The following is a 72089-nucleotide window of genomic DNA, read 5'->3' as shown; positions in this document are numbered from 1 at the left end:
ACTAGAATCACGAAGAACACAATCCAAAAAGTCCAGGAGAACTACCAATCAGCCTGGCGGTCGACCGCGAGTCAGCGGCAATCAACTGTGAGTTCAGCGGCGGTCAGCCTGAACGTGTGCACAAGGAGTCCCAGGGAGCGGGCTGGAGCTGGAGGCAGTTGACGAGACCCGTGAGACAGTCGACCGCGCCAACCCTGTAATGTTTTCTACTCTCGGGTTTTGCCGCGGTCGACCGCCGTGGTCGACCGTCACGGTTGACCACGATACCTGCGCGGTCGACTGTCACGGTTGACCACGACGTTGTTTTCCAGATTCCTTATGAGTTCAGGAAATCTGTTTGGGCTGGGTTTGATATAAATACCCAAATATTTTTAGGGTTTGTTAAACATCAGAAAACCATCAAAAGAGAGAGCTTTTGATAGAGAGATCTCAGAGAGATAAAACCCTAGTTTGAGAGCTTGTATTTCTTCTTTAATCAATAAAAGAATTGTGTGGTGTGGCTCCCGAGGACGTAGGCACGTTGCTAAACCTCGTTAAATCTGTGTGTTCATCTCCTTTATTATTCCTGCAAGTTTTGATCTTTATTTATGATGAATTTTCCTACTTTCCTACTTTCAACACAAGGTCCGGAAGGGCAAGGGTTCGATTTGATTGTTTCGAATCCCCAACAACTGGTATCAGAGCTTCGTTCAGCAATTTGTGTGAAAGTCATGGTAGAGGAAATTAAATCTAAGATCGAGAAGTTTGACGGCTCAGACTTCGCCTACTGGAAGTCGTAGATGGAGGACTATCTGTACCAAAAGGACTTGTATTGCCCGTTGATGGGCAAGGATAAGGGTCAAAAGAAAGAGGAGTCAGATGATGATTAGGAGATACTGGATAGGAAGGCTCTAGGGTAAATCCGATTATCGTTCGCCAAATCAGTAGCCCATAATATCTTGAAGGAGAAGACGACAGTGGGGCTTATGGAAGTGCTCGCGAAGATGTACGAGCAACTGTCGACAGTAAACAAGGTGCATCTCGTCAAGACTCTTTTCAACCTCAAGATGGCGGAAGGACGATCCTTCACGATGCACCTCAGCGAGTTCAACATGATTGTTGATCAACTTATCTCCGTAGACATCACATTTGATGACGAAGTGTAAGCCCTACTGTTACTATCGCAATTGCCGGATAGTTGGGCAGGTTGTGTGACGGCAATCAGCAATTCGACGAGGAAGGAAAAGTTGAAGTTGAATGAGGTGGTTAGCATGATTCTATCCGAGGAGGTCAGAAGAAAATCATCCGAATCAGAAGGTTCAGGTCCAGCCCTAAATTTTGAGCAAAGAGGCAGAAGCCAGAAGAAAGGGAACCAGAACAGGAATCGATCGAAATCAGTAAAGAAGAGGTCGAACTCGAAGGTTAGGCCTATTAAAAAAAAGTATTATAACTGCGGCCAGGAGGGCCATATGTCTTCAGTCTGCAAGAGTCCAAAGAAGGATACGGGTGAGAAGGAGGCTCATATCATGCAGGATGCATTGATCCTTGCTATGGATAGCAACTCTGATTCTTGGGTCATCGACTCAGGAGCCTCTTTCCACGCCACTGCTAACAGGAAGCTTCTCCAGAATTATGTAGCAGGGAACTTTGGAAAAGTTTTTTGGGGAATAACGAGCCTTGTAATATTATTGGAAAGGGTAAAATGCAGATTCAGATGAAGGGCTCTAAGTGGACCTTGAAGAATGTGAGACACATGCCGAAGCTGAAGAGGAATCTTATTTCGGTGGGACAGCTTGGAGCAAAAGGCTATGTTTCGACATTCATAGGGGATTCGTGGAGAATCTCTAACGGTACGATGATAGTTGCTCGAAGTAACAAACTAGGGACTCTCTATCTTACCTTACATGCGAATAACACCCTCGTAATTACAGCTGGCAAAGAGAGTACAGATCTGTGGCACAACAGGCTAGGGCACATGAGCGAGAAGGGGATGAAGATCTTACATTCACAGGGAAAGCTAACTAGGATCGACTCTGTGGAAGTCGGGGTTTATGAAGACTGCATCTTTGGGAAGCAGAAGAGGGTTAGTTTTCAGAAGGGTGGAAGGCCACCTAAGGCTCAGAAGCTAGAGTTGATTCATATAGATGTATGGGGTCCAGCTAGTGTGTCTTCTTTTGACGGTTTGAAATATTATATCATATTCATCGACGATCACTCGAGGAAGGTGTGGGTCTACTTTATGAAGCACAAGTCAGAGATGTTCAGGGTCTTCAAGAAGTAGAAGATCATGGTGGAGAATGAGACAGATCTGAAGGTGAAATGTCTGAGATCATACAATGGTGAAGAATACGAGCTGGAGGAGTTCAAGAGGTTCTGTGCTACAAATGGTATTTGTTTAGAGATGACTACTTTAAAGACATCGTAGCAGAACGATATTGTAGAGAGGATGAACAGAATCTTGACGGAGCATGTCAGGAGCATGCGATTACATGCAGGTCTACCTAAGATATTTTGGGCGGATGCGGTGCATACGATAGCTTACCTTATTAATCACGAGCCATCAGTTTCATTGGATTTTAGAATTCCAGCGGAGGTTTAGAGTGGAAAGAAGATAAATCTCTCACACTTGCGGGTATTTGGTTGCGTGACTTATGTTCATATCAGTGACCATGTCAGAGACAAACTAGAGACTAAGTCACAGAAGTACGTATTTATTGGATACGGCATTGATGAGTTCGGGTATCGTCTTTGAGATTAGAATAACATGAAGATCATCAGAAGCAGGGACGTGATATTCTTGAGGAGGTGATGTACAAGAACAAGGAAAATGTCAAGGATAGCCAAAGCAGTGGGAGCAACACTACGGATGCAGGTGGATTCGAGTACATGGATTTAGAGAAACTTTCAGATAGAGATGATGATGTTTGTTCTGACCATAGAACGGAGGAGACTCCAGGTACAGAAACAACTACCCAGGGCATGGAGCTTAGGAGGTCATCCAGGGTACCCAAACCAAATCCCAGATATCTTTCATCTCTTGATTACTTATTATTGACAGATAGCGGTGAACCGAAGTGCTATGAGGAGGCTATGCAAGTGAGTGAATCTTAGCAGTGGGAGCATGCGATGCAGGAGGAAATAGAATCTCTACTCACTAATGAGACATGGGAGTTAGCCCAGTTACCTGCACAGAAGAAGACCTTACATAACAAATGGGTCGACCGGGTCAAGCAGGAGAGTGATGGAAGCAAGAGATTCAAGGACAGATTAGTAGTGAAGGGGTTTTAACAGCGGGAAGGAGTGACTTACACGGAGATATTTTTCCCTGTCGTGAAGCTCACAACCATCAGAGTGGTGTTGAGTTTGGTAGCTACAGAAGACATCTTTCTTGAGCAGTTAGATGTGAAGACTGTCTTTTGTTGGCCTTCTTGTTTTGATGATGTTTAACAAACAATTTACCACTAATGTTGTTTGTCTAGTATTTGTGTTTTCTTATTTATTATAGACAAACAACGTAGTTGGAGGATGGATGGATTGCGCTTCAACGATGATATCCAAAGGAGGTTGGCGGAATGTCGGTGAAGCCTTGCAATTCATAGTTAAAGATCAAGATCAAGTTCAAGCTTCATCCGCAATGTGTACCAAGTCAAGCTAAATTGAAGATCAAGATTGCTTGGGTAATGTAGTTTAGGATTTATATTATGTGTGTTAAGTACTCTAAGCTCAATTATCTATACACACACATTTTATTAGTTTCTTTGTATATATATGTAATCACATATATATACAACACAAGTTTTGGTTTTCATGTTTATAAATATGAAATTACATGTTTCATATTTATTATTGTGATTTGGTTTATCTACATAGATATGAAACAAATATATTTTCATATACATACTCATAGGTTTCATTTTCTATTGTATTTGTGAAAATATTGTATTCTTAGTTTGTAGACTTCAATATCAGTTTATACATGTTTTACTAAGTCTATAAAAACATTTCACAAAGTTTCAAAAGTTGGTTTATGTCAAAATATCAAAATTCAAGTATCTCATATTTTCATGTTTGGACTATTTTGCAAAATAATGATATTTTTCATTTGGGAAGTCCTTTTTCGAAACCAGTCATTGTAGCATGTTTATTATCATGTCTACAATCATTCCCCAAAGTTTTACATTTTTTGGAATTTATTTGATATTTTTAAACAGCTTTGACCTGGATAGCGGTCGACCGGACTTTTCCGTCGGTCGACCGAACTTCTCCATCGGTCGACCGACAGAATTTTCGGTCGACCGACAATAGATCTGCTGCACTCCAACGGCTATTTTCTGAGCTGATTTTTCTGGGGCTTTTTGGACTTTTGCTTGGGGTTTTGGCTGAGTTTTGGAGTGGGTATAAATACCCCATTGCTGTCATCTTTCAACAACTAAGAGAGAATGTTTTAAAATAGTTTAACAAGGGTTTAAACTTGTTTAGTGTTTGTTTAAGTTTGGTTTAAGAAGCTTTTAAGCAATTGAGGGTTTGAGTTTGTGAATTCAATTTCACAAGAGCAAGTGGAGATCATCCTTGGTGTTTGAGCATTCATTCTTCTCCCTCTATCTTGTCATCTATAGAGAAGTTTCCTTAAACTCAATTCTAGCATTTTATAAGTTGCTCTTAATTTCATAAGCTAGATTTCATATTGAGTTTATATTGTTTTCTCTCTTTGTTCACACACAACCTATTGAGCTTATAGTATTTACATTCATAGTATACTTTGGGTTGTGGGGTTTGTGACTTAGAGTTGTGCTTAATTGAGTTCTCACCTTGTTAGAGAGAACAATCATTTGTCATATTGTGCCTAATTGTGAGGATTCACTTGTAATACACTTGTACACCGAGAGAAGTGTGTGGTGAGAGACGGGGTCGAATCCAAGAGGAGTGGCGTCGGTTGACGTGCCTAGGGAGAGGTTGTAACCGAGCACTTGAGGAGGAGGACACGGGCTAGGACCAACACTTAGTGTGTGAGGTGTGATTACATAGTGATTGTATTGTGAGGTGTAAACGTTGTTCGGGTGAACGTAGAAAACCCGGTTGTGATAGTGGAGATCTCCTCGAGGTGAGGAGCGGAGACGTAGGTCGTGGGGACCGAACTCCGTAATCATATTGCTTGTTTGTGATTGCATTGGCGCACTTACTTTTATGTTCATATCTTATATCGCCTTTGTATATTGCTTGTTGATTATATTGCCCACTATCTAGTTTAGATTGTTTACCCTTGAGTTTATATATCCTTGCACATACATTGCCTATATCTCTTTGTTAGGATATATCTTGTTGTTCATATTGCTTATCCTAGCTCATATACATTGTTGTATTTCATACTTGCTAGGATAACTTATTAATTAAGTTTTAATTGGCATAAAATCGGATTAGATTAGCATAAGACCCTAATCACCCCCCCTCACATCTTTCTTCATGGTGACTTGGATAAAAAAATCTACATGAAGCAGCCTGTTAGCTTCATTGAAGAAGGAAAGGAAGAGATGGTGTGAAAGCTCAAGAAGAGCTTATATGGTTTGAAACAGGCTCCGAGACAGTGGTACAAGAAGTTCGATAACTTCATGCAAAACAATGGATACAGAAGATGCAATTCGGATCATTGTTGTTATTTCAAAAGGTTTGAGTCTAGCTTCAGTATCTTGTTATTATATGTTGATGATATATTGGTAGCAGGACCGTGTTTAGAAGATATAAATAGTTTGAAGAAGCAGCTAGCAAAGGAGTTTGCAATGAAGGATCTGGGTGCAACAAAACAGATTCTAGGGATGTGAATCAGTAGGGATGAAGCTGAAGGGATATTGAGATAGAGCCAAGCTGAATACATTGAGAAGGTACTTTAGAAGTTCAACATACAGAATGCTAAAGTTGTTAGCACACCCCTTGGAAGTCAGTTCAAGCTATCTGAGGATCAATCGCCTAAGACAGATACAGATAGAGAGCATATAAGCAGAGTGCCATATTCTTCGGCCATTGGGAGTCTCATGTACGTGATGGTTTGCACGAGACTGGACATCGCCTATGTAGTGGGAGTTGTGAGTAGGTTTGCAAGCAATCCAGGGAAGCAGCGTTGGGAGGCCGTGAAGTGGATATTACAGTACTTGAGGGGAACAACTAACTAACCACCATGTTTTAGGAGGAAGGAGTTGGTGCTGTAGGGATACGTGGATGCGGACTTCGCCGGTGATCTTAATACGAGGCGAAGCACCACGGGGTATGTTTATACCTTAGCGTCGACAGCAGTGAGCTGGGTCTCACATCTGTATGTTTATACCTTAGCGTCGACAGCAGTGAGCTGGGTCTCACATCTGCAGAAGATTGTGACTTTATCTACAACCGAGGCTGAGTATGCAGTGAGCTGGGTCTCACATCTGCAGAAGATTGTGACTTTATCTACAACCGAGGCTGAGTATGTCGCGGTGACCAAAGCAAGCAAGGAAATGATCTGGTTGAACGGGTGCTTGGAAGAGTTGGATCTGAAGCAATAGGAGAGGAGTTCTTTATTATGATAGTTGGAGCGCTATACATCTTGCCAAGAATCCAATATATCATGTCAGAACGAAGCACACCGACGTTAAATATCATTTTACACGCTCGCTAGTTGAATACGGAAAGTTACACTTAATGAAGATTTTAGGAAATCAAAATCCGACGGACATGTTGACGAAGGCAATCACCATTGAGAAACTGAAGTTGTGCGCAATTTCAGTTGGTCTTCACGAGTAGAAGATGAAGGCGGAGCCACACTACGAGGATCGGCGAGATCCCCAGGATATTGTTGATTGAAGAAAGGATTTTTCCGGAGAGGAGAAGATACATGCGAAGAATGAGAGAGTTCGGGTGAACTCACTGATGACACTTTGGTCTCCAAGTGGGAGATTGTTAGTCTAAAGTGTAGACCCAAAGTTAAAGCCGAAGCTGGGATCATGAAGAACACAGTCCAAAAGTTCAGGAGAACTGCCAGTTAGCCTGGCGGTTGACCGCGAGTCAGCGAAGGTCGACCGCGAACATGCACAGGAGTTAGGGAGAGGTTGGAGTTAAAGACGGTCGACCGCGCCAACCCTGTAATGTTTTCTGCTATCGGGTTTTGGTTCAGTTCAGGAAATCTGTTTGGGCTGGGTTTGATATAAATACCCAAACGTTTTTAGGGTTTGTTAAGCATCAGAAAACCATCAAAAGAGAGAGCTTTTGATAGAGAGATCTCAGAGAGATAAAACCCTAGTTTGAGAGCTTGTATTTCTTCTTCAATCAATAAAAAAATTGTGTGGTGTGGCTCCCGAGAACGTAGACACGTTGCCGAACCTCGTTAAATCTGTGTGTTCATCTCCTTTATTATTCTTGCAAGTTTTGATCTTTATTTGTAATGAATTTTCCTACATTCCTACTTTCAATGCAAGGTCCGGAAGGGCAAGATTTTTATTTTATTTTTATTAAAACTAGAAATTTTCAATCATATTAGAGATGGGTTCAGTTCTCTATCTGTGTTTTGGCTGCAGCTACAGTAATACAATAATGGGGATGGATTTTGACTTTCAATACTCAAAGATGTTCAATGAAGAAATTGACTAGTGCTGAGATGCTCTCTCTTTTTCGATTATGAAAAAACTGATCGCGTTGATTGTTTGCTATAAGTTAAGTTACTTGTCTATTTTGGATTATTTCAGAATCTGGAATGAGCTTTATTAGCTCTCGCCCTTAATTTCTTCTTTATATCAACTGAGAAACGGAATCAAAATGTTATATTGGCTATATGATTTATTCATCTTATTCTTAAGCTGGATCTATTTTCTTAGATAATTTTGAAATAAATTTATTTTCTCATTGTGAAATTCTCTGCAATTGAATGAAACAGAGTCTATCTTCTATATATTTTGATTCTGGAATAATAATAACAATTTGGTATCTACCTAGGAAAATTGCTTATTATTTTGATTTGTACTCATTGTAGGAAATATATCTGGTTGGTTACAGGCTTTCAGTGTATGATTCTACCAGGATTACTTAATATTTATAAAAATTTGGACGACGTTTCCTCTAAGTTGATGTCACTCTGCTATTTTGATATAGAATATATAGTGAAGTTTTATAGACGTAATCTTATGTATTTTAATGTTTAATTGTTGTGGCAATATTTTCTTCTGCTCTCACCTTCCTGGAGACGATATTTGGCTAACTTCTGGTTATTTATTTATTTATTTTTTCAAGAAATAGATTACTGGTCCTGTTATTGTTATTAAATTTTGATTTTCCAGGAAGTTTTTGGTCCGGGGCTAAGGTCAATGCTTGAACTTGTTACTGAGGAAGAATTGTTTAAGCTTGCCAACATTCTCTCTATGCAACTGGCAAGTTTCCCTTTTACGAATTCATGGGTTAATTGCATAATAATACCATAAGGTTCACCAATGTTAGCTTCGATGTCACTGAAGTCTTCATTTATTCATGAAAATATCTCAAAGTTGTTTAGATGTAGTTTACACCTTTAACTCGGATGTAGTTTAAAGTCAACATTAGCTTTGACTTTAGTAGTGTTCTCTCTATAGCACATTACCAAAATTCATTCGTTTGCTTTGGGACAGTGAAAGAAATAGATTACTACCTTTGGTTTTAGTAGTTTTAGGCTAAATAGTTGGAAACATAAACAGATTATGAATAAACAATACATGGATCTTGGATAAGAAAGCATATTATTAAGTGGAGTTCCATTCCATGGGGACCTCATATTATTAAGTCCACAAGCATATCGTAATGGGCTTTTTCCATTTCCAACCACAGCATGCATCAATTTAATTTTAATATATTTTGGTGTATAGATTTAATTTAGTTTGTTTACTGGATCGGGTCCATAAGCCATTTTATGCTGTCTTTTAGTATGGTATGAAAGCAAGCCTGATTTGCAGAATTCTCAGCAAACCTGATGCTTGAGAATCGATAGATTTTTGGTTTTGAAAGAGACCTTTCAAATATCATTTATATGAAAAACACTGAAATTGGGTCACTCTCCTACACAAGTTAGGATTGTATACTGCTATTAGCTCTGGATAACCTACATTTTTGTTTAGCGGAATTATGTACACAATAAAAAGGTATATGGTCTAAATAGAAAGCTTAAGATGACTGGCCAAAATACTTTCAGTGTAGAGCTCAGAACAGCTCTCGTGTTGAAGAAATATTTGTAAAACTATTTTTCTGTCATTGGCTCTAGAAAAGATCATGAAAAAAAAAGCGCTCTTTACTACTTCATTTAAGGCTGCCCGCAACCATGTTGTCATTTTTGAGTAAAATTGCAGGCAGAGCAAGGCTATGGAGTCGAGCCTCTTTCGATGATGGTGTAGGGTATTTCAGAGTGAGAGGAGCAAACTTTCGTGGGCGTCGCTTGCTTGGAAAAATAGATTGTCAACATTGCTAAATGTTACGCGCCATCAAACGAAAAAGGATGTTGTTGCCCTCAAAACGTACGCATTTGAGCGTTTATACCGAACTAGAGGATATTCCTTGTATTCTTGCGTCACATAATGTATTTTAATGCTTTACACTGTGTTGTTTAACCTTTGGCTACGGAAAAATGTTGTCGACGCAAAGGGAGGCTCCAATCCTTTTTGATAGTGATCCATTATATAAATATGGCTTTATGATATAGTAGTATTCTCAAATCTACTTTTGATTATGGAGAATACAACAAATATCCCCAAGGAGAAAGCATATTTTCTTTTGACAACTATAAGTTGATCTTATCGTGAACTCCCTCTAAACATACGTTTAGGTAAAGAGAGTCTGTTGACTTGAAATCTGAAACCTTTACAACAAGTGTTGATAAGTTTAAAAACAAAAGTATATTATGAAGTCTCATTTAAAACCTATCAGATGTAATGTCTACCAAATTCATATTGAGCATTAATAATAATCAAACTCTATTTTCTTTCAAAACTTTAGTTTTCTTACTCCTTACTGCATGCATGGTAGATCATCTGAAGATAAACTCTGCAAGTCAAACCAGCTTAACTAGGAGAAAAATAAATTTAAACATTGGCCAAACATGCCAAATGTAATAAAACAAAGAAGTACATTAGACCATGCTTAGCGTGAGCTTCATACTGCATTATATTAATTATAACTAAATAAAGGAGTTAGAAATGATAAGAAATTAATTATACACGATCAGAATAATAACGATGTTAATATATAACTTTAGCGATACGTGCTGTACCGCGGAATTTTACCGATTATGTGTCGTACTGCACCTTCAGAACAATAATAAAGTAATTGAGAAAGATGCTGAATCGTACAAGTGACGGGTTAAATACTAAGATAATGTAATGAGCCGTACTAGTGTTGGTGACTGTACATAATCGGAGGTAATAAATATTGGCTAATGTACTACATTAGAATAGTAACACTATAATTAATTCCTTTCTGTATATTCTGCTGCATTTATCTTTTACTCTCCCATAAAAAGGGGGAAATGATATGAAAGTAAAATTATTGGGATTATTGCCCGCCAATTTGCCTATTTTTGTCTTATTTTAAATTAATTCTTGTCTTATTTGAAATTAATACGTGGCTCTGCTCGAGGATCGTGTAGTTAGAATTCTTGCACGACGTAGAGGTGATAAAAGAGTGTCCAACATAAACCCCCTCAATTTAATCCTGACTCGGTAATTATCAGACTCTCAAGTTTGTGTAGGTTAACATTTTCCTTCTTAAATTGTGGTCATCATATCATTGGTTCTTAAGAGTTTGTGACAATTGCATGGTCATCATGCACGTTACATGTAAAGTCCCCTCTCACTGCAACAAAAGTTATCCGTAAAGTCCCTCTCACTGCGGCAAAAGTTATGGTGAGGGCAATATTCTTATACTCTTATATGTCCCCACAAATTGAGGCTCTTTTGAAGCCCCTGGCAAGCTACCCCGCACCAAACCTATGAAACTATGGTTAATGTTTGAGAGTTATAATCTAAGGGGGTGTTTGGTTACATTTCTATAAATTATAGAAAATGTTTTCCATCTAAAATTTGATTTCCTTGTATTTCTTAAAAAAAATTATAGGAAAAGTTCTAAGAAGTTAAAAAGTACAAATTTTCTTATTTTTTGTATTGTACTTGTTTGGTTCAAAATGGTTCAAAACAAAAAAATGACTCATAACTTTTGGGAAAATAGTAACATTTCCTATAATTTATAGAAATGTCACCAAACACCACCAACTTTATAGAAAAATGAGAACTTTATAGAAAAGTGTTAATGAGTTTTATTATTTAAATAATGAATGCGTCAGATTTCCAAGAGATTTCCGCCCATTTTAGAAGGAAATCAATTTCTATAAATTTTGGTACTTTTCTATACTTTACAGAAAACATTTCTGTAAATCTTTTTTGAGCCAAACACAGTTTGTGAAAATCTATAGAAAACTCTTAATTACAGAAATACCATTGTTTGTACTTTTTGAGAAAACATTTCTCAAAAACAACGCAACCAAACACCCCCTTATACTAACAACACTATACTTTCCAGAGTTATAAAATTAGTCACTGTGAAAAGCTATACAAGATTTACCTTATTCAACCCCTTTCTTAATCGTGTTATCTATCGGGTATGGCATGGGTACCGGTGTTACATGAGGGCAAATGGATCTGCTTATCAAATGGTGTGGATACTTGTTTCTCTTGTAATAATATAGAAAAGACCAAGGAGAGGAGGACCTACGCAAAATACAAGGCAAAACATCAATGGTTGGAAATGGCTTCGCTTAGCTCCACCAAAACCCCTGCTTTCAGTTCTTCAACAAAGCTCGGTTAAAAAGGACTAACTAAACAAGTAACATGCATATTAAAGTAAACTGAAAAACAATCAAATCTTGACTATCGAAACCATGACGATAATAGCTAACATATTGGAATCATCCATCATCTATCGCCAGGTTTAGTAGCCATTGATCGTTGTGCCGTTAGCAGCTGCGCTCAGTTTTCCATCTGAGCCCTTCTTCGCATAGAATCTCCGATACACTGAATCAACACGTTCGAGATAGAAAGTGCCAGGGGACAGTAGGCTCGTCTCTTTAGCTGTGACAAAATCTTTAGCTCCATATCGGTGCTCCATTAGCTTCATTGTTTCGATAAATTTTTCAGGTGGAAACTGAAGACAAATAAATAAACAATGAAGTAAAATAAAAACAACCAGAAAGCATAAGAAAATTACAGATTAAAAAGATTGAGTCATAATGCAAACACTCATAAATGTTTAACTGCAGTCGCAAAAATTGGAAATGATAAACTACTTACAAGAAAAGTACATGAGTCAAGCATCTAAACTAACTTCTTTTTTTCTCAAAATCTAACTGAGTTGTATGTAATTTCTAATCGTTCTCTTGTCATCTATTTGTCTGCTGCCACCAGATCTTTCATATAAGTGTATAATTAAACAAACCACGTGATATGAACAAGCCACATGATATGGATCTGGTTAACCTGGACAGAAGACGAGATGGGAAATATCATTTACTGTACCAATAGTTGATAGTAAGGATTTTTTTTTTTTTTTTGACAAATTTAAGTTCCCAGTTTAGTATTTGTAAGTCTTAAAAATAGAATATATTCTACTAGTAGGATAAAGATATAATCTTCTACAAATCTTTTCTAGCAAACTTCTTTTGACAACAACAAAGCCCTTATACCAAATTTTTAGGGTCAGCTACATGAATCATATTCGTCCATTCAGTTCTATTTTGTGTTATCACCTCTGTTAAGTTAACTATTATCATATCCTTCTTAATTTCTTCAAACCAAGCTCATTCTGGTCTAGACCCTTTCACCTCATTAATAATAATATTATCACTTTTCCTAGCTGGTGCAATTCCGGCATGATCAAACCATCTTAAACTAATTCCCTCTTATTCTATTCTCAATAATAGCAACCTCTAATCTCTTAAACAATGTGCTTGTTTCTTATTATCTCTTTCAGTGTAGACCCAGTCATCGGATCGGACCCACCAGAAAGACCGCCCAGACTAGGTCGTCCAGTTCAGACTGAAGCCTAGCCGGGATTACTTACGGTCAGGCTGAGCAAAGGGCCCAAAACTTGGCCATGGCCCTAGCCTGGCCCGGACCCAATGGGGCTTGAATTGATCCTAGCTCAAATAAAATCGGCCTGACCCATTTAGAAAAAGAAACTTAGCCTAAACTTAGGCATGATCCAAATTTTAAATTATTTTTTTAACTTACATTTTCTTTTTTGTTAAGTTTTTAAGTAAATTAACTTGAGAAACATATACAACCAAGGCACAAAAGAGCACCCGAGCGGGCTAGAGCCTGGCCCGGCCCAACTCAGAGCTTGTGGGCTGGGTTTTGGGCAGCTCCCAAACCCATTACAAGAGGGCCAAGCCCAGCCCAGAAAAGCTAGGGCCCAAGCCTAGTCTGGCTCGTGGCCAGGTCTTATTGTCTATTTCGGTGTATACTCGCAAGACCACCATAACATTCTCATTTTCTACTATTTGTTGCACATTGTTTTTTACATTCTGATCCATAAAGCATTGTTAATAATTGTCATATGGAATTTTGCCTTAAATCTCATAGATATCTTACGATTACATAATCCTCCAAAAGCATCCTAAAACTTCCAAATTTGATTATACGAGTGTGTTATGAATTTTATGATAACTGGTAGCCAATTGGAGTCACCATGATTCCTAATTGTGGTGTGGTAACGCATATGATCTGGGACAAAATTTTCAGACCAAGAAATGCATATAGATGTTAGCATCAAATCATTTGAACCAAGCATTTTGAAGCTTCAAAAAACGTGTCGTGCAGTGATGAGAAAAATTCTTCTATAATATGTATAGAGTTGAAATTACAAAATCCATTTTTTTTAACCAACTAAAGTACGCCGCACAAACCAAATGTCTGATATTGTGCACCGAAGCAGTTCAGTAATCCTAAGTAATAGTAGGAGGGACAGTAACTTTTGAAAGTCAAGCGACATTTACATTACACTTTCAGGACAGCTTAAGCAACTTAATATACAAACTTATTCCTACCAAATTATATGTTTTTATTTCGTATGCTTATACACATGAAGCTATGATATGACAAAATGCAGAAATGCCAATGCAGCATGATGTAGTTTATAGAACTCCTAGCACATGATAAGTAAGATGTTCACAGCACTTGAATAACAATCCACGAAAAGTTGAAGTGTATCCGACCAGCAAAAAGAGAAGATGACACATACCACATGTCTAGACTCCAACTTCCCATTGATGTTCATCACAGTACCAATGTTTGATATGGTGAATGGATGTTGTCCATCCTGGATCCTGAATGAGAACATTGTGGAAGACAACCCACTACCATAAGAAAACATAACGATTCGCTTACCAACCTGATGATGGTAAAAATATTAGTAATAAGGACTGGAAGTTATTTAATGATACAAAAAAATATCATATAAAATATGCAAGAGCTTCACCAGATTGCTAAGTTTGTTATGAAGAACAGAAGCAAATGCTGCATACAGTGATGCCGTGTACATGTTTCCCACTTGTTTCGGTATCAAAGTAGATGGTTGAACCTTCTCATCATACAAGTCCTTTGCAACTTGTTGAGAAGTCTATGCATTGCATTTAATAGATCAATCGGTAAAACAGATTTCACGGGAGAAAATATCGATAAAGTAAATCAGCTTGGTGAATGACCTTTTCAAGGTCACGACTCTGGTAACTTTCATCTCTCGTCAAGGATGAAAAAGGCTCCATCTTTTCTTTTGCTTCCTTCTGGACAGAGCTAATGCAAATAAGGAAAAATATGGAACAAAAAATGTTTCAGGCTAGTGATAGACATATAATTGAAGGCGTGCACCAAGAATCTAGAAAACTAAAAGAACTAGAATTCGGCCATCATACCAAAACAAAATGGGTACAGCTTGAAACCAATCTTACAAAAATCGGGTTGTTTATATAATTAAAGTTAAACAATCTGGAACTGCTATGGAATTAAAAAGAATTAATATCAGTGTGAAAACAAAATGTAAGACATAGACGGCAGTCATATTTTAAAGTTTATGTTGCATAGGTTATTCTCCAACTAGAGGAGGCACTAACAAGAAAGGGAAATTAACCTATTACCATTAATAAAAATAAACTAGAGAATATATTTCCTAAGTGTTGATGTTTACAAACAATTGTCATCTAATGATACAATTGCATTTGTGATATTGATTTACTGAACTGAATTACTTGTAGGGTCTCAATACTCTTTTAAACACCAAGAGATACTAACAAGTGGTTACATCTAACCGTTTAAATAAAAGACTGGATGATGGGTGATGTTTAGCGGACATCAATCATGGCTGCTTCAGAAAGGAAAAAGAGTCATAAAGAATTCAGCTCAAACTGCTGAAAACATAATAAATGGATGCAAGGGCTTATTTGAGTATTCCAACATCACTGTCTAATTATTAACCGAACCCTCCACAATCGTGCTGACAAACAGAAATTGCTTGAAAAAGGCAGGGCGGAAGGAGGAAATGAACTAATGAAGGAACAAAGAAAGTTTCGAGTATTTACATCATACATGTAATGATGATATCAGATTTGCAGTTTGAGATCATGAATAGAACTGTCCCCTGAAGCAGTTGAGAACCAGAAGATATGTAATTTTCAGCTATCTATCACACGTACAGAAGTTTAACAATATTCAACAGTGGAAGGAAACTGGTCATCACATATCAGAACTAATAGGGATTATCTAGATGCACTCAGTATGGAAAATTGCAAACGATATGCATGAATATATTTGGTGGATTGATAGGAGGTAGAAAATTTATGTTGCTTACTTGCTCGAGGCAAGAATAACAAGGAAGCTCATGAAACATTTCCTTGGAAAGCAATCCATTAGTACAACAGGAATGATGATAAATTCAACTGAAAGAATATAACAAGAAGAAGCCGGAGTAATGCATAGATCAAACAAGGCACAAGTAAATCACTTATTTCATTTGTAAGAATTTCACAGATTCCATGAAGGAAGATTTAATAACACAGATTCAAGAATACCAAGAGCTATTTGACAATATTGACAGCTTCAAAACAGATGCTCCACAAGTAAAAGCATATTCTTCTGAGGATGAAAATTTCGAACAGTTTGCATGTAAGGATAGGACAAATTTTATTTTGAGCGAAGCATCACAAGACAACAATATTAAATCTCCATTCCATATCAAAGACTAGCATGACCTTCATTTCGTTGAAAAAGATCAAAAGACATTTAATTGGTGGATGGTCCACTAAATTAAAAAGGTCAAAGACGTGAAAGAGACTGATATCAGTGCCAAAAGAAAATCAGATAGCAATATTAGGTCACCAAAATTTTTAACTTTCAAAAAGTATTCACAGTATGTAACTTAGGTGATTATATGTGTCAAATTATTCAGATCACAACTTTTCACGATACCAATTGGGACAAAATCACAAACTGTTTATCCATGAACCTGGTCATAATATTTGGGGATTGGATGAACTAGGTACCCCTAACATGTGCTAACTCTGCACGAACAATGTCAACGTTGTGTGATCAAATTTCCTCATCATGTGCCTTTTGCTTTGGTCAAGGTTAAAAAATATATAAACAACACATTTTGTCATTCTTCTATATTATTGTTGTGCACTCACCCTTTACAGTTTCCAATTTACATTTAAGGATTTGCCCGCAAACAAAAAGAGTTCTCTCTTTTCTGATCTACATCAGATTGGTTTATTGCTTTTCAAATTGATGCATCCTTTAAAATTAATTGCTATTCTGATATTAAAACCTAGCAACTCATTGTTAAAGATGGTGAACACTATGGTCCATGAATCAAGATGGGTATCACTAGTTATGGGCACTTGCCGTGCCGCTAAAAATTGATACTATGTAGACTAAAGCTAGGAAATGGATGCACCTGGAATTGCGCAAAAAGTCGTTGAAGTACAACCGAGCAAAACTTTTCTGCACTAGCTGCATCAAGTTTATAAGAAAATTTAACACCAGATCAGTTATTAAGTTTATGTACTGGAATATGAGAAAAGTGTTTAGCAAAGAGTTAATTAAAAATCACATGCATACCTTATTGTACGGAGAATGAAATACAATATAATCTGCATCAGAAATTGAAAATTGTTTTTCCTCATATTTCTCAAACCTGAAATCATGAACATATCAGAGTAGAACAATGGTAAGGGAAACTGATATTAAAAAACCAAGATATTGTGTAAATGTTGAATTGTCAGGGGAACTGATATGCCAAAACTAAGACATTAAAAAAATTGTTGATTGACACTTACTTGCTACAAAATTGTTTGTAGCATTGATCAAGTGCCATGAGATAGCATGTCTGAGATAGTTTTCCATCAACAACCTATAAAAAAATACTTATAAGAATTTAGGAGCTAAATAACAATAAGTCCATGAATTGAGAACAACTCTCTTTTGAACAGCAATACTGAACCAATGAATGGACTTTCCCTAGCTTCTTTACCCAAAATGTCAGAGGCTATGCAATTTCAACCTTAGAATACACTTCAAGTCATGAATTGTTTGTAGCTTTTCCGCAGGACTAAATTATCACAACCATCTTTATTCTAGAGGGGAGAAAAAGCAATACTAGATGAAGAAGCAAACCGGATATTCGCTTGCTAGATTGGGCTTGTAAAAATCATAAACATGAGACATGTGTGTCCCTCTGTATTTGCTCTCAAAAGCAATTGGCGCATTTGGCCCAATCAACATTGCAATAGCAGCTGCACCACCTGTTGGTCTAGCAGGACCTTCCGCATAAACCTATCATAGAACAACAATTTAGATCATCCAAGGACTGCATCAGAAAAGTTATATGATGGTGCTGAGAAAACAAAGAATTAATTGACTAATCAAATGTTCAAGGAAGGAAGATAAAGGTTAATGTCTTAATTATACTTATGGACATCCACAATTTCTGATAATTTTTTGATCAAATTAATTAGTAAGATGAAGCTAAAAAAATTTAGTTGTAATATGGGACGAATAGTTGGCTAAAGGTAGACAACGGTTTGCAAGTTCAATCAATTAAAAAAAGAACCATATCAAAATTGAATCATTATACATCAATAGAGTGTTTGAATAGCATACCGCGCTGTCTGTACAGACCGCAAGACCATAACGGCCATCCCACGAGCTACTCTCCACCCAATTTACACAGTTGAACAAAGCAGCTGTTCCACCATAGCACGCATTTGTTGAATCAACTCCTTCAATATCGGTATTGCCACTTTCCTGTATATCCCAATAAAAAGTTATCATAAACATGTACAAGCAAACAAGATGATTAGCATGTAAATAGCGAACTGCTTTAATTATTGTAAGAAGCAAAATAGGTCGCAGCAACACCATTCACAGATGTGAAGAGTAAGATGAGATTTTAACTGTTCTCTCTCAAATACCATTCTGGTGAGAAAAAGGAGAAAGGTAAGACTGAATGGTTGTTGCGTTATAGCCTTGCTTGTTAATCAAACTGAGAAATACATCTTATGTGGGATTTGACCAATTCCTCTCACTTCCAAGGCCTCATAAACAGGGTGATTTTGCTTTCAGACATGAAATGGCTTGATATTTCATTTTGTATACAGATATTACTGTCTTTGTATCCTGCTTTTGTTCAGTCATCACAAAAAGACAACCTAGCCACTCGGCACTCATTGGGAGTCACTGAGTCACAGAGATATACCTACTTTTGATCCAATGTCATGATGTTTAGTTTTGCTGAAGGAGATAATAAAACTATTTGATACAGATTTATAACTACATAACACCTACCATTCTCAATTATTCAGGTATCCATAAGTACAGCAACAAAATCAAGGCAATCAATCAAGTCTCCATTAATCCTTTACAGGAACTTTGATTATTTTTAATATCCTAACACCGTCCTCTATCAGTTGCATGATATAGTATAGAGTTACACATGCAGGTTTTCAGCTTTTAGTGGTGGAGATATGTCGTATATATTTTCATACTTTTGTTGGAATTTTGGATCATAAATTTTCTTCAATTAACTTTTGAATAGGCACAAAAGAATAAAACTTCTTTCCGTAATATCTCTCGAAAAGACTGTGAATATACCTCGAAGATTTGCATCAACCAAGTCTTTATAGACTTGCTCTTGTCGATTACCGTTTCGGTACCAACTTCCAACCTCCCAATTCTTTTTGGATCAATCTGATACTTCTCAAGGAGTGATGTAACAACTGTCAAGCTACACTAGAAATCCTCAATAAGCAAGATATCACAGATAAACACGACAAGTTACATCAACATCAAAATCAAAGGGCATAGATGATAAAGACACAGACAAACTCCAAATGCATACTAATTCAAACCTCATTGAGATGACGTCTTCCAATTCTGTGCAAAAGGTCAAACAATCTTGCCCAAGCCCAATTGTATACTTTCCCTTGCTTGCCCCATCATAAGCTTCAAGCTCTTCCTGCAACCAATTTATATATCAAAAGCTTTCCCAAATGAAGAAAATAAGATACATTAGTATCAGACAAACAATATATAAAATTTTCACCAGAAATAGAAATTTTCACCATCAGAATCGCACAACCATGATGTCCATTACAAATAGCACTAAAAAACAACAAATCATTTTCCTTAAGTTACATTTACATAAAACTCCAAAAGTATTTCCTTTTTCACATTTATATGGCATAAAAAATAATTCGGTACAATCCCTGAAGCTCAATAAAAAAACAATTCAAGTGCTACAAGCCCTGAAGCTCACAATTCAAGAACAATCATTTCCTTTGCAAATGCCACCGAAAACAACCAATCAGGTCCCTCTACTTAATAAAAAAAATCTCTTTTTCACATTTTTAAGTCCCCAAAGCTCAACAAACACCAAAAAGAATTAAAATTTGGAAATTAACCAAGATAAATTCAATACGAACCGCAAGAGTCCTGGGCTCCGAAGGAGCGTCAAGAATATTTCTTTAAACTCCCCAAAAGATAAAAATGCAAAGAAAAAAATCACGGAGAGCTTAAAGGACAGTCACCTGCTTAACGCAAGTAGGAGGGAAGTAGATGTCCATGGCGAGAATCCCCACCTCCTTGGCTGTCGACTCCATCGCAAAACCCTAGATCTGATGTCAAAAGCTCGATCACTCTCTTCGCCTATCTCCTGTTTGTTCTTTTGCCCATGAATTAAAAAAAAAATAGGAAAAAATAAAGAGGCCGAGAATGTTTGGGATGCCAATGGACCTGAGTCGTTTGCGGTGCGCTGGTGATAGACAGTGCGTCCCCTCGACTGATATGAGAAGGAGAAATTCTCAGAACAGTCCCAAAATGAACAAATTTTCACTGTAGACCCAAATGAACTTTTTATTACCAAAATCGACCGTTTTTTTTTTAATTACCAAAATCGACCTGTTTTATGCCACGTAGGCTTAATCATGTTTCCTAATTAGTCGGGGTGTTTTCGGTGAAAGTCGCTGTTTTCATTGCTTTTGAATCTGTTACAACTTTAAACGTTACAACAAGAATGCAACAAAACAAAGATTACAACTTTATCGAAAATAAACACGAGATCCCGTTTTGGTGCGGTCTCGCTTGCGTGGGTCATTGGCCTGTGACGGGGATGTTGATATCCGTGGACCACCGGGGCAATCAGATCCGTTCCGGATAAATCGGACAGAGTTTCGTTGATCCGCGTGAGATCTAGAAACTTCTAATCCAGAAATATCGGACAGAGCTTCGTTGATCCGCGTGAGATCTAGAAGCTATAAGCGTATACCTCGGCTAAAGCGAGGTATTAGCTCTTCTTAGTATTAACGCTAAAGGCTAACACTAAGGATCAAATGAGAACGGGTGATGAAGGCTGATGTAGACCTCTCCTCCTCGGTTGAAGCGCTCGATCGCTGTTTGCTGCAGCAGGGCTTCGCCAAGGCTCTCCAAAAATCCCCATCCTTCCAAATGAGGTAAGGGGGTCTATTTATAGGCAAAAGGGGGCTTGGGGCGTCTGCACAAATCCAGGACACCCCAGGGGTGTCTGCACAGATCTGAGACACCCTTGGGGTGTCTCCAAGAATCCGAGACACCCCTATGGTGTCTCGGAATTTCCGAGACACCCTTGGGGTGTCTCGGAAATTCCGAGACACCCCTAGGGGAGACACCCCTGGGGTGTCTAGGCTTTTCCTAGACACCCCGGGGTATTTCGACTGGCCGGGACTCCGTTTAGGTGTATTTTGTTTGTTTCCCCGTAGATTCTTCGTCCGGACTTGGATTTGAGTGATTCCGGGTGCGTTGGATGCGTGACGAAGAGTTCGATCCGCTCTGGTGATTGGATTATCTGTAGAGTGGTCGAGGCGCGAGGGGCGTTGTCCTTTTTGTGAACAGTGCCGGGTTCCCGATTGGTCCGGGTGTTGGTTGTTCCGAAATCCTATAAGCTCACGTGGCTCGTTGATTCACTTCAGTCGTTCGTCGACGTCGATTAGACTCATGTGGATCGGATAGTGATGTTCATCGTCGTTCTTTAACACTGAACCGTTCGTGGAGACCTATAGGCAATTTTCGATGCCTACAGATACCCCCTCCAAAGTGTTCCGGACTCGTTTCTTTTATAGAAGAGGCCGGAATACTTTGGATGTGATTGGTCTAGCCTTCAGTCGGCATAAGGACCTGTGGTTAGCTTCAACTCTTGGCTCCTTCGATTTTCGGTCTATTCGATGCTTTGACGAATAACCGAAGTTCTTCCGGCACTGCGTTTATCGCTTGGCCGTCGTCGGAGTCTTGAATTTGCAGCTGATGAATTGAGTTTGGCTAGTGTCATTGGTGTTTACTTTGAACTACCTCCGTCACATCGTGTTGACTTAGGGTTTTGAATCGTCATACGTTGACTTTTGGCGCAACGCGTTGACTGGCGTTGACCTAGGGTTACGCGTTGACCGGCGTTGACCCTTAGGGTTTTGAATCGTCAAACGTTGACTTTCGTCGCAACGCATTGACTGGCGTTGACCTAGGGTTACGCGTTGACCGGCGTTGACCCTTAGGGTTTTGAATCGTCGAACGTTGATTGGTGTGGATTTTCATCCTCGAACGTTGACTTTTGTCGCAACGCGTTGACTGGCGTTGACCTAGGGTTACGCGTTGACCGGCGTTGACCCTTAGGGTTTTGAATCGTCGAACGTTGATTGGTGTGGATTTTCATCCTCGAACGTTGACTTTTGTCGCAACGCGTTGACTGGCGTTGACCTAGGGTTACGCGTTGACCGGCGTTGACCCTTAGGGTTTTGAATCGTCGAACGTTGATTGGTGTGGACTTTCATCCTCTAACGTTGACTTTTGTTGCAACGCATTGACTGGCGTTGACCTAGGGTTACGCGTTGACCGGCGTTGACCCTTAGGGTTTTGAATCGTCGAACGTTGATTGGTGTGGATTTTCATCCTCGAACGTTGACTTTTGTCGCAACGCGTTGACTGGCGTTGACCTAGGGTTACGCGTTGACCGGCGTTGACCCTTAGGGTTTTGAATCGTCGAACGTTGATTGGTGTGGATTTTCATCCTCGAACGTTGACTTTTGTCGCAACGCGTTGACTGGCGTTGACCTAGGGTTACGCGTTGACCGGCGTTGACCCTTAGGGTTTCAAATCGTCAAGCTCGGATCTTGACTCTTGGATTGGGGATTTCAAGCCTCTTGATTTGGGTAAGCTCCTCTTCACCATCCTCTTATTTTGTGGTAAAGGTTGTATTTTTATTCTTGTGGTAGACTAGGGGGCATGTATGCACTATTACTTCGGGGGGGTTTTGTGCAAAAAGAGGTAATGGCCGAAACTTTGGGGGGTTTATTTGCAAAATTCGTGGGGGTTTATTTGCAAAATTCGTGGGTGTTTATTCATCAAAATGGGAACTGAAATTTGTGGGTTGAATCTATGTTCATTTGATGAAGGAATGGGGGTGCTTTACGCAAAAGGATCAAAGGGTTACTTGAGGGGTTTATTTGCAAAACAGCCCCTAAACGTTTTGGAGGGGCTTATTTGCAAAGAAGGGCTGTGAAATTGAGGCTGAAATCCAAGGGGTCTAAACCCCAAGCCCCTGATCAAATTTTGATAAATGCATGTGGAGACCAAATGCAAAATTTGTAGAGGGGCTTTTATGCAAGATTTGGCTGAATTCTGCAAAAGGGTTTATTTGCAAAATTTAACCAAAATGGTGGGGTACCGGGGGTGCTAAATGATCGGATATGACGATCATGACCCGAACCGGGTGTGTCCTTGACCTGAATTTTGGCCTTGAACACTAAGGGTATTTTGGGTATTTCACCAAAATTCACCGTGAAAGATGACAATCATCGTGCACGAAATTTGTAGGTTTAATTAGACTTCAATTATGAAATCCTATTTGTGTATAGGATTTTAATTAAAGTTCTTAATTTCCCTTTTAAATTTCGTGTATTCATGTTTTAGATTGTACCTGACTTGCTGCTTTTCGTTGCAGATTTGCAATGTCTCCGCGTCGATCTCGTCCCCGGAGGAGCCGTTCTCGTTCACAGCATAGTGAGGAGGAGGTCCCCACGACATCCTCTCCCGCGGCCTCATTCTTCGGGGGTGAGAATTTATGCTGATTTTTCTTTTTTTGCATCCCTGATTGACCTCTTTGCGGGTCATGAAGGAAGAACCGATACCTCTCTCGCGGAGGGTAAGGTTTCAGACTTGTTTTGCTTAGCCAATTCAAGTCTCCGGTATATTGGGGCGATTTTGTGTCGTTCTACGCCTTATAGGCCGGTGTATGTTACCACGTTATTCACGTGATGATGCATACCGTTCTTCCGGTGTAGGACACTCAAAATCGTCTCTCCAATTATTCCGTGAATGAGTTTATCATTCTTCTTATGAATTTTCTGACTCCACCCTTACGCTTTATTGCAGTGGAATTTCCCGCGGGTAGCCTTCCCTCTCACGCCAATACCGGCTGTAGTCGGGAAGTTTTCTCTTCAGCCTCCCTTAGGCAGGTTGTTAGCCCACTTCCTCGGTTGGGGGTCTTCTCTTCGGCTTCCCTTAGGCAGGCTGTTAGCCCACTTCCTCGGTTCGACGGGGATCGCTCAAACGACTCTTGCTGCTTGATACAGGAGGGAGGGCGCCATTGTTTGCGCCAGCTTATCACAGATGTCCCTTTCACCCCGGATTCTACCTCCACTCAGGCTTTAAAGAAGCCGAGTTTCTTGTTTGGAGATCATGTCAAAGATCCTGCTACGCTGACCCTTTGCGAGGAGCATTGGCTAACTCTCGACGGGGGAGCTTGTTTGTACATCCCTTCGATTCCACGCCACTATTCTTTCAGTCACTTGAAGGGGCAAGCCGTGGACAGACGGATGTCTTGGCATCTTACTGAAGATGCTGAGCGGGTTCAGTGCGGATATGCTACTCACCATAAGACTCCTGGCTCTGACGGGTATCATGACGTACGTGGCCTACGACCCGGGATTATGGGCCTCGACACCGCACCCCCAGGCGAGGTGTCCGCTATCGCTCCGACCGTGAGCAACAGTCTGGCTCTTCTTGGGAGACAGTTACCTCTGCCAGAATACAGATGCTATGGTTGGGCTTCCTCCCTAGCCAAGGGGTGGTGGGCGCGCATGACTGGTTTCGTCTTGGCGCGCTGGGAGAGGGATCTGAAGAGCAGTGGGTTGTATGCACCCATACGAACTACTATGAACGGAATCCCAGTCAGCTGTCGCCATTTCTTGGCTTTGCTGGAGACCTACATGCCTGACAGCAACACCTTTCTGACCAGTGGTGGTGAGCTAGGGTTGGCTTTGCACGAGATGCACCATGTTTCGGGTCTTCCGATGGGGGATTGTCCGTATCAGGAGTACTTCCCGTCGAACCAGCAGCTGGAGTGTATGAAGAAAGATGCTGCGGATATGTATGACACACTCTGGGATCTTACTTGCCACTACTATACTTCTTTGATCCAGACTTCTCCTCAAGCGAGGAGGAAGAGGCAGATCAGCTTGAAGCAGTTTGCCAGCTACTTATTCCAAAACTTGGAGGGTGATTCCAGTACATCCATTTGTGAATTAGACGTGTTGACCCCTTCTGCCGTTAATGAGTTGTTGGGGAAGGCTGAAGCTCGTTCCTACACCATTGGCAGTGCTGAGGGAGCTTTTCCCGCGGGGACCAAGTTTCGCTCTTTTCTCCGCCGCGCACAGAAGTCCATAGGGCCCCGGACTCTATTAGCAGGCTACCTTGCCCTTTGGTTGAAGAAATGCGTCGTCCCGCACCAGCCTTCAGACGCTCTACCCATCGAGGTGCTCTTCCCTGCAGTTCAGCTACAGGGGTCTGGTCAGTAGCTTCACACATATGGGTTCTGAACCATCAGCCGAGCTGGTTTGTCCGAAGGTTGAGCTCCCTTACGCATATTTGATGGCATGGCTCGTTCTTCACCGTCCCGACTTGATGTCGGCACCCAACGTTGTTGACATCCCCGTCCCCTTCCTGCAATTGTTGGAGCAGAGCAGATGGCTTGGGAACAAATTCAGTGATGTTCAACGAGAGCTCCGGGTTCGCAAGAGTTGGGAGTTCTTTAAGTGTTTTCCTCACTTTTCAGGTCGCTATGGCGACGCGCTGATTGATGAGGAGAAACCTAGAAGTGATCGGACCATTCTTGACGCTGGCTGCTTTCGGTGGCTAGTGAACATCCGCGTTGGGTATCTTGTCCTCCGGGTGAAGAACCAATGCCACATAGAGCCTTATCTCCCTTGCCGCTTTGCTCGCCAATTCGGCGTAGCCTGCAGGTTGAGGGAGGACTGATTGATGGCGTACGAGCGTGGCTATGGACAATGGTGGGCTGCACTGGAGCCCGTTTTGCTCTCCCTTCATATCGTCGTAAGCCATTGATTACTTTCCTCAGCTGCAAGTGGTTCCTTTCTGCCTATGAGTCCATCAGCGTTAAGAGTCTCTCAGAATTACAGTCCGAGTATGCGGTCCGGGCCGCTATGATGGCTGGTCGCAGGGCTGAGCTTGCTCAGAAGCGGAGAAAAGGGCATACCAAATCTCCTCTCACAGTCGAGGAAGAGCTCCTCCCTACGGGTGACGATGAGGGGACCTCCGAGGAAGAATATGTGGATGCAGATACCGACAGAGGGGATCTCGATACTGGTTTGTCCTGCCTCTTTGATTTTCCTTTTTCATTAATGACAGCTCTTGTTCATTGAATGAAATGGCTATTGTCACTTTAGGTAGGACGATCGATGATCATGAGCCACCAGCTCCTACACACGTTGAAACGTGTGATAAGCCTGCGCATGTTCGACCTGTTGGTCCTCGGAGGGTTGGTGCCCCGAAGAGGAAGAAGACCGTCCATAAGCCCCATGACGGTCAGCGTCCCTATGGAGTGGACTTAGGGGTAACATTCAATTGCTCTTGCTTCAAGGTTGTTTACCTTTTGGGGATTTGTGACCATGTTTTGTGCTCCAGGTTTCTTCGAAGAGGGCGAACTCCCACCGGGTTCGGCGTCCCCTGGTGTTGACAACATGGATTGCTTTGTGCAACAAATGTGCGATGCTCTTCACGACGGGTCCTTGGGCATCGATCTAAACATCGACCTTGAGCAGATGAATAATGTTGAACCCCGACGCTTTTCACGATGGGTCTTTGGGCATCGACCTTAACATCGATCTTGAGCAGATAAATAATGTTGAGCCCACAATCCCTTATTCAGGTATATCCGCATCCAATGTCATTTTCCTTATGTAAGGTGAAGGAAGATTTCTCGTTTGAGCTTTCCTCATCCTTCAACATTTGGGTTACCCTGCAGATGTTGCGATGGAGGGGCCAAGCTTCTCGAAGCCGGATGCCGGCTTATTAGCTGACATGCTGGCTGAGCAGACTTCCAGAGGGACCGAGAGACCATTCTTCGGGAACGATTCATCTACCGGTATATATCTGATTTTCTCCCTCTTGCCCGATATTTCATATGACTAATGAATGATTGATTATCGCAGCGTCTACCATTGGAGTTAGCCCGGTATCTATCCCTGGCATATCCAGTTTGCCTCAGAGCGACGGGCTTGCAGGTATGTATACGATTCAGGGATATTGTACTTTCCTATGTTTATCTGTCTTTTGACTAATGAGTGCAATCATAGGACCAGCCGCTAGGACTGATTCTCATATGACTCCTGACATCCCTCAAATGCCCGCGGATAATGGATCTACAGGTATGCAGATCCCAATTCTTCTTATTCGTCTAAATTTTCATTTTGACTAATAAGAGAGTGTCATCATAGGACCAGCAGCTTGGGCCGATACTCTTATGACTCTTGGCATTCCGGCTGCATCTGAGGACATGGGGATTGCAGGTATTCATACGACCTTCTTATCCCGATTCTCCTTATTTGTCCAAATTTCCATTTGGTTAACATAGGAATGTCACTGTAGGACCAGGCGTTCAGCCTGATACTGCTACAGTCCCCGGGGTTGAAAGTCCTCATAGCAGTGGTGCCTCCCCGTCTCTGCCGAGTGGTGCGAGCAATCTGTCTGCAGGGGCTGACGTACCCTCTTCTGCTGCTGTCTCGGAGCCTGTCGGCTCTCAACCCGATGGGACATCCGTTGGCGTCGGTATGTTCGGAACCTGCCTTTTGACTTTCCTTTCCATATTCGATAGTTCACTGAGCTTCCAAGTTGTTGCTTGTAGGATCTCGATCTTCTTTGCACGAGCGTGTCCGTAGTCTTTTGGCCGATACTGACCCTGACGGAGAGGCTTTCCGTACGGACCTCAGCTTCTTCACCGCCTGGTATAATGGCTTGATCGAGAAGCTTCTCCACCGAGGAGGCGGCTTCGATCAGTTCCGGCGTTCCTTCTCTCGCCACATGACGATGATGAGGGAAGAAGGATACCCGGAACTGGCTGATTCCTTCACTGCTGATTTCGCTGCCCTGGAGTCAGAGATACGAGAGCTGAAGGAACTGGAGGTTACCGGGGCTTCTTCTTTTGTATCCTCTGAGTTAGAGCATAGGATGGAGCAGTGGCGTGACCTGAGATCTTCCGTCGGGCGTGAGCTTCAGTCACGCGAGAGCTCTCTCGCGCATCTAATGGCTAACATGGCGAGGATGGATAGGGAGAAAGCTGAGTTACTCCGTTCCTTGGACTCGAATCGCGAGGAAGCGACTAGGTTGAAGGAGGCCTTGAAGCGTGCCGAGGAATCCGCCGTTCTTATCGCAGATGACTTGATCGGACTAGAGCGTTCTCGTGACCGGGTACTCGAGGAGTTCGGATCCACTCAGGAGGGATTGATGAAGTTGAAGAGTGAAGCTGCGGAGATCTTGAGCTGTTCTGAGGAATCTGCCCGAGCAGATCTGCAGGCGGGACTTATTGTAAATGACCTGGCTGGACTAGAGCGTTCTCGGGAACAGGCACTCGAGAAGCTAGGATCTACCCAGGAGAGACTGATGAAGCTGAAGAGCGAAGCCGCGGAGATTTTGAGCCATTCTGAGGAATCTGCCCGAGCTGATCTGCAGGCGGGACTTGAGCGGAGTTATGTAGATAGACTTTTTAGCTTAAAGTCTCATATTCTTAGCCGTCAGTTGCCTTCGGGCTAATGAGCTCTTTGTTGTATGCTTTTGACTTGACCTGTTTGATAGAAACTCCGTATTTGCTTCTTTCTTGTGATTTGTCCGTATTTCTTCTGAAATGACGGATTTATGGGATTTTTGGAAAACCCCCAGCCATCAACGGGTTTGATGTGCCTTTACCGATTACCGTTTGAATCGGGCTAGCATGCGGATTGTCGAAATCCGTTCCGCATGTAACGTTGTGCTAAAGGAATGAACTCCCTTAGACTTAATGCTACGACTTCGAATACGTAGACTTTGCCTTTGTTACGGGAATAGGCTACCCGGCAACACGTGTTAGGTGTTGACTTATCCCTACTTAGGATTCGGGATAAAATTCCCCATGCACCAAGTGCGCGGATTGGAAGTTGAAAGTTGTGAAAATAGGAGAGGAAGAATTTTATATTCTATCTCCCGCTGGAAAGGAAACTTGAGGTGGGATTCCCCACCCCCAGTATCTGGAAGGATGAACTGGGAATAGGATCTCTACTCCGAGCATCGGAAATGATGAACTGGGAGTGGGGTCGCCACTCCGAGCATCGGAAAGGTCCGAGGAGAGGAAGAATTTTATATTCTATCTCCCGGTGCTGAAGAGGAAGAATTTTATATTCTATCTACAGCTGGAAAGGAAACTCGAGGTGGGATATCCACCCCCAAAATCTCTCCACTCCGAGCATCGGAAAGGCCCGAGGAGAGGAAGAATTTTATATTCTATCTCCCGGTGCTGAAGAGGAAGAATTTTATATTCTATCTTCAGCTGGAAAGGAAACTCGAGGTGGGATCTCCACCTCCAGAATCCGGAAGGATGAACTGGGAATGGGATCTCCACTTCGAGCATCGGAAAGGTCCGAGGAGAGGAAGAATTTTATATTCTATCTCCCGGTGCTAAAGAGGAAGAATTTTATATTCTATCTTCAGCTGGAAAGGAAACTCGAGGTGGGATCTCCACCTCCAGAATCCGGAAGGATGAAACTAAGAGTGGGATCTCCACTCCGAGAATCGAAAAGGTTCTAACGACACTACCTTTTATAGGATTGGTCATTTGAACTCAAAGAACCCCTCATTCGTTGAGGAGAAAAACCCAATTTCGACCCGAACTTTTATAGGTTTGGTGGAAATAGGGGACAAAGGTGGATTTTTTTTTTCGAAAAGGAGTGACTCGACTTTAGTCTTGACTATGTGTAGTCTTGATTAAGCGAGATCGGAAACAATCCTAACTTTTATAGGTTTGACTGTTCCAAGTGGATCTCTCGTTCATGGGAGGAATCGAGAGAGGAATTTGGCTTTGGCCCTAACTGTAGGAAGGTTTGACCAAACTGGAATTTGAGATGACCCTAACTGTCGAAAGGTTTGATCACTCGATTTGAAAGTGGACCTCTCGTTCATTGGAGGAATCGAGAGGGGATTTTGGCTTTGGCCCTAACTTTTATAGGTTTGACCAGAAAGCAACAAAAGTGGAATACGGGTAGCAAAGAGCTTGCCAACTCGTATTATCACTCAAAGGGAGACTTTAATGCTAGGTGATTCTGACCTAACACGTTGAGTCTGAGAAACGCCAATGACTGGCATATGGAAATGTTGGTGGGTCCACTGTCGTTTGATTTGATCAGCGGATGGGTTGGGGAGGGAAAATTAACCTATCAGAGGATCAGATCTCATCTCACAAAAGTAACTCATAAGAGTTGGAGAATTTTGTCGAGAATAAGAAGAGACATTCTGACCTTCAGAGTTCAAATGTAGATTCCTTATTCGTCGATTCCACAACGACCGGGTTATCCCTAAGAATACCCATGTGGTACTCTTCCGGGAACTTCCCGATGCATTGGTTATCCTGAAGATACTAAGGATAGTATCTTTTCAGGAATTTGCCATTTATCGGCATCATGAGCCGGTCGCCGTCTTTAGTGACAAGGCGGTAGGCGCCACTCGAGTAGACCGTCTCCACTACGAATGGTCCCTCCCATTTGGGTTCGAATTTACCCTTCTTCTTGGAGTTAAGGATCATAGGCCGTTTCACAGCTAGAACCAAATCTCCTTCTTTGAAACTCCTTTGTCGAACCTTTTTGTCGAAGGCTCGAGAGATTCTAGCTTGGTAAAACTCAATATGCTGTTGAGCCACCAGGCGTTCTTCATCGAGCTTCTCGAGTTCTTCGAGGCGCTTCTGATGTTGTTCTTCGGTCGACATCTGGGTTGAAAGAGCGATCCGAAGAGATGGTATCTGGATTTCTAATGGAAGAACAGCTTCACATCCGTATACCAGTGAATACGGGGTTGCTCCTGTTGGTGTGCGCACCGTGGTCTGATAGGCCCATAGAGCAGCGCCAAGCTTGTCATCCCAGTCTCGTTTGTTAGTTTTCACGATCTTCTTGTTGAAGGCTTCAGCTAATCCATTCGCTGTAGGATTATACGCCGTCGACGAGATGTCCTGAATTTTAAACTTTTCGCAGAACCTTATGAAGGCGTTGCTGACAAACTGAGGACCGTTGTCATGTATGATTCGTCTTGGAACACCATACCTATAGATGATGTGGTGCTTGATGAATCCAATGACGCTGCTCGTTTTAACTTCTCTGAGTGGAACTGCTTCGGCCCACTTGGAGAAGTAATCGGTGATTGCCAGGATGAACCGGTCGCCTTTGACTGACGGAGGATTTATAGGACCAACAATGTCCATTCCCCAAGTCTCGAACGGCCATGACGTAACCGAAGGATGCAGATGCTCCGGAGGTTGGTGTACATAATTCCCGTGTATTTGACATGCATCACACTTTCGGGCATATGCAATCGCATCACTCATCATGGAAGGCCAGAAATACCCCATTCTTCTGATGCGGTCATAAAGCTTAGGACCACTCGACTTGAGTAGCGTGTACCTCCTGAACTTCTTCTTCCTCGGCATCTTCACTGTAAAGCGGCACTAGGAGTTGGTGAGTTCTTACCGTAACAAACTGCTCTGTTTCGGGAGGCTGTGCCAGTGACACGGCCAATGCGGCCAACGCGTCTGCATAGGTATTCTGTAGTCGTGGAATATGTTCGATAAAGAATCCTTCAAATGACTCAGCCATCTCCACCGCCATCTTATGGTATGGTATTAAATCTTGGCTTCGAACCTCGTACTCTCCCTGAACTTGTTTAACTATCAGTTGAGAATCGCCGAAGGCTTCGAGATACTCAACCCCCAGCTCCTTAGCGAAGTTGAGTCCTATAATCAATGCGTTATACTCTGCTACATTATTCGAGCATGGCTCGGTTAGCGAGTAGGCGCGAGGCATCACATGTTTTCCTGGGGAAACTAAGACAACTCCCACTCCGGAAGAAATCTTAGAACTTCCAGGAGCACTTGCTACATTAGTTGCTCGTGACGCGCCGTCAAAGTATAGACGCCATACTTGCTGGTGCGAAGTTGCGTTGACTTCGTGGACTTCATCGGGTAGGTTGTCATATATCTCAGCGGTGTCCGTAGTTGGATTAGCTGCCAGGAGATCACAGATGGCCTGCCCTTTTACTGACTTCTGTTGCTTGAAATGCAAGTCGTATTGGGACAAGAGTAAGGCCCATTTTGCTAACCGCCAGCTCATGGAAGCCGGTTGAGTCATGAATATTCGAACCGGATTAACTTTAGAGATGACGTAAATGGTCTGTCCAACCAGATAATGCCGCATCTTCTGCATAGCGAATACCAAGGCGAGGCATTCTCTCTCAATCATGGGATATCGAGATTCTGCGCCTACCATGGTTCGGCTCAAATAATATACTGCCTGCTCGTGACCGTTATCGTCATCTTGTGCAAGCAATGCACTTAATGAGTGGCTCGTCGCCTTGACATAAATCAAGAATGGTTTGCCCGATTTCGGTGCAACGAGTACAGGAGGTTTTGAGAGATATTCCTTAATACTCTCGAATGCCTTTTGACAAGCTTCATCCCATACAAAGGATATGCCCTTCTTTGCGAGCCTGGAGAATGGTCGGCATTTTCCTGAAAGGTTCGAGATGAACCGACGGATATAAGCTAATCGTCCTTGCAATCCTCTGAGCTCCCTGAGGTTCCTCGGAGGTTGTAATTCATTGATCGCTTTTACCTTATCAGGATCGATGTGGATACCTTTGGTGGTGATGACGAATCCCAGGAACTTGCCACTCGACATTCCGAGGAAAGACTTGGTAGGATTCATCTTCAATTGATGGGCTCGCATCAAGTCGAACATGGTCTTCAAGTCCTTAATATGATCTTTCTTATCACGACTTTTCACGACCAAGTCATCCACGTAGCATTCAACAGTCTTTCGGAGATGCTCCTGAAAGATCTTTGACATGGCTCGTTGATATGTAGCACCTGCATTCTTTAGGCCGAAGGGCATCACCGTGTAGCAGAAGACACCGAGAGGCGTTCTGAATGCCGTGTGCTTTTCATCGTCTGGATGCATCTTGATTTGGTTGTAACCAGAGAAGCCATCCATGAAAGACATCCTCTCGAACCCACACGTATTGTCGATGATGACATCCGTGATGGGGAGGGGAAAATCATCTTTTGGGCAAGCAGTGTTGAGATCCCGAAAGTCGATACAAATCCTGACTTTCCCGTTCTTCTTAAGGACTGGGACAATATTGGCGAGCCATTCTGGATGTTGCTCCTCCCGAACGAAGCCCGAGTCAATAAGCTTCTTGACTTCGGATTCGATCGCCTCCATCATTTGTGGACGAAACCGTCTTTGTTGTTGTTTGACAGGTTTGACATCTGTCTTGATATTGAGACGATGTACTGCTACGTTCGGGTCGAGCCCTGGCATGTCTTCATAATTCCAGGCAAACACATCGATGTACTCCCTGATGAGAGAGATTAACTCTTCTTTCTCATCGGGTAGGAGACTGTCGCTAATGAATATCGGTTTAGGATTTTCCTCAGTTCCCATATTCACCTGGAGTACTTGATCTTCGGTAGGAGGCTCTCTTTGCTCGAACCTATCACCATACTGCATGTTTAGGTGGTGAACCCAAGGATCTTCCCATGTTGGCATCTGGTCGTCTTCCTCTATTGCGGTAGGATCGACCGTGACCATATTTGACATCAACCTTTTGAACGTCTCGCCAAGGCTAGTGTCGGAACCCCCAGCCGAAGAGTCGGAAGAGTACCCGTTTCTAGCCTTGTTAGCGATCTGATCAATGATTTGCCAGCAACATTCGTCGTCGGATGAGGAGACGTAGCCGAGACCTCTTTTATAGCGATAATAATCATCGGGTTTTCCCTTCGGTACATAGGCCATTCGAGGTGGAACTCGTGGGCCTCGACCAAAGAAAAGACCTTCTCCGAGTGTGAAGTCATACCCATACTTTTCCATCATATCGCGCGCTTTTGCGTCATATCTGAATAGATGAGGAGCAGGTTTATCTTCATCTTCTTCTTCTTCTAAGAAGTGATCGGGTGTCGGAGCTTCTTTTCCTTTGCCGTAGACGACTTCTTTTCCACTCCATTTTCCCGCGGGGATGACAAGCGTCGCTCCGCATGGATCTTGTACCTGCTTTTTCGTCAGACAAAATGACTGAAGAGGCATATGCAGGTCAGGATTATCACAAAGCTCTTTAGTGACGTCATCAAGACACATCGAATACTCTAAATCATCGTTTATTGATAGTTCTTCGGCAAGTTGCCAATTACAACTATTCTCCGATGATTCTTCATCATCAAGATTGATTACAATGGGTACAATGTCATTAAGTACAAAACCACCATCGTAATCAAGCCCAGTTTCGGTATCAGCTTCATCTCCGCTGTCCGTTCCTTGGGCCGGTGATTCAGTATCGGATTCAGCGCCGTATAGAAGGGAATCGGTGAAATAATTCTCCAATCCCTTAAACGGTTGCTTATCCGCGACCACCGTCTTGACTTCGTTATTCGAGTCTATGTACTTGAGGCATTGATGCAGAGTTGACGGAACTATAAGGTTACCGTGGATCCAAGGTCGACCCAACAGCAAATTATAGGACGTTTCTGCATCAATTACATAACAAGTAACTTCCGATTTTAAATCTCCGATCTGGCACTTGATTCGGATCTTCCCCAAGGGTCTAGACCCGCTGGTGTTGAATCCATAAATCGTAGTGCCAGTGGAGGCTAATTTACTCGTCGGGATTCCGAGATGATGCATCAATCGGAATGGCATAATGCTGACAGCGGAACCCGGATCAACTTGGATCCGGTTGACCAAGCTGGAGCCAATGTGCCCGGTAAAATATAAGGGCCGATCATGTTTTGAGTTCTTCGTCTGCATATCTTCTTTGGTGAAAGAGATGCATGGAAAATGATGCGCCGCTAGATTGCAGTGCTGAGCTGACGGCTCTGGCCCTTCAGGGGATGGCTTGATCCGAGTTAGAAAAGCCTTGGACAGGCGCAATAGCTCGTATAGGGTTATCCTAGCTGGGATGTTGGCCAACTGCGCCATAATGTCGAAATGGGGTGAAGAGCTCACATTTCCCGGTTTGTCTCTTCCAATCGGATGATTGAATCGAGACTGCCTCGGGTTTTGGGCTTCTTGGGGTAAAGGCTCTTTTCCCTTCTCCTTCTGCTGGACTTTCTCCGTAGCTATAGGCGTTGGGGGAATTGCTGCAATACCCAGTTCTGACAATGTCTTGGAAGGGGGAGTTTTGGTACCCAATTGCTCGGAAGCATCTGGGTACTTGTAGTGGTACTCATTCCCACTCCGAGTTGCAAAAGCCTCCTGTTCATCTTCAGAAAGCGGGAAGGCGGGGATTTCTTCATCGTCTTTTCCTGGAATAGCGGAAACCCCATAACAAGATTTACCTTTTCCTTTTGACTTTTTCTTGGAAGAGGTTCCAGTCTATTGTTCGTCTTTGATCAGGTCTGGATGAACCCAAAGAATCTCGCCATTCGGGGCTGTGTGTGGCACAAGTCCCTTCTGGCGCTGCTTGTGAGGATCATCATTCACCGTCTTCACTGCTGCCTTTATTACCGGCTCGAGCTGGAACTGGTTCACGGGAAAAGAACCGAAGCTAACCGTCACTGTATTTGCTCCGACTTTCTTCTCCTTGGGCTGCTTCATTGTGATGACCCAACATCGATGAGAGCTTGGATTTTGTCTTTAAGAGCATAGCATACCTTGGTGGGGTGGTGCACCGCATCGATGAGAGCTTGGATTTTGTCTTTAAGAGCATAGCATACCTTGGTGGGGTGGTGCACCGCTCTATGGAATGTGCAGTATTTCGGATCATTGATTCTCTTGGCATCTTCTTGATCCTGAACTGGAGGCAGTTTAATCTTGTTATTCTCAACGAGATATTTGAAGATACCAGGAACTTCGTCCTCTCTGAATGAATAAACTTTCGGGAACTTTGGCTCCGAAGCTTTGGGCCTCGGGGTCTGCTGTTGCCACCTTGGTTGTTGAGGCGCCTTTTGCTGCTGTTGTTGCGGTTGCGCCTGCACCTCGAACGTTTGATTTGCATTCACGGCGTTCGCATGCGCTTTTCCTTTACCTCTAGGGGTGAAGTTCGGTTGCGGAGCGTTATTTGCTATTTGGCCCCTTTCCGCCTTCTTCCTTTTGATGAATCGTTCGGCTCTTTCTCCTCGCACCTTCAGGTCCTTCCAGGTCTTTGATGGCGCCGTTCCCATAGATTCAAGGATATCCAAGGTGAGATTGTTGTGACAGGTCTCGAGGATGAAATCTTCGCTGACCGGGTCCCTGCAATTCATCGCTTTATTTCGAAACCTTTTCACAAAGTTTTCGACTGTCTCACCATTTTTCTGTTTCTCCTCAAACAGAGTGCTGATCGAGACCTCAGTGTCATCATCAAAGAAGTTCGTCAAGAACATGTCTTCCATGTCGTCCCAACTGCCGATGCTCCCCGGCTTGAGGCGACGATACCAATCGAAGGCCGCTCCGCGAAGAGTGCCAACGAATGACCGTACCATCAAGGGTTCGTTGCCGGAGATTATTCCTAAGTGGGACTTAAAATATATCAAGTGTTGGGTAGGGGAACCCTTTCCATCAAACGGCGTAAAGTTGATTAAATTGAACTTTGCCGGATATGGAATAGATTCCCACTCCCTTGGATATGGACACGGTATACCTGACCTTTTTACCTCTTGAGCGTTTATCAACGCGTTGATTTTGCTCTCCAGGTCCTTCATCTTCATGTCTTCACTCGTTTCTATCTTTGAGTGGCTTTGGGTAGAGGTAATGTGGTCCTCTTTTGCATTATCATCTGCAGGACAGCCTCCGTTGTCGTTGTTGACAGGGGGAATAATTATGTTGACATTATTCCCCTCCCGCTCATGCTCCTCTTGATTCTGATGATTGGGTCGAGTGGGCTCCTCTTGATGAGTTGTCAGAGCTACGATTTGTTGGTCGTGCATCTCCCTCATCCGCTGTAGGGTCATCTCCATCTCGAATTTGAAAGCTTCTTTCTGCCGAGCTAGGGCATCCTCAAGCATCTTGTTCATCTGTTCGGCGCTGATCATGAGTACTTCGCGGGGTTGCCCCTCGCTAGATACTGTGTTGTCCGAAGCGATCGCGGAGCCAGCATCTGATGCTTCGTCTTCTGATGGTAATCTCGTCCGAATTCTACCATAAGTCCCTCGTGTAATGGTTCCGGACTGCAGGTGAGTTAGATACCAGGGTACCAACGGAATTGACTCGGGATTGTCCCCTGTCGATGCTCCTTTGCTGGCCATGTTGATGGTGACCTTCGGGAATTCTCCGTCTTTGACCATCTTTCTTCTTCGTTGGAAACGCCTAGGCTTAGCTTCAGACGTTCCGGTGGAGATTCTCTTGAACACCGAAACTCTCCTTGGAGCTTGAGCACAGCAGCATTCTGATAGCACTGCCTTGATTATGTTGGCACACGGGCAGCGAGACTCCATGTCCTGCACATACTTCTTTCGAGATTTTCCCATACCCCCAGCTCTATAGTACAACTCATCAGTTTGATAACTGGAGCAACCTATAGAGTGTTGGCATGTATTCCTCGGTAAAACACCATCATCCTCAGATGAGTGTGCTTCCCTTTGGGCATGGGATGCTTTGTTAGCTTTTTCAAAAGTGGCCCGTTCAAGTTTACGCTTTTGTGAACATAAAAATTGAACGGGCTCTTGTATTTCGACTCGCAATCCGATGCGGTCGGTGATAGGGGCTTTCCCTTTATCATCTTTCTTGGGGAGATTAATTTGACCCCCAGTTTGATTTGTAACTTGGGGACCTTTCAAAGGTCCCAATCTTTCCTTGATAGGTACTCTACCTCGATTCTCCGGTAGAGGACCGAGGCGACCTTTCAAAGGAACCCTGAGTTTTGAATGATCCCCATTCATACCTGGCTCCGTTGAAGGTGCTGGATCTGGTTTTGAAGGAACTCGGGCAGCAACTCCACCCACTTGTGTTTGAGGCGTTGGTTTTAGCTTTGGCAACCAAACCCACTTGCTTGTAGACGGGCTCTTGACCACCTCTTCTCTCTGCATTCCCTCCGCCTTTTGTAACAGAGCTCGGGCATGCGCAAGCAAGGCGCGGCGCTTCTTGATTCGCTCCTTGAGCGTGGAGCGGTTCCTCTTGACGTGGATCCACTCACTCACTTCTGTTTTGGAGAGGAGGTTGGTTGTTTGCCGTTGCTCTCGGCGGTACCTGGATTTTAGATCCTTGTTGTAACGGATCCCATCCAATGATTCAGCAGCTTTGGCTTGTTGTAGGGCGAGGCGTTGGCGCCGTCTTTGGCGAGCCCTCTTCGATGGAGCTGGAGTTGCATCATCAATCGCCTTTGTGGCGGTTGGATCTACAGACTTGACCATACTAAACGACGCAAGGACGTTGTGTGGTGCAAGTGTAGCGGCAGCAACGGCGGGATCTTGGATTGAGGAGTTGGAGTTCCCGCGAGCCCTTTTGGGAGATGGGTTCTTCCCACGCCTATTCGGAGAGGCGGATCTGGAGGAGGAGGAAGAGAGGTACTCTTCGAATTTTTGCTGGTCGAACTCGTACTCGACCTCTTCATTCACCCGGATCTTGAGTGCCGGTTGCGTCACGACGGCGTCGGTTGCGATGCCGTTGGCTCCCACTGTGGTCGCCAGCTTGTTTTCGGTGAAAGTCGCTGTTTTCATTGCTTTTGAATCTGTTACAACTTTAAACGTTACAACAAGAATGCAACAAAACAAAGATTACAACTTTATCGAACTTGTGCAACAAAACAAAGATTACAACTTTTCGAAAATAAACACGAGATCCCGTTTTGGTGCGGTCTCGCTTGCGTGGGTCTTTGGCCTGTGACGGGGATGTTGATATCCGTGGACCACCGGGGCAATCAGATCCGTTCCGGATAAATCGGACAGAGTTTCGTCGATCCGCGTGAGATCTAGAAACTTCTAATCCAGAAATATCGGACAGAACTTCGTCGATCCGCGTGAGATCTAGAAGTTCTAAGCGTATACCTCGGCTAAAGCGAGGTAATAGCTCTTCTTAGTATTAACGCTAAAGGCTAATACTAAGGAAGGATGAGAACGGGTGATGAAGGCTGATTTAGACCTCTCCTCCTCGGTTGAAGTCCTTGGGGTGTCTCGGAATTTCCGAGACACCCTAGGGTGTCTCGGAAAATCCGAGACACCCCAGGGGTATCTCGGAAAATCCGAGACACCCCTAGGGGTGTCTCGGAATTTCCGAGACACCCCTAGGGGTGTCTCGGCTTTCCGAGACACCCCTAGGGGTGTCTCGGCTTTTCCGAGACACCCTAGGGTGTCTCGGAAATTCCGAGACACCCCTGGGGTGTCTCGGAATTTCTGAGACACCCCTGGGGGTGTTTCGGAACTCCGAGACGTCCGTAGGTGTATTTTGATCGTTTTCCCCGTAGATTCTTCGTACGAACTCGGATTTGAGTGATTCCGGGTGCGTTGGATGCGTGACGAAGAGTTCGATCCGCTCTGATGGTTGGATTGTCTTTAGAGTGGTCGAGGCACGGAGGGTATTGTCCTTTTTTGTGAGCAGTGCCGGGCTTCCGATTGGCACGGGTTTTCGTTATTCCGAAGTCTTATTCGCTCATGTAGCTCGTCGATTCACTTCAGTCGTTCGTCGACGTCGATTAGGCTCATGTGGGTCGGATGGTGATGTTCATTGTCGCTCATTAACACTGAACCGTTTGTGGAGACCTATAGGCAATTTTCGATGCCTACACGGGGTTGCCAACCCCGACTGTTTTGGAGTTGTTAAACCCCAATTAGAAGCCTTAAAACCCGATTTGTAATGTCCTAAACAGTCGGGGTTGGCAACCCCGACTAATTAGGAAACGGGATTAAGCCTACGTGGCAGAAAATGGGTCGATTTTGATAATTAAAAAAAACGGTCGATTTTGGTAATTAAAACTTCAATTGGGTCTACAGGAAAATTTGTTCGTCCCAAAATTCCATCCATTTTACTTTTATTTAGTGAAATCGATCTAGTTTTTTGTCACGTCAGCATCATCGTTAGAAACTAGATCGTTTAAAAAAAATAAACTTTTAATTAGTCGGAGTTGATAATCCTAACTAATTAGAAGCACCTCTAAGAGGTTACCAACCAAAATGGTCAGGGTTGCTAACCCCGACTGTTTAGGGGACTAATTAAAAAAATTGTCGGGTTGTTAAATCGACAATTTTGATCGGGTTTGGCAACCCCACTAATTTTTTGTAAAGACTTGAATCGGGGTCTCGAGCACATACTAATTAGTCTGGGTTGTCAACCCTGACTAATTAAGCAACGCGTTATTTTAAAAATCGATCAAGTTTCTGGTCACGAAGCTAACGAGACAGAAATTGGGTCGATTTCGCTAATAAAAAAGAGATAGGGTCGATCTTTGTGATAAAATATGGTAGTGAATCTATATTGAAAAAAAAATTAAGATGAGAATTGTATATGTATGGGTTTTTTTTCTCTTACGCATTTTGTATGTAGGAATGAGTACGAATGCAATGCAATTTTAATTTCTTATTTATATTTATTAAATATGATGTATTTTTATGTACTATAAATGTCATTTTTATTTCTTAATAATTCCTGCATAATGTCCCCAATGAATTATTAAGGAATTGATATTCTGACTTTAAGTGAGAATGTAATAATAAATTAAATTCCGGATAAACATTCTTAAAGATGTTCCCATTTAATTCCCTAATCGCACTCAAACATGAGAATGGGAATGGGCATTCCATTCCCATATCTATTCCATTTCATTCCTATCTTCATTTCATTCTCACTTAACTTCATTCCCGCGTACCAACCAAGGAATTAAATCATTGAAATTGCTATGAGGTCCATAATTCTTACAATTTGGATCCTCTTCTATGCAAAAAAAGTAGTGGAGAGACCATTATTTTTAAGTTTAACCATTAATTTTCTAGTAGATGATCGTGATGCATTCTATCTAACACTTACCATATACTCTTATATTGCACTCATTCTAAATTTATACTCAAAGAAAAAAATCATAATCACCCACTGAATAAACAATTGTTAGGATTAAGCAGCAATCCCTCCATTACTTTTTAGGTGGTCGAAAAGATTAGAATCCTAATCCTTATAACTCATTTCAAAATCAATCCCCTAAACCATTGAAATTATCAACAATTCTAGTGTGTTCTTTCGATATAAATAGGTTATTTGCACTACAAAAGTTTGCAATATTTGAACTTTAATAACCCAAAAAAAAAATTCAACACTTTGATACCACAAAGTTCCTTTCTGACTTTATAATAGTCTAAGTTTGTCAAAATGTTTATAAACTGTTTACAAAGTTTCATATTTTTTGGAATTTATTTACTATTTTTTATAGAGCACTGGAATTCAATTTCGAAATCGATTCAGGCTGATAACATGTTATCAGTCGACTGACCTGTCGACTGATGAAGTCAGTCGACTGATGTGTCGACTGATGAAAGTGCCTGGAATCATCTTTTTGCTCTTTGTTCTGTTTTGGTCGACTGATGAGATCGTCAGTCGACTGAAATGATCATCAGTCAACTGATGAGCTGAATATCGTATACAACGTTCAGCTCATCAGTCGACTGATACTTCCCATCAGTCGACTGATGGGTGCTGTAATGGCTATATTTGTTCTGTTTCAGAAATCTGATTTTCTCGGGATTCTGTCTGGTTCTTTGGGGTTTTGGCTGCAGTTTTATCTCATTATAAATACCTATCAACCCCATCTACCTCAGTACCAAGCTTTCATTGCAAATTACTTGAGTTTAAGTTTATTGTTTTCAAAAGAGCTTAAACTTTCATTTGCTTTCACTATTTCTAACTTCACATCCCAAGCTTCAATTGCAATCTCTCCTCTTGCCATAGGGCTTCTGCAAAGAGAGAGTTTTTCTTCGAATTGTGACTGTTGTGAGCTTGATCTCGTGGAGATCTACTGTGTGGTTGTGAGATCTTGGAGGATATCGTTGTGTAGAAGAAGTTCTGGCTTCCAAACCGGGTATGTAGTAGATTTCTCCTCGAGAGTGGGGAGTGGGGACATAGATCAGCAGACCGAATCTCGTGAGCACATCGCACGTCATCAATTGGCTAATTATCTCTATCTTTACTCTCTTTTTATTATCATTGCATTTCATTTTGTGTGTGGTTTGTTGGAATTACTTTTAATTGCTTTTTATTCATCCAAAAACCCTATTCACCCACTATAGGGCCTTTCAATTGATATCAGAGCAAGGTCTCTACTTTTGTTAGGATTAAAAACCTTAGAGAAAAGATCATTATGGAGGCTTCAATGAATATGTATATGCTAGAAGGACAATCCACCACTAGACCACCTCTCTTCATCGGTAGCAACTTTGCATATTGGAAAGCTAGGATGAGAATTTATTTACAATGCATTGACCTTGACATTCTAGATATCATAGAAAAGAATATGTTAAGAAGTCCGGTGGTAAAATAACCGAGGATGAGAGGACTCAAGCCAACCTTAATATCAAGGCCATGAATGCACTAATTTGTGGTCTTACCCCCAATGAGTACAAGAGAGTTTCTACGTGTGCAACCGCACACAAGATTTGGGAGAAATTATGCATTACCCATGAGGGAACCCCCCCCCCCCCCCCCCCCCAGATTAGTGGACTTATACATGATTATGAACTTTTTAAAATGCTTCCAAGTGAATCTATTGACTCTATGTTTTCTCGGTTCACTAACATTATAAATGAATTACATGGTCTTGACAAGGTCTTGGAAAATCAAGAGATGTGTTACAAAATTCTTCGCTCTTTGATGCCGGCTTGGGAACCTAAAGCTACGGCCATCGAAGAAGCTCATGATCTCTCAACTCTCACTCTTGATGGACTTATTGGCAAACTCAAGGTCCATAAAAAGAAGGTCAATGAGAAGGAAAAAGCAACCGAGGAGCTACCTTAAAAATCAAAGTCCATTGAGCTCAAGGGAGCAATTGATGATTCATCCTCCTCGGATAGTGAAGTTGATGTCTCTAGAGAAGTGGCACACCTCTCTAGAAGGATATCAAGACTAATCAAAATGAACAAAATTTTAAAAATCGATCTAACAATAAATTTTCTCCTCGTATAGGTAAATGTTTTGAAAGCAACGAACCGGGTCACTTAGCCAAGGATTGTCCCAAGCTCAAGGAGAAGTATTTGAAATACAAGAAGAAGAAGGCGATGTATGCCGGTTGGGATGAATCCGAACCAATCAATTCGGATAGCGATGATGAGGGCGCCAAGATTGCTCTTCATGACCCAAACACTTGTTTCATGGCTCATGAAGATGAGGTACAATCCGAAACCGAAAGTGAATCTATTTATATGCAATGTGAACTAGAAGCGGCCTTAGAAGAATTAAAATTTGAATTTAAAATATTAGCAAAAGAATATTCTTCATTCAAAAAATTACATGTTTCTTGTGATTCTAAGTTTGAGCAACTACAATCATCTCTAGCTTTAAAAGATGAAATGATAGGAGATCTAGATTTTGAAAATAACCTACTAAGATCTAAGGTTGAAAGATTAGAAATTAAAAACAATAAAATTAAATCTAACCATGGTTTTTCAAGTCATCATCATGTTAATAGAAAATTGTATCATCAATCTCATGCTCCTACATACAAGAAAAAGTTTTTGTGCATATATTGCATGAAATATGGTCATATTTCTACTCATTGTATGATTAAAAATAACATTGATCATTATGAGCTAATGTGGGTGCCCAAGGGTATCAAAAATACTAACATTCAAGGACCCAAAGCTTGGGTACCTAAAGGTTCTATAACTTATTTATATGTAGGGAACGTCTCACATAAGACGTAAGGAGTTGTTGTACCTTAATAGTGGTTGCTCTTATCACATGATGGGCAATAAGGAATTATTTGTAACCCTATTAAGGATTAAAGGAGGCAATGTCTCCTTTGGTGGCGGCGAGAAAGGTAAAATCATAGGAATCGGTTCTATTGGTAAGAAACCTTCTCCCGTAATTGAAGATGTTTACTTTGTTAAATGTTTAAATCATAATCTTCTTAGCATGTAAGAAACCTTCTCCCGTAATTGAAGATGTTTACTTTGTTAAATGTTTAAATCATAATCTTCTTAGCACTAGTCAATTAAGTGACAAAGGCTTTGATATCATTTTTAACCGGACAAATGTGTTGTTAGTAAAAATGACAAAACCATTTTTGTTGCTTTTAGAAGGTCTAATGTTTATATTTTTGAGATGAATGAGCTTTTAGATCAAGATGTAAAATGCCTTGCCGTGGTAGATGGGGATCCTTGAATTTAGCACAAGAGACTTGGACATGTTAACATGAAGCTTATATCTAAGCTATCCAAGAAGAATTTAGTGAGAGGGCTACCAAATCTATCTTATGTTAAGAATTTAGTGAGAGGGCTACCAAATCTATCTTATGTTAAGGATTCTACTTGTGAGGAATGTGCTAAAGGTAAACAAACTAAGACTTCCTTCAAATCCATAAATGAGGTATCCACTTCTAAACCTTTACAATTATTACATCTTGATCTCTTTGGTCCCATGCGTGTTGCCTCTCCAGGAGGAAAACACTATGTTTTTGTTATTGTTGATGATTTCTCTCGTTTTACATGGGTGATTTTTCTTGCTAGTAAAGATGAATGCTTTGAAGAGTTTTCTCTTTTTGTAAAAAGAATTAAAAATGAAAAGGATTCAAAAGTTGTTAAAATTAGAAGTGATCATGGTGGAGAATTTCAAAACAAATTCTTTCATGATTTTTATGCTCGTCGTGGTATAACTCATGTGTTTTCTGCTCCTAGGACACCCTAATAAAATGGTGTTGTTGAACGGAAAAATAGAACCATACAAGAGATGGCACGCACAATGTTAAATTCTTATGATTTGCTAAAATATTTTTGGGCAGAAGTCGTTAACACGGCTTGTCATGTTTTAAATCGTGTTTTAATTCGACCCTCTCTCAAGAAAACTCCTTATGAACTTCTTTATGACAAAACCCCACAAATTGGATATTTTCGTACTTTTGGTTGTAAATGTTTTGTCTTAAATACTAAAGACCAACATGATAAGTTTGATTCTAAAATTGATATTGGTATATTTTTAGGATATGCTCCTAGAAGTAAGGCTTATAGGGTTTTCAACAAACGAACTCCCGTTGTTGAAGGGTCTATAAACTTTACTTTTGATGAATCTAATATTGGTTTTCAAGATAATTTGCCTAGGAATGATGATGCGATTGAGGAACAAATGGAACTTTTGCAACTAAAGGACAAACCCTCAACGGAAGAACCAAATGATGGGGAGAGCAATAATGAACAAAATCAAGAAGAACTCCCTAAAGATTGGAAGTTTGCACCGGATCATCCTAAAGACCAAATTATAGGGAGCCCATCCAAAGGCGTTTTGACTCGCTCAAAAACAATGAGCGAATGTAGTAATGTAGCCTTTTTATCCCAAATAGAACTTAAACGTATTGATGATGCTTTAAAAGATGAGTTTTGGATTTTAGCTATGCATGAAGAGTTGAATAACTTTCAAAGAAATAATGTTTGGAAATTAGTTCCTCGACCAAATCATACTTCTATTATTGGAACTAAATGGGTATTTAGAAATAAGCTTGATGAGTTTGGCATAGTAACTAGAAATAAAGCTTGTTTAGTTGCCTAATGATATAATCAAGAGGAGGGCATAGACTTTGATGAAACTTTTGCATCAGTTGCAAGCTTAGAATCTATTAGAATGTTTTTGGCCTTTGCAAGTTTCAAAAATTTTAAATTATTTCAAATGGATGTCAAAGTGCTTTCCTAAATGGTTTTATTGAAGAAGAGATTTATGTTGAGCAACCCCCCGGCTTTATTGATTCATCTTTTTCAAATCATGTATACCGGGTTCAAAAAACTTTATATGGGTTAAAACAAGCTCCTAGAGCTTGGTATGCTTGCCTCTCAAGTTTTCTCATTGAAAATGGTTTTTCAAAAGGAACAATTGGTAATACTCTTTTTGTTAGAAAACAGAAAAATAATTTCATTTTAGTTCAAATTTATGTAGATAATATTATTTTTGGTACCACTAATGAATCTTTATGCAAGGACTTTTCTAAAGTAATGCAAGATCAATTTGAGATGAGTATGATGGGAGAGCTCACTTTCTTCCTTGGCCTCTAAGTTAACCAATCCAATGATGGCATCTTCGTATCACAAAGCAAATATGCTAGGGAGTTGGTGAACAAATTCGGGATGGAAAGCTCAAAACATGCCCCAACTCCAATGAGCACCACTATCAAGTTGGATGCTGATGAAAGCGGTGAAAAGGTAGATCAAAAGCTATATCGATGTATGATAGGTAGTCTTCTTTATCTCATCGCTAGTAAGCCGGACATCATGTTTAGTGTTTATGCATGTACACGTTTTCAAGCTTCTCCTAAAAACTCTCATTTAGTTGCGGTTAAAAGGATTATTAAATCATTAATAGTACCTTAGAACTTGGTTTGTTTTATCCTAAAAATACATCTTTTGATCTTTGTGGTTATTGTGATGCCGACTTTACAGGTTATAGGGTGGACCGCAAAAGTACGAGTGGTACTTGTCAATTTTTAGGTAACTCACTTGTTTCTTGGGCATCCAAGAAACAAAATTATGTTGCTTTGTCCACTACGGAAGCAGAATACATTGCCACCGTCTTATGTTGTTCACAACTTTTGTGGATGAAACAACATTTGATTGATTTTGATTTACACTTTCATGATACAAAGATTTTTTATGATAATACAAGTGCTATAAATATTTCCAAAAATTCGGTTTTGCATTCTAGAACCAAACATATGGATGTACATCATCACTTCTTGCATGACCATGTTGAACGGAAAGATGTTTCTCTTGTTTATATTGACACTAAATCTCAATTAGCGGACATCTTTACTAAACCCCTTTGTGAAGTTGATTTTTGCTGCATTAGGAATGAATTGGGCATGGGCATTCTTTGAAAATAATTTCTTTTTGCCACTTTGTTTTCTTGGTTTCCTTGCTCTTATATTGTCATATCCATATTTTCTTTCTTGTTCCTTCAATGTCATATCATGCTCAAGCTCACATATGTACCAAGAGGAGTGTAAAGGTGAGAGACCGGGGTCATCCCAAGAGGAGTGGGGTAGGTGGTAATGCCTAGTGGTAGGTTGTAATTCCTAACACTTGAGGGAGACACGGGTAGGCCAACACTTGAGGTACATTGTGTGATTTCTTTAGTATGTGTCTTTATACTTTCATTACCCCATTTTTTATGGTGACAAAAGGGGAGAGAAATCTCCTCATTTGTGCACATAGAAAGGGGGAGCCTTATAGATAGGGGGAGCAACTATCTATAAGCCAAATAATAAGCCAAATAATCTATTTTATTTGCTCTTGTATAATGGTTGTTTGTCATCATCAAAAAGGGGGAGATTGTTAGGTCCTTTATTTTGATGATGATTTATAAACACTATTATTGGTGCTAATTGTGTATTGAGCTATATTGTAGATTATAATTCATTAGAACCATAGATGGAGGATTGGATGGAATATGAGCTACAACGACGATATCTAGAGGAGGTGAAGGCAAAGTGATGAAGCAATGTTTATCAAGAACACCATATGCAATAAGAAGCTTCATCAACTCAAAAGCAATATCAAGACTCAAGAAATGTATTTCTATGTGAGAGATATTTGCTATTTTTATTTTCTCTCTAGTGCTAGAATATAGGCAAGAAGTTTATTGATTACATTTGAAGCTCATGGGATAACACACTTGCACATTTTCAAAACTCGTATTTTGACACTTTTGCTAAATTGATGATTTTCACATACACGAGGACCTTTTTGTAAAATTCCTTTTCAAACAAGTTTGTCAAAATGTTTATAAACTGTTTACAAAGTTTTACATTTTTTGGAATTTATTTACTATTTTTTATAGAGCACTGAAATTCAATTTCGAAATCGATTCAGGCTGATAACGTGTTATCAGTCGATTGACCAGTCGACTGATGAAGTCAGTCGACTGACCAGTCAACTGATGAAGTCAGTCGACCGATGTGTTGACTGATGAAAGTGCCTGGAATTATCTTTTTGCTCTCTGTTCTGTTTTGATCGACTGACCAGTCGACTGACGAGATCGTCAGTCGACTGAAATGATCATCAGTCGACTAATGAGCTGAATATCGTATACAATGTTCAGCTTATCAGTCGACTGATGCTTCCTGTCAGTCGACTGATGGGTGCTGTAATGGCTATATTTGTTCTATTTTAGAAATCCGATTTTCTCGGGATTCTGTCTGGTTCTTTGGGGTTTTGGCTGTAGTTTTCTCTCATTATAAATACCTATCAACCCCATCTACCTCAGTACCAAGCTTTCATTGCAAATTACTTGAGTTTAAGTTTATTGTTTTCAAAATAGATTCAACTTTCATTTGCTTTTACTATTTCTAAGTTCACATCCCAAGCTTCAATTGTAATCTCTCCTCTAGCCATAGGGCTTCTGTAAAGAGAAGTTTTTCTTCGAATTGTGACTATTGTGAGCTTGATCTCATGGAGATCTACTGTGTGGTTGTGAGATCTCAGAGGAGATCATTGTATAGAAGAAGTTCCGGCTTTCAAACCTGGTGTGTAGTGGATTTCTCCTCGAGAGTGGGGAGCGGGGACGTAGGTCAGCAGACCGAACCTCGTGAACACATCACGCGTCATCAATTGACTAACTATCTCTATCTCTACTCTCTCTTTTTATTGTCATTGCATTTTATTTTGTGTGTGGTTTGTTGGAATTATTTTTAATTGCTTTTTATTCATCCAAAAACCCTATTCACCCCCCCTCTAGGGCCCTTTAGCTTGTTGCGATTTTGAGCAACTTTGTGGACTTACCATCCTATTAAAGAGGATTGGTAAGTTGATTTGTCAGAGGTGACTATTAACATGACAATATGAGTGGGCCCGTCGTCCTGTTGAAGAGGATCGGTAGGAGAAATTTGGAGGGGACTATCAGAGGTGGTTGTTAACATGATAGAATTGAGGACCCGCCATCATATTAGAGAGGATTGGCAAGAGACTTTGGCTTTGGCCCTAACTACATAGAAGTTTGACCAAGTGCGGTTCTGAGATGATCCTAACTGTTTAAAGGTTTGATCGTTCAATTTGGTGGACCTCTCATTCATTGAACGAATCGAGAGAGGATTTTGGCTTTGGTCCTAACTGTAGGAAGGTTTGACCGAAGTGGAAGTGTAGGGAGTAGTTTAACCTCGTATACCAGTCAGAGGTAAGGAGCAGTTTATTCTCATGCACTAGTGGGAGGGAAGGGGCGGTTTAGCCTCGTGCACCAGTTAGAGGAAATGAAAAAGCAGTTTATACTCGTATACTTATCGGAGTGTATGAAGGAGCAGTTTATACTTGTATACTTGTCAGAGTGTATGAAGGAGTAGTTTATACTCGTATACTTATCGAAGTACATGAAGGAGCAGTTTATACTCGTATACTTGTCGGAGTGCATGAAGAAGCGGTTTATACTCGTATACTTGTCGAAGTGTATGACGAAGTAGTTTATACTCGTATACTTGTCGGAGTATATGAAGGATTGAAAAAAGACTATGGGTAGTACTTCTTCAGGAATTTGTCGTTAATAGGCATCAGGATCTTATCTTCATTTGGTTTGACGAGATGGTAAGCACCATTCGAATAGACTGTCTCTATCACGAATGGTCCTTCCCATTTGGGTTGGAATTTTCCCTTATTCTTAGAGTTGAGTATCATAGGTCGTCGAACAGCAAGGACCAACTCTCCTTCCTTGTCTTTCTTGTCGAAAGCCTTGGATATTCGGGCTTGATAGAACTTAATGTGTTGTTGAGCTTCGAGCCGCTTCTTATCTAAGGCCTCTAATTTTGCATGACATCATCGATGACTTTTTTCAGTCGTCATCCTTGTTGCGAGTGCGACACGTAGGGACAGAATCTGAATCTCCAGCGGTAGCACGGCTTCACAACCGTATACCAGTGAATAAGGTGTGGTACCGGTTAGTGTACGAACTGTAGTACGATACGCGCACAAGCTTTCACCGAGCTTTTCATTCCAGTCACGCTTGCTGTTGGATGTCAGCTTGGTTAAGATCTTAATGATCATCTTGTTGAAAGCCTTAGCTAGTCCATTTGCTGATGGATTATAAGCCGTGGACGCGAGGTTCTATATTCTGAACTTGTCACAGAACCGAGTGAATGCATGACTAACGAATTATGATCCGTTATCATGAATGATACATCTTGGAATGCCATATTAATAGATAATGTGATGTTTGATGAACTTAATCACATCATTGGTTTTGACTTCTCTTAAGGGAACATCTTCGGCCCACTTAGAGAAATAGTTGGTTATCGCAAGGATGATGCGATGACCCTTAGCTGATGGTGGAGATATCGGTCCGACGACATCCATCCCCCATGTCTCAAATAGCTATGAAGTCACTGTCAAATGCAGGTCTTTGGGTGGTTTGTGAATGTAGTTGGCTTGGATTTTACATGCATGGCAACACTTGGCATAAGCGACAACGACATTGATCATTCTGGACCAATAATAACCCTAGAGCTTGGGTCCAGATTGGTGAGCGCCGCAGGTATGGTCATGGGCTTCCCGCAGGGCTTCTTGTGCTTCTGTCATTGAGAGACACCGAAGCAACATGCCGTCGTATGACTTATGATACAACGCCTTTGTTGTCAAATCGTAGTAGAATCTCGGAGCACGTCTGCGGACAGAATCTCGCTCCTTTACATCTTCAGGTAGTATGTCGTATAAGACATAGTCGATGATTGGGAAATACCAATCTCTCGGCTCGAGTTGACCCATAGCCTGGTGAGTTGCATTCACTTCCAGAACATGCTCTGGCCGGAAGAGTTGTCGGCTTGCGACGGTGACGCATTGACTTGTTCCCAGCGATTGAGCTAGGTTAGCTGCCAATGACGCCAAGGCATCGACGTACGTATTCTTGCAACAAAGCACATGCTCAATGCGGAAGCTTTTGAATGATTCAGCTAGTTTGATAGCTGCTTCATGACATGGGATTAAGTCGTCGTTTCTGACTTCGTATCCCCCTGTCATCTGTCTAACGATGAGTTGAGAGTCACCGTAAGCTTCGAGATGATTCACTCCCAACTCCTTGGCGAAGTCGAGTCTGATGAGTAACGCATTTTACTCGGCCACGTTATTGGTACATGGCTCAATTAAAGAGAAATCTCGGGGTAACATGTGGTTTTGCAGAGAAACCAAGACTACCCCCACCCCGCGACGATGGACCCGCTTATGCCTACGCGAGATGCTCCGTCGAAGTACAATCGCAAAACTTCTTCCTACGAGGTTACATTAACCTCGTGGGTTTCATCCGGCATAGCTTCTGGCATAGCTTCGAATGAGTCAGTCTTTGACTCGAGTAGATGACTAGCCATGAGATCAAAAATTACTTGTCTTTTGACGGACTTATATGGCATGAAGTGTATATTGTATTGAGGCAGCAGGAGTGCCCATCTTACCAGGCACCAATTTAAGGACCCGGGTTGTATCATGAAGACTTGGATGGGATTCATCCGAGAGATGACGTGTATGGTTTGACCAACCAAGTAGTGTCACATTTTTTGGATAGCGAACACCAAGGCAAACACTCCTTTTTGACCATAGGGTATCGCCGCTCGGCTCCTTGCAAGGTTCTACTCAGGTAATAGATGCCTTGCTTGGGGCCAGCATCATCATTCTATGCTAAGAGGGAGCCAAGAGAATGCTCCATTGCCCGCACATAATGTTCGCGGGGAAAATCGTTTTCTTCATTGATGTCATTGTGATCTCAAAATAACAACTTTTTGTAGTTATAAAAGATCCGGTCTTTTTTTAGATCCGGTTACAACGAAATCAAAGAAAAATAAAAAAATTTACAACTTTCTCCTTGTGAACAAATCGCGAGCTCCTGTTTTGCGGTCACTCGCTTTGTGGGTTCTTTGCCAACGCCGGGGTTAATCCGTGGACCACCGCGCAATCTAGATCCGGTCGGATCTACACGATTTGACGGGTATTATTCCACGAAGGGAATAATAGCCGGGAGAGATTAGTTCACTAAGGAAATAATCGCTCAGATCTCGGGATCTAAGACCAAGCTTAGATCCGGAGTGTGATCCCGTGTAGATCTCAGATCTGTTCTTCCCCTCTCTTGAACTCCTGCCTTTTGTGACGTGGATGCTCGCCGAGGATCAGATCTGGATGTCCAAGTCTTCAAGTCTTCAAAACTCTAAGCTCGATCTTCAATCCGGCAGAGTTTCGGCTCTCAAAAGTCCAACCTTTGAAAATGAACAACCCTTGGCCTATTTATAGGCTCTCTTTACTGTGCCCGCGCACGGAATAGTGTCGGCCACCTATAGGTGGCCGGCACTGGGCCGAGCCACCCATAGGTGGCTCGGCTCTTGGCCGAGCCTGTTTGGATGACTCGTTGACTCCCCGAACCGTTGGCTTGATTCCGCACGCGAATGGATGCATTCCGTTGCTCGCGTGCGATTCGTTGACCTTGTCGCCTCGTCACTCGATGGTTTGTCGAATCATCGCGCCGAGCTATGCCAAGGGACTTATAAGCAATTTTACATGCCTACAGATACCCTCTCCAAAGTATTTCAGCCTCGTTCTTTTATAGAAGAGTCTGGAATACTTTGGACATGATTGTCCCAACCTTCAGTCGGTGTAACGGGACCTTGGAATTGCTTCTGTTCTTGATTCCTTTAATCATTCAGGCTATTCGGTACTTTGTCGAATATCTGAAAGGGTTTCGGTGCTGCATTTATTGTCTGACCGTTGTTGGAATTTCGAATTTGAAGTCGTTTCCTAATTTTCTGATCTTTAGCTCGTGCTCGTTGGTTCAACATAGCATTGACCATCGATTGTTGGCGTTGCGACGCGTTGTCCGGCGTCGTGTTGTTGAGTTATCCTTAAGAATATTTATGAAAACATTCTCCAGGAACTTCTCAATGAAAATTAGGGAACAGTTTATACTCATATACCTTATTGGAGTACTTTCTGTGCCCAAATGAACTGAACCGGTCTGATAATGACCCAAAAAAGGCATTAATTAGGCTCAAAAAAAAAAATCCTCCAACTCTTCCGAACGTATGGGAGAGGAGTGAATGAATGATGGACTAAACCGTTGATCGATTTGAAGTCGTTTCGACGATCGGTTCAGCTTCAATTTAGATTCCTGGTTCAAAACCGGTCCGGTCCGGTTCAAGGCCGGTTTGGTTCAAGGCCGGTTCACCCTACAAAAGGGGTCTTTTTTCTTTTCTTTTCCCTCACCTAGGGCCGGCCACCTCTCTCTCCTCTTTTTTGAATTTCTCTTCCCTCGAGCATCCGTTCTCCCTCAAAACTTGATATCCGTCTTAGATCTAGCATTCCTTTGGATCTTTGACTGAGAAATCCCTCGAAACTTCCATTTTTAGAATTTCTCTCAGGCCCCTCGAGCGCGTGGTTCGAGCACTTTTCAAGATCTAATTTTTATTGGATCTTCGAGCTTTCCCTCAGGTATATCTTCCATAAGTTTAGCATTTTTTATGCTTAATTTAATTTATGAACTTGTGGGATTGCATGCGAGGGTTAGGATTATGATTTGGCGCCTCAAGCTTATCTTTCAGGGAGGTAGAATTGCAATAAAAAGAGGATTTTTTCTAGATCTGACCTCTTGATTTATTTTGTAGGTCATTATGTCGCGAGTCTCGAGAGGTCGTTCCCCTGCTGCATCGGCTGACGGCGTGCTTCCTTCATATGCTGGTGAGCTATTTTTTGCATATTCGAAATTTTACAAATTAGCCCTCTTTTTTCTGAAAATTTACAAATTGGTCCTTTTAACCCCACGTTGTTCTCCTTGGTGAGGCAATCAGGAAGAGCCTTGATTCTCCTTGGTAAGGATCGACGCTTTAAAAATAGAAATTTTACAAATTAACCCTCTTTTTTCTGAAAATTTGCAAATTAGTCCTTTTACCCCCACGTTGTTCTCCTTGGTGAGGCAATCGGGAAGAGCCTTGATTCTCCTTGGTGAGGATCGACGCTTTAAAGATAGGTTTTGCTTGGTCAAAACCATATCTCAAAATAAAGGGGGCGTTTTGACGCTGCATTGTGCCTTATAAGGCAGGGATATATTGTCGATATACCCTATCTTATAAACGCACAATGTGGCCAAATCGTCTCACCCTTTATAAGGTAATGACTCTATCTTACCGATTTGTAAGATGAGTTCAATTTCCTTTTATACCTGAAATTAACAAACACTTAATTGCTTGTTTTCAGTGGAGTATCCTTCCGGAGCCTTTTCATCGCATGCGGTGAATGGACGTCGTGACGAATATTATTCGACGTCTGATGATTTTTCGCCGATTCCACTTGCTTCCCAGTTTGTTCCGGGCACGTCGACAGAGGTTGCCCAAGTGGTGAAGGAAGGTGGACATCAAGCCCTTCGTCAGCTGATTACAGATGCGCCCCTCGTGAAGGATGCTAGTTCCGTTCAGTCTCTCAGGAAGACTAATTTCTTGTTTGGTGATTCTGTCAGAGATCCCGATGCAGCATTTATTAACGCCGAGCAGTGGCTTCATAAGACTGGCAGTAGTTTCCTGTATTTGCCGAAGATTCCTCGACATCGTTCTTTGACTGAGCTCAGGCGTCAGGCTGTGAAATGGGAAATGTCGTGGCGTTTGACAGAGGAGCATGAGAGCGTCCACTGTGGCTATGTTACTCATCAGGCAGTTCCTGGTTCGAGCAGGGATCACATTGTTGGACTGCGTCCTGGAGTACTGGGGCTAGATACTCCGCCTCGTAACGAGTTCCTAGGAGTACTTTCCCTCCAACCATGAGTTGAGTCAGCTGAAGGATCGCATGCCCGACCGCTACGAGACCTTATGGGACCTCACTTGTCATTATCACATTGCTTTGGCGCAGTCTAAGCCCCTAGCGAAGAGGACCAAAGCAAATGTGAGCCTGAAGCAGTTCGCATCATACTTGTTCAGGAATCTGGAGAGCCATTCTGGCCAATCTATTTGTGAACTGGCACCGCTGACTCCTTCAGAGGTTAATGAGCTGCTGAATAAGACTAACGCCCAATCCTATACCATTAGCAGTTCCGAGAGCGGCTTTCCTGCAGGGACTAAATTCAGATCGTTCTTATATCATGCGACCACACCGATTCGTCCGATGACTCTCCTTGCCGGTTATCTCGCCATCTGGTTGAAGAAATGTGTGGTCCCGTATCAGTCTGGTGACGCTCTGCCACTGGAAGTGCTCTATCCTGCAGTTCAGCTTGCCTACAAGAAGGAACTTTCGCTTCTTCCGGTGATGGTTGCTAACATTCATCGAGGGCTTCGGCAGATTTCTGGTGCTTTTACACGGAGAGATGATGATAAACCGACTCAGATTCCTACCATTAAGGTAGAGCTCCCGTATATTTATTTGATGGCTTGGTTCGTTCTTCATCGTTCCGATGTGATGTCAATACCGAATGCCATAGATCAGTCTGTCCCCTTTCTACAGTTGCTTGAGAATGGTGAGTGGGAGGGCCGAGGATTCCCCGATATCAGGCGTCAGCTACAAGTCCACAAGTGCTGGGCATTCTCCACTTGCTTTCCACAGTTCTCCAGCCGGTACGGCGAGTGTTTGATTGATGAGGAGAAGCCGAGGGAGTATAGGACTTATCTGGATATGGGCTGCTTTAATTGGCTAGTGAACATTAGGCCGGGTTACCTGACTTTCCGGGTGGGGAATCAGTGCTTCATAGAGCCGTATCTACCTTGCCGATTCGCCCGCCAGTTCGGTTATGACCAGCTTTATGTTGGGAACCCGCGCCAGCAGCTTCGGGCTCATGGAGGTCTGGTGGACGGTCTTCGTGCATGGTTGTGGACCGTGACTGGTTGCACTGGAGCTAGGTTCAGTCTCCCAGGTACTGAGCGACAGTTGAACCTCACTTTCCTGAGCTGCAAGTGGTTGCTAGCAGCTAATAAGACTGTCCGTGTGAAGCCTATCGAAGAGTTGGTGGCCGAAGAAGCCTCTCAGCTTGATTCTCGTGTTATCCAGGACGGTGCTCGATCACAGAGGGCTCAGGGCAAGACCCGCCGACTTGATGCAGAAGGTCACAGGGCCTTTAGTTCTGCTGGAGAGGCCTCAGGCGGAGACCCTGAAGACTACGAGGCAGATTTGGAGCAAGGTTAGTCACCTATTTTTTCTTTTTCTCTGCATTTCCAAGTTGCTATTCCTGACCACTATTTGATATTTCAGGGACAGCGACCAATAGTGACGACGAATTCCGTCCTTTTACCCGGGCAAGACCTTCGATTGCTGTCCGTGCTGATAGGCGGAAAAGATTAGCCCACAAGCCGCATGCAAATTCACGAGCATCTGAGATGGACTTGGCTGATGAGGATCCTGTTAGTGACGGAGGTAACGTCTATTCTATAGATCATTTTCTTGATCGTTTAGAACTTCTGGCTCATGCTTTCCCATCCTATGCAGGATATCGTGAGGAAGGCGAGATGAGTCCCGATGATTGTGCATCTCCTGGTGAGCCTGACTCACCGCACCAGGTAGAAAAGCCTGCAGAGACCGCCCATGTTGGGGAGTCTGTCAATGAAGGACCCAGTTCGGTGATTCCAGGTACATCTTCAAGAGGTAACTTGTCTCTATTGGCCATAGTTTCCTTCCTCTTCCCTTATATCTTTTTATGTCAGATTTTTCGATTGATGACTTCGATGGGGAGGGCCTGCCTATGGACACTTCTATGTTCAGCTTCATGTATGACTCTCCTCAGATCGATGGCCAGCCGCCTCAGGATATGTTTCCTGAGTCTGTACTCCCTCAGACTCCCGGGAACGGTTATTTTGAAGGTGCGTGCCTCTTCTCAAGCTAACTATAGGACTAGCCAATTCCTTGACTAATGCAACTATAATATGATGTTTCTGTTTTGTGCCTAACAGGGGCTTTTGTTGAGGCTGACCCTGTTGAGCCGGCTGTACGACCAACTCCACCAGTCGATGCAGCTACAGTCCTTACATCTCCACCACCCCCAGTGACTCGAGGGGGAGGAGGTATAATTTAATTAACTGAGCAAAGCCATTCATTTCCTTATTGAGGCTTTTGACGAATTTCTCTTCTTTGTGTAGGGCTTCCTTCTCAGCTTCATGTCCTCGTTAAGGAGTTGTTATCGGGGAATGACCCTGAGAAGATCATCATCAGCGTAGAAGTCCGCTCTTATTTCTCCTCCCTGACTGCTATAATTGGCAAACTCCTCCACGACGGACTTTCTCTTCGCCAATTTAAGCCCTACCTCGATTCCAAGATAAATTTGATTAGGGACATAGGATGTCCGGATCTGGCGACGGCTATGGTTGATGACCTTGATCGCTTAGAGCGTGAGCTTCAGATGTTTCATGAGCTCCGGGATACAGGTGCCTCTTCATTCGTTGCTGCCGAGTTGGATGCTCGCTTACAGACATGGCGCAGTACTCGGATGGTTGCCGAGCTCGAGATTCAGGTGCAGCGGGGCCGCATAGATCGAGTTGAGGCTGATCTTGCCACTAGATCATCTTCCCTTGAGGAGCTTGATTCTCAGATAGATCAGCTCCGACGAGAACTCCGTGAGAAGGAAGACGCGAAGATGCAAAATCAGCAAGCACATGCTGCTTTATCTGATGAGCTGAAGTCCTTGAAGCAGACACTGGCTGAGACAGAGGAGGTTGCTGTGAGGACTTTAGCCGCGAACGAAGAGTCTGTCAGAGCTGAGTTGCAGGAGGAGCTTAGACGCTCTTATGATGAGAAGCTGTCTGAATTCAGTCAGCAGGTTCTTAGCCATGGGCTTGATGTATGATTTTATTTGCTGAAAACCTTGACATTTGATTCTCTTTAGTGGACCTGATTTTTGTCTTTATCTTTATTATGATTCCTCATTCCGTTTGAAATGATTGACCATAATACTCATAGGATTTTTGGCAAACCCCCAGCCTTCAACGGGTTTGATTAGCCTTTACCGACTACCGTTTGAGTCGGGCTAGCATGCGGATTATCGGAATCCGTTCCGCATGTAACGTTGTGCTAAGGGAATGAACTCCCTTAGACTTCGTGCTATGATGTCGAATACATAGACTTCGCCATTGTTACGGGAATAGGCTACCCGGCGACACGTGTTAGGTGTTGACTTTAGGATTTTTTGGCTAACCCCCAGCCTTCAACGGGTTTGATTAGCCTTTACCGACTACCGTTTGAGTCGGGCTAGCATGCGGATTGTCGGAATCCGTTCCGCATGTAACGTTGTGCTAAGGGAATGAACTCCCTTAGACTTCGTGCTATGATGTCGAATACGTAGACTTTGTCTTTCTCACGGGAATAGACTACCCGGCGACACGTGTTAGGTGTTGACTTTATCCCTACTTAGGCTTCGGGATAAAATACCCCAGACTGGTATTCTGGTGTCTTTTTCAATTGGTAAAGGACTAAACCGGCGACGCGTGTTAGGCGTCGGCATATCCTTTCTTAGGATTCAGGATGACATTCCCCATGCGTGTAAGGCATGGATTTTGGTGTTATTAATAACAACCTGCCGCGATGTTGAATATGCGGACGAGTGTTCTTTTCAATGTTGAATATGTGAACGGGTGTTCTTTTTAACGGTTAAGAACTAACCGGCGGCGCGGGTTAAGCGCCGACTTATCCTTGCTTAGGTTTCAGGATAAAATACCCCAGAATCGAACTCTGGTGTCTTTTTCTACAGAAAAAGACTAAACCGGCAGCGCGTGTTAGGCGCAGACTTATCCCTGCTTAGGATTCGGGATAAACTTCCTATGATGAATCCCAATTTTATATTCTATTTCCCGGTCTTCTTTTAGGGTGAAGGCGAACCCGGAAAACAAGGAAGGAAGAATTTTATATTCTATTCCCTGATTCTGGAAAGGAAGAATTTTATATTCTATTTCCAGGGAAAAAGAAACTAGAAGTGGGATCTCCACTCCGAGAATCTGGAAAATTTAGATAAACTTGCCTTTTATAGGATTGGTTACCTAAACTTGAAAAAAGAGTTCTTCGTTTATGGAAGTGAAGTTTCAACTTTGGCTATAACCGTGAGAAGATTTAACCAAAAAGAAGAGAAAGGAGTTCTTTCGTTTATCGAAAGGAGACTCTGATCTGAAAGGGGACCTTCTTGTCTATGGAAAGAGTCAAGAGGGCCAGATGGACATTTTTGGTGGACCCACTGTTAATTGAAACTGATCAGTGAGGGATTTTGGTGGAGAAAATAATTTTGGGTTATCCTTTAGAATATTAAGTGTAATATTCTTCAAGGAACTTCCCGGTAAATGGGTTATCCTGAACATACTAGGGATAGTATTTTTTCAGGAACTTCACATTTATTGGCATTAATTGTCTGGCGCCCTCTTGAGTAATCAGGCGATATGCGCCGTTTGAATAGACTGTGTCTATTACAAACGGTCCTTCCCATTTGGGTTCGAATTTACCTTTCTTCTTGGAAGTGAGGATTATTGGTCGGCGAGCAGCGAGGACCAGATCTCCTTCCTTGAAGCTTCTCTGTCGGACTCTTTTGTTAAAAGCCCTAGACATCCTAGCCTGATAAAACTCAATTTGCTGTTGAGCTTCCAAGCGCTTTTCATCCAGCCTCTCAAGCTCTTCGAGATGCTTCTGATGCTGTTCTTCTGTCGTCATCTCTGTTGCGAGGGTGATCCGAAGGGATAGAATCTGAATTTCCAACGATAGCACAGCTTCACATCCGTACACCAGCGAATACGGGGTGGCACCTGTGGGCGTGCGTATGGTGGTGCGATAAGCCCACAGTGCTTCACCGAGTTTATCGTCCCAGTCTCGTTTATTGGTCTTCACGAGCTTGGACAGGATCTTAATGATCGTCTTGTTAAACGCTTCAGCTAATCCGTTCGCAGCGGGGTAGTAAGCTGTCGACGAAACATCTTCGATTTTGAACTTGTCGCAGAATCTGACGAAGGCATTGCTTATGAACTGTGGACCGTTGTCATGAATGATCCTTCTTGGCACGCCGTGTCTGTATATGACATGATGCTTAATAAAATTGATGACGTTGTTCGTCTTCACTTCTTTAAGCGGAATCGCTTCAGCCCACTTTGAGAAATAGTCCGTGATTGCGAGGATGAATCGATCGCCTTTGACTGAAGGGGGAAAAATAGGACCGACAATATCCATACCCCATGTCTCGAACGGCCATGACGTGGTTGACGTGTGCAACTGCTCTGGCGGTTGATGCATATAATTCGCATGTATCTGACAAGCGTGGCATTCTCGTGCATGTTCGATTGCATCTCGAACCATCATTGGCCAGAAATATCCCAATACCCCATTCTTCTGATGCGATCATACAGTTTGAGACCAGGCTGATGCGCACCACATTCTCCTTCGTGTGCTTCCTTAAGAACTTCTTCTGCTTCTTTGTTCGAAAGGCAACGGAGTAAAAGACCGTCGTACCCTCTACGGTATAACGTATGGGTCTCGGTATTATAGAAGAATCTTGGTGCTCTTCGGCGGATTGATTCTCTTTCTTTTACATCCTCTGGCAAAATACCGTATTGGACGTAGTCGATGATAGGAAAGCGCCAATCTCGGGACTCAGACCCAATTTGAGTTGAATTCACCTCTTTGGCGTTCACGTTTCTATCCTCTTCTTCTTCAATCTCCGTACTGTATATGGGTACGCAGAGTTGATGCGTCCGTACTGTGACTAACAGCTCAGCTTCGGGAGGCTGTGCCAGTGATACTGCTAGTGCCGCCAGTGCGTCTGCATAAGCATTCTGGAGACGAGGGATATATTCGATGAAGAATTCTTCGAAAGATTCTGCCATTTTGATGGCTTCCTGGTGGTACGGGATCAGGTCTTGATTCCTGACTTCATACTCACCGCGAACTTGGTTGACTATCAATTGCGAATCTCCAAAAGCTTCGAGATATTCGACCCCCAGCTCTTTGGCGAAACTGAGTCCAATGAGAAGCGCGTTGTATTCGGCAACATTATTGGAGCACGGACTAGTCAACGAATAAGCCCGAGGCATCACGTGCTTTCCAGGGGAGATTAAGACGACTCCAACTCCAGAGGAAACTGTAGGACATCCCGGGGTTATTACTCTATTAACTGCCCTTGAGGCACCATCGAAGTATAATTGCCATACTTGTTGGTGTGATGTGGTGTTAACCTCGTGGGTTTCATCCGGCAAGTCATCATATACTTCTGCCGTATCTGTGGTCGGGTTTGCCGCCAAAAGGTCACAAATCGCCTGTCCTTTTATCGACTTCTGCTGCTTGAAGTGCAAATCGTATTGGGACAAGAGAAGGGCCCATTTCGCTAATCGCCAATTCATAGAGGCCGGTTGCGTCATAAACACCCGTACTGGATTAACGTTGGAGATAACGTAGATCGTCTGTCCCACTAGGTAATGCCGCATCTTTTGCATCGCAAATACCAATGCAAGGCATTCTTTCTCAATCATCGGATATCGAGACTCAGCGCCTACCAAGGTCCGACTGAGGTAATAAACTGCCTGTTCGTGACCGTTATCATCGTCTTGCGCTAGTAAGGCACTTATCGAGTGGTTCATCGCCTTGAGATAAATCAAGAACGGTTTACCAGATTTCGGTGCAACGAGAACAGGAGGGTTCGCCAGATATGTTTTGATATCTTCGAACGCTTTTTGGCAGGCATCATCCCAGATGAATGATACTCCTTTCTTGTTCAGCTTAGAGAACGGTTGGCACTTCCCAGAAAGATTTGAGATGAAACGCCGGATATAAGCTAAACGCCCTTGCAATCCTCTGAGTTCTCTCAGATTCCTCGGGGGCTGCAATTCATGTATCGCCTTCACCTTATCAGGATCGATATGTATACCCTTAGTGGTGACGACGAACCCAAGAAATTTTCCGCTGGACATTCCAAGAAATGATTTAGTGGGGTTCATCTTCAACTGATGACTCCTCATGAGATCGAACATTGTCTTCAAATCCTTGATGTGATCTTCCTTGTTGCGGCTTTTCACAACCAAATCATCAACGTAACATTCGACTGTTTTCCTGAGATGTTCTTGGAAAATCTTAGTCATCGCTCGCTGGTATGTGGCACCGGCATTCTTCAGGCCGAAAGGCATCACCGTATAGCAGAAAACGCCGAGGGGTGTTCTAAACGCCGTATGCTTCTCATCCTCTGGATGCATCTTGATCTGGTTATATCCCGAAAATCCATCCATGAAGGACATCCTCTCAAATCCACATGTATTGTCGATAATGACATCCGTGATCGGGAGAGGGAAATCGTCTTTCGGACATGCTTCATTCAGGTTCCTGAAGTCGATGCAAATCCTGATTTTGCCATTCTTCTTCATGACGGGAACGATGTTGGCTAACCAGTCTGGATGTTGTTCCTCTCGGATAAATCCTGATTCGATCAACTTCTTAACCTCTGCCTCAATGGCTTCCATAATCTGCGGACGAAACCGTCTTTGCTGTTGCTTGACAGGTTTGGCATCCGGCTTGATATCGAGGCGGTGCATTGCGACATTGGGGTCGAGCCCTGGCATGTCTTCATAATTCCATGCGAAGACGTCGATATATTCCCTGATGAGAGCAATCAATTCCTCCTTCTCATCTGGGGGAAGACTGTCGCTGATGAATATAGGCTTTGGGTTAGCTTCATCACCCATGTTAATCTGGACTATTTTATCTTCAGTGGGTGGTTCTCTTTGCTCGAACCTATCGCCATACTGCATATTCAGATGGTGAACCCACGGGTCTTCCCATGTTGGCATTTGATCGTCGTCTTCCATGGTGGATGGATCAGCTGTAGTCATGTTCGCCATTAGGGTTTTGAAAACTTCTCCCAGACTTGTATCGGAGTCCCACTCTGAAGCATCGGGAGAGTATCCCTTCTTGGCTTTGTTAGCAATTTGATCGATAATTTGCCAACCACATTCGTCATCTGATGAAACATAACCTAAGCCTCGCCCATATTTATAATAATCCTCAGGTTTACCTTTTGGTACATATACTGCTTTGGCTGGATTACGAGGACCTCGATCGAAGTATAAACCTTCTCCGAGTGTGAAATCGTAGCCCTGCTTTTCCATGAGCTTGCGCGCTTCTGGACTATACTTGGATAGATGTCGACCAGGTTTGTCATCATCTTCGTCTTCACTTAGGAAATGATCTGGTAACGGAGAGCTTTTTCCTTTACCGTAAATCACTTCTTTAGCACCTCTTACTTTGTTCGGGATGACCATGGTTGTTCCGAAAGAATGCTGGAGGTGTTCCTTCGTTACATAGGATGATCGGATCGGCATATACAACTCAGGATTGTCGTACAGCTCTTTTATCACATCATCAAGAGACAAGGAGTACTCTAAATCATCTTTTATTGCAATATCGGCAAGTTGCCAGTTACAACCTCCATCTGACGATTGTTCATCGTCAAGATTGATTACAAAGGGTACAATGTCATTTAAAACAAAACCGCCATTGTAATCGAATCCGGCTTCAGAATCAGCTTCTTCTCCGCTGTCTGTGCCCTGGGCCGATGGTTCAGTATCGGATTCGTTACCATAAAGGAGAGAATCGGTGAAATAATTCTCATACCCCTTGAATGGTTGCTTATCCGCGACCACCGTCCTAACCTCATTGTCAGTGTCGACATACTTCAAACACTGATGGAGAGTAGAGGGAATTATCACGTTACTATGGCGAGGAAATGCATCAAGCGAAGCGGCATAATACTCACAGCAGAACCCGGATCCACTTGGATTCGGTTGACTTTGCTGGAGCCAATGTACCTGATAAAATATAGCGGTCGATCGTGGTTCGAATTCTTCGTCTGCATATCCTCTTTAGTGAAAGTAATGCAAGGAAGGTTCTTAGTCGCTATATTGCAGTGTTGACTCAACGGTTCTGGCTCTTCAGGCACCGGCTTGATTTGAGTCAGAAACACCTCTGAATTGGCCAAAGCTTCTTGCAAGGCCTCCCTGGTTTCCTTGGACAACCGCAGCAACTCATACAGCGTTATCCGTGCTGGAATGTTGGCTAGTTGAGCCATTATATCGAAGACTTGCGGAGTCTTCGAGCTTTCCGGTTTGTCTCTTCCAATCGGGCGGCTGAAACGAGACTGCTTCGGATTCTGCACCTCCTGGGGATTCTTCTCCTTCGATTTATGTTGTAGTGATACTCATTTCCGCTTCGGGTCGCAAAAACTTCTTGTTCTTCTTCAGAGAGCGGGAAAGCTATGATTCTTTCGTCATCTTCTCCTGGGATGTAGTGATACTCATTTCCGCTTCGGGTCGCAAAAACTTCTTGTTCTTCTTCAGAGAGCGGGAAAGCTATGATTCTTTCGTCATCTTCTCCTGGGATAGCAGAGACTCCGCAGCAAGACTTTTCTTTCTCTTTGGACTTCTTCTTGGATGACGATCCAACCCATTGTTCATCTTTAATCAGATCGGGGTGAACCCAGAGGATTTCGCCGTTTGGGGCTGTATGTGGCACAAGCCCTTTTTGGCGCTGTCCATACGGGTCATCGTTCACTGTCTTCATCCCTACTTTGGTGATGTGCTCTGGTTTGAACCATGTTGTGGGCACCGACCCAAAACTGATTGACACCGCGTTTGCTCCAACATTCTTGGACGGCTTCGGGGTGATAACGCCTACATCAATTAGCGCCTGGATCTTGTCCTTGAGGTGGTAGCACGACTTAGTTGGGTGATGGACCGCTCTATGGTATGCGCAATATTTCGGATCCGTCACCTTGTTTGCTCCTTCTTGATCCATGATCGCCGGCAGGTGGATCTTGTTGTTCTCCAGCAGGTATTTGAAAATGCCGGGAACTTCATCATCCTTGAAGGAGTACACTTTAGGAAACCTCGGCTCCGCAGATTTCTGCTTCTGAGGCCGTTGTTGCCATTGCCCCCGAGCTTGTTGTGGTGCTTGTTGCTGCTGGTGCTGTTGTTGAGGTTGCAATTGAAAGGTTTGATTAGCATCAACTGCATTAGCGTGTGCCTTACCTTTTCCTCGTGGGACAAAGTTCTGCTTTAGAGCACTTGTTGCCTGTTGGCCTCTCTCCGCCTTCTTCCTCTTGAGGAACTGCTCGGCTTGCTCTCCTCGGACTTTCAAATCCTTCCACGTCTTGGATGGCGCTGTCCCCATTGCTTCCAGCACGTCCAATGCGAGGTTGTTGTGGCAGGTCTAGAGGATGAATTCCTCGGAAGAGTGCCAACGAAGGACCGTACCATCAGAGGCTCATTACCAGAGATAACCCCCATGTGCGATTTGAAATAAATCAAATGTTGAGTAGGTGAACCCATCCCATTAAACGGCGTGAAGTTAATTAGATTGAACTTCACAGGATATGGGATCGATTCCCATTCTCTTGGGTATGGACAAGGAATGCCTGTTTTCTTCATCTCTTGAGCGGAAATCAATGTATTGATTTTGCTCTCGAGGTTTTAATCTTCAAGTTTTTACCTGCGTTTTCGCTAGCATTCTCGTTACCACCCCCTGCATTGACGAGAGGATTATTGGTATTATTGTAGGCGTATAAAACTGCCTATAGGTCCCTTAACACAGCTCGACGACACCGATTTGATAAACCGACCATCGAACAACGTATCCAAACACGACTGTCAGTCCACAACGCCGAAGCCAAGTGACACACAACGAAGCGGATAAATGAAGCGACGAGGTTAACGAATCGCACGCAAGCAACAAAATACATCCATTCGCGTGTGGAATCAAGCCAAGGGTTTGAAGAGTCAACGAGTCATCCAACCAAGGGCGGACTCGGACGAATCACGATCGAATCAAGATCAGTTTCGGACTCGAACTCAGAAGTGGATTTACTGTCAAATCAGGAATCAGATTTACTGCCAAATCAGGTCAACGAATCGAGTCCAGACAAATCAACCACAGAACCGAAAAACGGATACAATGAAGGAAAACAGCGGAAACCCAACACCTAGAGGGGCTCGGCCTAAACCGAGCCACCTCAAGGTGGCTCGGCCAAGAGCCGGCCACCTATAGGTGGCCGGCCCAGATCTGTGCGCGGGCACAGTTCAGATGGCCTATAAATAGGCCCCCATTGTTCAATTTCAAAGGTTGGATTTTTGGAGGCGAAGCCCTGCTGGATTCGAGAGCTCAGATCTAAAAAAGATTCAAGCTTTGGGACTTTTAAGATCTTGCTCATTCAGATCCGGTGCTCGGCGATCGTCATGCCCAAATGAAGGCAAGAGTTCGAGAGGAATCGGTCTCAGAATTACGCAGGCAATATACTCCGGATTCCAAGCTTGGTCTTTGATCCTGAGAACAAAGGCTACTATTTTCCTTGCGAAATAGTACCCTCGGAATATTATTTCGCTTAGCGATAGTAACCTCACTAGCTATTATTTCCTTGGCGAAAAATACCGCGTCATACTGCGTAGATCGACCGGATCTAGATTTCGCTGGTGGTCAAGATAAACCCCGGCGCAGGGGAATCCCATGCAAGCGACGCGACTCCGCAAAACAGGAGCTCGTGATTTGTTCGACAACAAAGGATAAAAAGTTGTAATGTTTTCCCCTTTCTTTATTTGATTTCATTGTAACCGATCTTATAAAAAGACCGGATTCTTTGTAACTCAAAAAGCTGTTATCGTAGAGATGACAATGGAATCAATAAAGAAAGACACGATTTTTCCCGCGAACAATCTGGTGACCACAGTGGGAGCCGCCGATCTCGCTGCCGAGATCGGAGCGTCGCAGCCGCGGATCTCAATCCCGGTCGTGGAGGAGGTCGAATACGAGTTTGACCAGCAGAAGTTCGAGGAATACTTGTCGTCCTCGTCCGGATCAACCTCCCCCCGCAAGTCCAAGAAGCTCTCCTCCAGGAGAAAAACTCGTTGGTTTGAAGACGTTGAAAACACCAACGAAGATCTCACCCCGCTGGATGCCAAAGCCGTATCGGGTGAGATTCCTCCAATTCTCAACCAGGTCGGAGCTGCTCTGACAGACCCTTATGCCGCAGAGGGCGTGGTGACTCTCTCGAAGAGAGCCCGCCAAAGGCAACGTCAACGCCTTGCGAAACAGTTCGCAAAGGCCATGGAGTCCGTTGACAGGATCCGCTACAACGCGGATCTAAAGAACAAGAGAGGCAAACAGCCTCAACAACTGAAGAATGGCAGCTCCTCCAAGCCGCCAACAAACGAATGGATCCGGGTCAAATGGAACCGTTCGACACTTGAAGAGCGGATTCACAAACACCGCGCGTTACTCGCACAAGCAAAAACTCTTGTGCAGGAGGCCAAGAAATTGGAGGGAGAAAGAGTGGCCAAAAAGCCATCACCAACCTGCCAAGTATGGAGGCCGAAGCAGCCTCCAACAAAAGTTCAACCATCGGCGAATCAACCCAAGCCGCCGATGATTCCAGTAATTACTCCGGGAGATCACGCAGAATCATCCTAGAAGAAGAAGCCAGTTTTGGAGCGCCTCGGTCCACTTCCCGATGAGCAAGGCAAGGCTCCAGTTCAAGGACGCTTGGGCCCACTAAGAAAACCCCGAACGAATCAACATGATGGGGGTCGCCGTAACCCTCAACATGACAAAGAAGTCATGGCACCCAAGCGCAATACTTTGCGCATCGAAGTTCAGGAGCCCGTTGAGAATTCACACCCACAAAGGCGCGTATCGAGGCGCGTGACTCTCGAAAGTCCGAAGAAGGTAATTCACTCTCAGAAGGAAACGTTATCGTCTGATGATGATTGCGTTATACCTGAGAAATCATGCCAACACACGATAGGTTGCTCCGACTTTCAAACGAAAGAGCTATACTATCGTGCTGGGGGTATGAGCAAAGCCAGAAAGAGGAGTCCTCGAAGGCTGGAAACTCAGTACCCTTGTTCAAAGCTCATTCGGGCGGTACTGTCTGAGTGCAACTGCATCAAGGCAGTCCCCGAGAGAATTTTAGTGTTCGAAAGGCTTAGTACCGAAGCGCCAAAACCAAGGCATAGGCATTTCCGACAAAGAAGAACAGTGGTTGAAGATGGAGAATTTCCGAGGGTCACCACTAACATGACCACCAGAGGGACATCGGCACGGGATAATCTCGAGTCAATTCTGAAAGCATCCCAGCGTATAACCCGTCTGCAGTCTGGAGCCATCAAACGAAAGACTTACGGTAGGGTTCGGACAAGAGCAACAAATCCAGGCGTTCAGGAACCAACAAGGTGAACCAAGTCACCGTAATCAGGTTGTTCAGGAAGAAGAGCACACGGATAGGGATGGAGCTCACAATGCCAATAACCCTCCCGTCAATGCAGGGGGTGGTAACGAGGATGCCAACGAAGATACAAGTGAAGACTTGAAGATCAAAGATCTCGAGAGCAAAATCAACACATTGATCTCCGCTCAAGAGACGAAGAAAACAGGCATTCCCTGTCCATACCCAAGAGAGTGGGAATCGATCCCCTATCCGGCGAAGTTCAGTTTAATCAACTTCACGCCGTTCGATGGGAAGGGTTCCCCCACTCAGCATTTGATTTATTTCAAATCGCACCTGGGTATTATTTCCGGCAATGAGCCTCTGATGGTGCGGTCATTCGTCGGCACTCTTCGCGGAGCCGCCTTCGATTGGTATCGCCGTCTCAAGCCAGGTAGCGTGAACAGCTGGGACGATACGGAGACTATGTTCCTCACTAATTTCTTCGACGACGACACCGAGATATCTATCGGATCATTGCTCGATGAGAAGCAGAAGGACGGGGAGTTAGTCGACACCTTCGTCAAAAGGTTCCGGAACAAGGCTATGAACTGCTTGGACCCGATCACTGAGGAATTCATTATTCAGACCTGCCATAATAATCTGTCCTTGGACGTGTTGGAAGCAATGGGGACAGCACCGTCCAAAACGTGGAAGGATCTGAAGGTCCGAGGGGAGCAGGCTAAGCGATTCCTTAGGAGAAAAAAGGCGGAGAGAGGCCAACAGGCGACAAATGCTCCAGCATAGAATTTCAACCCAAGGAGGAAAGGTAAGGCACATGCTAATGCAGTTGATGCTAATCAAACTTTCCAATTGCAACCTCAGCAACAGCAGCAACAAAGAGCGCCATAACAATCGCAGCCGCAATGGCAACAACGGTTTCAGAAGCAAAGAGCGGAGCCAAGATTTCCTAAGGTGTACTCCTTCAAAGATGACGAGGTGCCCAGCATCTTCAAGTACCTGTTGGAGAACAACAAAATCCAACTGCCGGCGATCGTGGATCAAGAGGGGGCTAGCAAAGTGACGGATCCGAAGTATTGCGCATACCACAGAGCAGTCCATCACCCTACCAAATCGTGCTACCACCTCAAGGACAAGATCCAGGCGCTAATTGATGTAGGCGTCATAACCCCGAAGCCGTCCAAGAATGTCGGAGCAAATGCGTGTAGGCATATAAAATTGCTTATAGGTCTCTTAGCACAGCTCGACACAAACCGACGAACCAACGAGGCGACGAATCGCACGCAAGCAACGGAATAAATCCACTCGCGTTCGGAATCAAGCCAAGTGTTGAAGAGTCAACGAGTGATCCAACCAAAGACAAACTCGGACGAATCACGATCGAATCAAGATCAGTTTCGGACTCGAACTTAGAAGCAGATTTACTGTCAAATTAGATCAACCAAATCAGAATCTAAGTCAACCGAATCACGGACAGAACCGAGAAACGGATACAGCGCAAAACGACGGAAAACAGCAAACCCAGAGGGGCTCGGCCAAAACCGAGCCGCCTCAAGGTGGCTCGGCCAAAGCCGAGCCACCTTGAGGTGGATCGGTGGCCTTAGATCTCGAGATCCGAGCGATTATTCCCTTGGTGGATTAATCCCTCCCGGCTATTATTCCCTTCGTGGAATAATACCCGCATACTCGTGTAGATCCGACCGGATCTAGATCGCGCGGTGGTCCACGGATTAACCCCGGCGCAGGCAAAGAACCCACCAAAGCGAGCGACCGCAAAACAGGAGCTCGTGATTTGTTCACAGAGGAGAGTTGTAATTTTTCTTTATTTTCTTTGATTTAGTTGTAACCGGATCTATAAAAGACCGGATCTTTGTAACCCAAGATGACAATCATATCAATGAAAAAGATGACAGTTTTCCCCGCGAACAATCTGGCGACCACAGTGGGAGCCGCCGATCTCGCTGCCGAGATCGTAACGTCGCAGCCGCGGATCTCAATCCCGGTCATAGAGGAGGTCGAGTATGAGTTCGACCAAGCCAAGTTCGAGGAGTACGTGTCCTCGTCCGGCTCTATCTCCCCCCGCAAGTCCAAGAAGTTCTCCTCCGGGAGAAAAGCTCGTTGGTTTGAAGCTGCTCGGGAAGCCCACGAAGCTCTCAACCCAACTGACGCCGAAGTTGCGTCAAATGAAGTTCCACCGACCTCCAATCAGGTCAACCCAACTCCCGCCAACGCCTCCACTGTTGAAGGCGTTGTGACTCTCTCAAAGAGAGCCTGCCAGAGGCGTCGTCAACGCCTTGCGCAGCAACTCGCCAAGGCGATGGAGTCTACAGACGGATTCCGCTACAACGCGGATCTGAAGAACAGAAGAGGCAAACAGCCTCAACCACCAATGAACGGCGACTCCTCCAAGCCGCCAAAGAACGAATGGGTCCGCGTCAAACGGAACCGTTCGACGCTTGAGGAGCGCATCCGCAAACGCCGCGCGATGTCAGCACAGGCATGGGCTAAAGTCCAGGAAGCCCGTAGAAGACTCCAAAAGGAGGTGACGAAGAAGCCACCACCAACCGGCCAAGTCTGGAAGCCAAAGTCTGAAGTGGCGACTCAGGCCAAAAAGCAACCATCGCAGCCTTCTAAGCAAGGTCAAACTCCGGCGCATCAACCAAAGTCGCCGTTAATTCCTATGGCTACTCCGGGAGATCATGCAGAATCATCCCGAAGGAGGAAGCCAGTTTTGGAGCGCCTCGGTCCAGTTCCCGACGAGAGAGGAAAAGTTCCAGTTCACGAGCATTTGGGCCCAATGAAGAAGCTCAGAACGACTCAACACGTTGGGGGTCACTGTCACCTCCAGTATGACAAAGAGCTCAAGGCAACTGCGCGCACCAATTTGCGCATCGAAGTCCAAGAGCACACTGAAGACTCGCGCCCACAAAGGCACGTTTCGAGGCGTGTAACTTTTGAAAGCCCAAAAAAGGCGATCCAACCTCAGATAGAAACATTATCATCTGATAGTGATAGTGTTATACCTGAGAAGTCGTGCCCACACACGATAGGTTACTCCGACTGTCAAACGGACGAGCTATACTATCGTGCTAGGGGTACGAGCAAAGCCAGAAAGAGAAGTCCTCGAAGGCTAGAAACTCAGTGTCCTTGTTCAAAGCTCATTCGGGCGGTACTGTCTGAGTGCAACTGCATCAAGGCAGTCACCGAAAGAGTTTCGGTGTTCGAAAGGCTTAGTACCGAAGCGCCAAAACCAAGGCATAGGCGTTTCCAGCAAAGAAGAACAATGGTTGAAGGTAGAGAATTTCCGAAGGTCACCACCAATATGACCAGCAGAGGGGCATCGGCACGGGATGATCTCGAGTCGATCCTGAAAGCATCCCGGCCTAGAACTCGCCTGCAGTCCGGAGCCATTGCTGTTCGCGGGGAAAACTGTTTTCTTTTTCATTGAAATAATTGTCATCTTGGATTACAAAGATCCGGTCTTTTATAGATCCGGTTACAACTAAATCAAAGAAAAAAAAGTAAAAATTCGCTTTTGTGGGTTCTTTGCCAACGCCGGGGTTAATCCGTGGACCACCGCGCGATCTAGATCCGGTCGGATCTACACGATTATACGGGTATTATTCCACGAAGGGAATAATAGCCGGGTAGGATTGATTCACCAAGGAAACAATCGTCCAAATCTCGGGATCTAAGACCAAGCTTAGATCCGGAGTGTGATCTCGTGTAGATCTCAGATCTGTTCTTTCTTCCTCTCGAAATCCTG

At 43.3% G+C, this 72089-nt stretch overlaps 1 protein-coding gene and 1 long non-coding RNA gene across 3 annotated transcripts; one reads left to right on the top strand and one right to left on the bottom strand.

Annotated features, from left to right (window-relative positions):
* On the bottom strand, window positions 11634-20355 carry LOC109825117 (hydroxymethylglutaryl-CoA synthase-like). 2 transcript variants are annotated; one of them, XM_020391852.1, is made up of 13 exons: window positions 20286-20355; window positions 20081-20205; window positions 19403-19509; window positions 19146-19278; window positions 18156-18299; window positions 17670-17828; window positions 17333-17406; window positions 17115-17190; window positions 16951-17006; window positions 14708-14795; window positions 14482-14622; window positions 14245-14394; window positions 11634-12150 (listed from the first exon to the last, which is right to left on the bottom strand). In XM_020391852.1, exons 2-13 carry the CDS (start codon window positions 20150-20152, stop codon window positions 11938-11940), a joined length of 1413 nt encoding a protein of 470 aa, XP_020247441.1. In that variant the 5' UTR covers window positions 20153-20205; window positions 20286-20355; the 3' UTR covers window positions 11634-11937. The 2 variants fall into 2 exon arrangements, with proteins under 2 accessions (XP_020247441.1, XP_020247440.1); XM_020391851.1 differs by having other exon boundaries at window positions 20081-20315.
* Window positions 26920-27347, top strand: LOC109826001. The gene is made up of 4 exons (XR_002243154.1): window positions 26920-26958; window positions 27026-27097; window positions 27170-27241; window positions 27311-27347. It is a non-coding gene; the product is annotated as an uncharacterized LOC109826001 (long non-coding RNA).

This window comes from Asparagus officinalis, chromosome 10, assembly GCF_001876935.1.
Source record: "Asparagus officinalis chromosome 10, Aspof.V1, whole genome shotgun sequence".
In the NCBI taxonomy this organism is placed as follows: domain Eukaryota; kingdom Viridiplantae; phylum Streptophyta; class Magnoliopsida; order Asparagales; family Asparagaceae; genus Asparagus; species Asparagus officinalis.
The sequence above is the reverse complement of the archived record's forward strand: the minus strand, read 5'-3'. Positions and strand labels throughout refer to the sequence as shown.

Excerpts from the sequence above, each read along its gene's own strand:
- LOC109825117 (XM_020391852.1), bottom strand. The coding sequence starts at position 20,152 with ATGGAGTCGACAGCCAAGGAGGTGGGGATTCTCGCCATGGACATCTAC. Across the intron at positions 19,279-19,402 it reads GAAGACGTCATCTCAATGAG|CTTGACAGTTGTTACATCAC; the intron begins GTTTGAATTAGT and ends TTTCTAGTGTAG. Across the intron at positions 14,796-16,950 it reads GACTTTTTGCGCAATTCCAG|CTCTGTCCAGAAGGAAGCAA; the intron begins GTGCATCCATTT and ends TATTTGCATTAG.